Source organism: Coffea arabica, chromosome 11e, assembly GCF_036785885.1.
Source record: "Coffea arabica cultivar ET-39 chromosome 11e, Coffea Arabica ET-39 HiFi, whole genome shotgun sequence".
Classification (NCBI taxonomy): Eukaryota; Viridiplantae; Streptophyta; class Magnoliopsida; order Gentianales; family Rubiaceae; genus Coffea; species Coffea arabica.
The window spans coordinates 55574094-55644910 of record NC_092331.1 but is presented as its reverse complement, the minus strand read 5'-3'; the positions used below and the strand labels follow the sequence as shown (position 1 = coordinate 55644910).

Sequence of the window (70817 nt, the reverse complement as noted above, 5' to 3'; positions counted from 1 at the left end):
AATATTAACACGTTAATTATTTTTTGATTATTTATGTATATTATCTGGTTCATTTATTATTGTCTGATGCCAATTTAGTATGAGAGTTTTACTATATAATTCAGCTTTCATTATGTTCTTAGTGATAACTCATTATTTTTTTTTTGATAAAAAAGTAAATTTCATGAAATAATTTAATTGTAACCTATATATTTATTGAACAGAATTCTTGAATTTCTTCTTTTTTTTTTTGAAAATTGAGAATTTTTGAATTTCTAACACTCAGACAATGTAAAGTTTTAATTACTCAGAATCTCTATACTTTCTTCCATGTAGCTTGTCCAAAAATAAAAAGTGAAAAAAAAGAAAAAAGAAAAATAGCATTTGGAAGTTCGAGAGTTAGGCTACTTAATCAAGATTTTGGGGCAATTGGAGCTAAAAATGTTAATTGAGAGTGGCTGCAATTGTCCATGTCAGATTTGGGGCCCAGTGATCCCTTTCTAGGCTGTGCTGATGGGTTGGGGCCAAATTAGTTGGGTTGGGGCCAAATTAGTTGGGTTGTGGAGTTGGTTCCGAACAGTCAACAATCAATCACCAAACACCACCCCAACTGCAAAACGATAACGAAACTAACAAACTTTTTATGCTGTTCAGTGGACAACAAAGCAGCAAAATTGGAATCAAGATAAGTACCTAATGAGGAAATGGTTAGCAACGAAAGCAATGCTGACAATGATTGTGATTAATGTTTTGATCGATTCTGAAAATTTTTAAGTGAAAATTTTTTACTGAATTTTCTGAATTAACTGTACATATAATAATATAGTCTCATAAATGCTCTTGTACAAAATACACGTGTGTTCTCTTTCTGTTCATATATACGCACATGCAAATATACGCTCTCCAACACAAATATATATATACTTAAATATGAGCTCTAAATTATTTCATTAATTTCTCTCTCTCACAAACACATGCATACACACATTCTTTCCCTCTAAATACACAAATAAAAGAATTTTTTTTAAATATAAAAACATAAATTCCAATTCAGCACTATAATTCAATTAGTTAGATATAACTTAATCGTTTCGACAACTTTATACTTGTAATATTTAATTTTTCAGACTTCAAACTTTAGTCTTATCAAATGGACGGACCTTAGGTGGGATAGTCATTGTTAAATGAAGGTACAATTGTTACTGCTGATTATGGAGTTCCTGCATAGACTTCACTCAATATATTTCCACCAAAAAGGAGAAAAAAAATATTTAATAGCATAGTGAACCACTGATATATAATATCAAAAGATGGCCAAAAATATAAACTTTACTGTACAATTTTAGTAGAGTTACAATGCTATAGCAACAAGCTACCGGCTCAAATGGTGCTTCGCCCCATCTTGAGCCTGCCTGTCAGATAAGAGAGGAAACAAATCTCATCTCCTTGAATCATCTACCTTACTTCTAAATCTAACAGGAAAACTAGTTTAGTCTAAACTCCAGTTCCTGGAGCTGGACTTCTTGTGGTTAAATCGATGACATGGCTACTGCGGGTTTTCTTATCATTGCAGCTCCCTTTTATTCGTAAAGAGAACTTCGCAAACACTTCCTCCCTTTGGGGGTGGTTTGCATAAAGAATCCACAGCGCAAGACTGAGCATGACCCCTACTGAGATCATAGCTAATCCTGCATTTACAACTCGAAGATAGTGCTCCAATGGAGGACAGTAGTTCAAGGTAATATTTCTAAATGTATCACGAACAAAGTTACAGTTCTGAAGACTTAGCAACGGAGGTGTATAATGTTGGAGAGCATAGCTGATGCTAAGTGCTGCCACCATTTGCGCATACATATCTGGTGTCAACCTCCCAACACTGCTGCACAGCCCGTCTGGTGATACTGTGCAAGTGTAGTCCTGCCATACCTGAATATTTAGGAGAATTTCGGTGAGTGATAAGAAGACCTAATAAGCAGTAACACAACAACAATTTCAGAGGGCTTAGTCAGAAGTTTCAGATTGAATTAATTTCTAATGCTTTCACTAGCTAACTTTGAGATGCAGGTTTTTCTAGCCCAAGAACGTTAGGACTCAAAGATTGCCATCCACTTACAACAGAAGCATTTGCCATAGAAACTTCTTGATCTGAACAATTGCGGTCATGCAGCTGAGAGTCGTAAGGATGACAAAGATGAGGCACCACAGGCCCCGACTGGTTGTAGTAATAATTGTTAGCTTCACGAGGAGGATTTGAATTTGCATAGGAGTCTACAAATGCATTGACAATATTTACAATATCACCGACAACTTGTTTACTTTTAAACAGTGTCTGATTTGTTGTTGCCTGGTCAACACAGGGAAGGATATTACTCAGAGCAGTCTCCGCATGAGGGTTATCCATCCATTCCCCCATGGCCATACAGGTGTCAGCTATTGCACTGAAAACACAAAAACACCTTTCAATAAGCACCTCTCCTCCAGATCAAACTTCGCGTCCAATGCATGCATGAATATGAAAGATCAAAAAGATATCTCTGCGGAATGGAACTAGTCCTATCTACACTGACTCAACCGTTTCTTTAGTAATCTTGATGTGGGAGTACAGGTGACATGGTTAATAAGAATTATTTTTCAAGCTGCTGAGATAAAGATAAGAGAACAAATGTTCTCTATGCAAATGGAATTCTAAGCCAAGACTTGGACCCTGTTATTATTTGCTTAAGCTTTGTTCATTTTAGCTGCACTAAGAAATTTGTTAAAAGACCAAAATTTGAACATATGATTCAAGGAAAAAAAAAAGATCATCTTGACCCATCAAAGAATTTTGAAGAGACAGAGCAGAGCGGAAGGATAAGCATAGAGACTTGAGAAAATCAATAGTCATCATCAAATACCTTTTATAAATTTAATGTAATGGAACATGAGTTCATGCATGCATGGTTTCTTGAGGAACCACAATTGAAAGTATGAAGTGCAAGTGAGTCATGAGAGTTAATGCTTACTTGTTAAGTATGATGAATACTCCACAGAGAACAAAAGTAACTGCAACAAGTAACCATCCGCTAACAACAAATCTGTAAAAGTTAGCCAAGTCGTGAGACTACTAATAGTACACATAAAACAGGACAAAAACGAATTTGCAAAGATTTTCAAAGAGGCTAATATAAATACACCTCCCATGCACAAAATAGTGTGGTGGGATGGATGGAGGGAAAGTGAAACTTACATGTGAATTGCATGTTGATGGCCAAGTATGGACAGGACTGCAATAAAATAAATTATATCAGTAAAAGACAATAGGACAAGCCACACACTGACAACCAATGATGAAATTTGTCCACCCCTTCTCTGTTTCTTCCACCCCAACCAAACTCCACCCCCCCACCTTCCGGAAAAAAAAAAAATTATAGCAAGCGGACAGACAGAAAAGATTAAAAACAAGATATGGTCCATGTATACATACCAAGACCCAATACGGATATTAGAAGCATCACAACTGCAACTGCTATCATTGCAGACCTTCTGTCAAATAGATCCAAATATCAGCACAGTTCAACACAGAAAGAAAAAATAAAATACAATTAAAGTAGATCATACACAGTATTGAACACTCTCTCTATTTTCCCAGAGTTCTCATCTGTCTTTGCCTCCAGAGTATCTGCTGCATCATTCAGTTCAACATTCAACCGGTCAATGTCATTTTTGACATCGGAAGGGAGGAAAAGCTGGGCCACATTGACTGTCTTGGCAAGAGCCATATACTCGGTGACATTTCTTAGTGTATCCACTGTGTAGTCAGACTGATTTACAACATAACTCAAAGTATTCAATGCCTCACCGTGGAATTCATCCTGTCCAACTGAAAGAAGAATACATCCAATCCTGGTAACATCAGACGAAATGTTAGACCAAGGCTGAAAGAAGAAAGAATTCATAACCGAGAAATTCATCCATAATTGCTTTATTAAAGGAAGGTCAAAGCAAAAGAAATCGAAAGGAATATTTGGTTTACTTATTAACTCTCCTGCAACCAAATTACCCATATTTCTGTTGCATATGAAGAAACCCCAAAACCCTTAAAAGACTGGAAATGACAAGGAATTTCAGATTTCATTCACCAAGATATGAAAGCATAACATAATGGCCATATATGTTCTAAGTGATTGATTGATCTTAAGAGTAACTAAAAGAACTCTAGAGTGAACATTTCTGACACTGAGTTTGAGTTTGGAAAAAATTACGCTGCAGCACACGTGAAGAAAACGAGTAATATCAAACAGATTCTTTCTGAACGACATGATTTGCTGCCATTGATATCTATCCTCCATCCACAGCAATGATGCACCAGAAGAGCTAAGCCAAATGAGACAAACCAGAGCACAGCAAGAATGAAACCAGCAGCTCCCGTGAACCCAACAGACTGTACAAAACAGTCAAAAATCCTGATTAGAAAAGCATGAATTCACTTGGTTCTCTATAATGAAAGTGTGCATGAATCATTTCCAAAAAAATGATTTAGTGCACTTAAAGTATAGCAACCATGCAGAGGAGACCAATTGTGTTAAAAGGGAAAAAACATAGCATCCCAAAAGCATAAGCTTAGAAACATGATAATTTCGTACACTATCGACGTGTCCTTATCACCAAAAAAATCTGAGATTAACTATCGAAATGTGTCTTTGGTAATGTTCCCCGATTCATTTCAAGTCATATGCCAGCTTAACTCTAATCAACTAAAGACCTTTCAGAACAATTCCAGAATCTTTGGGAGCATAATTGCAGCTTGATTTTTTTACCAGATTGCTTAAGCTGTTTTAGGTTCCTAAGGGGATGTCAGAGGGGGAAAATATCAGTTTATAAACGCCTTAACCAAGTAACCACATTCTAGATAGTCCAGGACATGTAACTTCTCACTAGTATGAACAAATGAATACCTATATCAGTCCACAAGACACACTTTGGAGTTACCAGCAATTGCAGTCCTGGACAACCTTTAAAATTGGTGTTCCTAGCTTATCTAAAACTACGTCACATTGGATGAATTTCCCGTTAACAGGTATTGAGACACTTGACACTATCTGATTTAGTAAGCACAAAAAAACTCATCCTTTTACAGAAAGACAACTACATAACCGCCCGCCACAAATTGGAACGATATAATGAAAAATTAAAAGAGCAAAACCTCTTCTTGTTGCCTTTCTTGAAGATTAATTTCTGAATCCTAGTTGACAGTATATGTTCTCACCACAGTTAGAAAGAATGAAATATACATACATACATACATACATACATATACATATACATATACATATACATATATATATATATATATATATATAGGGAGAGAATCTCTGTTCAAAACCCATTAGAGGAATTAAAAGCACCAATATATTGCATTCTATGATTGATTCCAGATATTTTATGATATGCCATCTGACTTACATTTTTTATGTTCGCTGGATTAGCAAATCAAGCATGACTAACAAAGAAAATTCACTTATGTAGACAAAGGTACAGTGGAGCAAAGTTTCAAATTATAACATTTCTTCTAGAGACAGAATAAGCAACTAGAAAAAGAAGAAAGATAAAGCTTACAGCCCAGTAATGCTTATTGCCAAAGTCCCATCCACCTCTATATTTCCTAAAACCAGAAAGTATATCTGGCCTGTTTGTCCTGTTTTTAGCCAATACAAGCATGCTCATATGCCCATCATTATAAGGCTCTGGTGCTTCTGCAGCAGCTGCACTTAATATTCCATCCTTCCATGACCCCAAATTCTCTTCACCTACATATTTCAAGATAATTACCTCATAGAAACTCGACATAGGAAAAGGACGAGCTCAATTAAGAAGAAAAGGACAAAACAAACAACAAAATTTGCATCAACGAATCAAAACATTTCTGGAACTACCTATAACAGAAAATTTACCAATTCCAAAGATTCTCCTTTCTTTGAATACAGCCGTTTCTCACAAATAGCAGAACATCAGAACCGCCAAAAACATCCATTCATAAGCACTTTCAGAAAATATAAACAGTTTTGGAACTATATCAAATTGCCTTGGCAGTTGGCAAGATATGCAACACAAATTGACCAAATTAGGAATTTTGTCTAAATCTTAACAAAAGAAACAAAAGGAACCTGAATTATAGCAACAAACAGCAAAAGCAAAAACGACAACTGTAACAAATGATTGTTGCAAAAAAATTGCCATGACAATCAACATGCTCGAAACAAATAGTTCTCTAACTTCCATAGTCATCAAAATTGATCAAATTATCGATCAATTCAAGAACAATTTCTGCACTGCAATACCTAAAATAACCAAAAACCCATCAACAACAAAACTTTAGCTCATTGCAAAAATCCCACATCACTCCATATAAATTTGAGAACAATGAAAATATCAAAATCCCAGTCGCCAAAACCACCAAGGAAACAATAAAGTCCCAGTTTTCATTCTAGAAATTTTTATCCTAAAAGGAATATCTTAAAGATCAATAAACGAACATACGATGGACTTTATCATATTTCAAGAACCCCTTTCACCGTACCAATGAAAATATCCCAAACCCAGTTGCTATATCCCCCAAGAAATGCAACAATATTCCCAGTTACATGTCAAGAACCAATCTTTATCACAATAGAAAACCATTTTCAATCCTACCAAGAATGTGCTAACGATCACTGAACATACCCAAGATGGACTTGAAAGGATCTCCGGGGCGAGACTGAGCTGGGATTGAGTTGAGAATAATGACAAAAATGAAGAAGATGAAAGCCCTCATGATCATCATCATCTTCTTCACATGTGAGTTCACTGCTGCAAATCTCACTGCAGTATGAGTAGCATCACATCAAGGCACCGCCTCACCGCATCAGCAGGCCCTTACTAAGATGTTCACATGTATTATTATTAACAACTTTATCAAGTACAGGATCTCAAAGGGTCCCCGAAACAGAGAAATCTTGTTGAAGTTGTTCATATATAGGGGGCTTGGCACATGGGGGAAGTGATGAAGAGGGACGAAAAAGGCGGGTGTGAATGAGAGGAGGAGTTAGTGAAGTGGAAAAGAATAAATCAAAAAAAAGTAGAGATGATTATGAAATGTGAATCTGACTAATGAAGAAGACTGGTAGCTTTTGGGCTTTGTCCTTTCCATCTTTTTCTGTTAATTAGGTAACTTAATTAATTAATGAAGGGATCATAAAGTACTTAATTAAGTAATCTAAACTTTATGTAAACTATTTTCTTGCTTTTTGTTTTTAATGTTGTTATTTACGCGTTTTGAGATCTTTCTGGGTACGATCTTTTATGATTAAATTTCTCAAAACCATGCTAAGCTTAAGGGCAAGGGTATTAATTAATGAATTTGTTAAATGATCAAAAAGTATTATTCACTTAATTGTAATTGTATTGGACCTTTGTGATTTTTTATTTATTTTCCCAATAAGCGATTAATTGGAATTAAAATTGGAAAGATCCGATATTCAACATACGTGTTGCTTGATGATAAGAGTCTTTTAATATGTATAATTTATTTGAGTATGCCTATTAATTTACGAAATTGTAATTTCTAATGTAGTATCAAACTTTTTTCGATGAGAACCTTTTTTTTTTCTCTGACATATTTCATATCTTAAAAAGTATAGTTTATTGTTACAAGAACTCTTGTAAACAATGCCATCGATGGGCTTTCTTTAGGGCATTGGACAAGTAGCGCTTTTTTTTTTTTTTTGGAGGCAATTGGAGTAGTAGCTTAATGTGTATTTAAAGTAAAGATTTTTCAAGATTTAGTCTTCAAGGACACAGCTTTTTCTAATATGTTTGAAGTGATTCTCATGTAGTTTTGTCTAGAAATAAGTGTTTGGATAGGAAAGTGTTTGAAATATTATTTGGAATAATTACTATAGCACTTTTTTGTGATGTGATGTGATGTGTGCGAGATAAAAAAGATGATTGGGAAGATAAAAAATATGTGTTATAAATTGTATTTGTGATGCAAACAAATAATTTTTGGTTAGATATTAGCAATCCAAACACTTATGCACAACCGAGAATTTATGATTTAGTTATTTGTTTAAGCGTCTGTCTAATGAGTGCCCATTAGGATGGATTTCACGTGTTCATATTTTGAAAAAGTAATATTAATTAGGAAATGCATATAAATGTAAAACAGGATGATAATCGTTAGCATATGAATTCATATAATATGTTAGGTGTAATCTTTTTCTTACAGTTTACCTATAATTTCTCTGACTTTACCATTAATCCAACCCTTCTTGAAGCTAGGTGTGATCTAGGTGTACTGACAAGTACGAATGGTCACCCATCAGAGAGAAAAAAAAAAAAAAAAAACCTTTGTTTAAAGTGTAGTACTTATATTAATCTACTAGATTGGCTGACCCAAACCATGCAACAAATATTAGCAAGTATGCAAAGTACAAATAGTGTAGTAGGAGCAATATTTTAAATGCCACATTAGCAAAAGAGAGAATCAAGTGCGTTAGGTGCAGCAAAATTGTCAAGTTTGTTTAATAGTGGCCCCTTACGAATCTTTGAAGCCTTGTTTCCATTTCTAAACCGTCTAGATTTGGAATCTGATGGTGATGCCAATCATAACCAAAGCAAATTTGCATCCAGATAAAATTACGTTTTCTATTTTCATATATGTGATATCTAAACAAGGGCAAATTGTTAGATAGGTTTTTGATGTATTTTTTTTTTTTTTTTTTGGAATTTCCTTGTACTCCCCTATGCAATGATAAAGCAATTTAGTAATCAAACTCTTAGATTACTAGTTTAACGCCACGATGATCCTTTTGGCTGGTAGTCCATCAATCTCACTTTACTTAGTTGTTAATTTAAGAATAAAAACTAGAGATTGAAGTGCTTTGTTCTGCAAGAAAAAAAAGGGACTTTGGTTATGGAAATGCAAATCACTTGTATGTAAATATGTATGCCTATTACAAATTTCTAATGGAATATGTAAGAATTCATGTATTTTAATTTTTTTTTTTTTGAACTTGCAACGAGCAAGCATTTCATTAGGGTGTTTTTCTCCATAATGAAAAATTAACCAATTATGAGGTAACTAACACTCATGAAGAGACAAAAACAAGATCTTGAGAACTTATGAGGTCTTCGTTATTTACATTGTGGTGTAAATTAATACTAATAAACCTTTATTATACGCATATCTTTGTTAGAAATTACGTAATTATGGTAAATTGAACTATTGAGTTGACTCAGCGGTCAAGAAGCTCCTATCGAGTTTTTTCCGCTACTAAATTTTTTTAGGGTTCAAATTTTGAATCTAACATTTATGAATGAAAAAAGCGCAAGCAGGATTGAAGGGTTAAAAAAAATAAAATTGCAATTTGCAGTTTTCTCGTATGAATCTGTCTTGTTTGGAAAGCAATTTTTCTTTATTGTTACGCTTTTCATGAACACATTTTTCAATTATCTTTTTATTTCACATATATCAAATCGTTACAGTAATTTTTCTATTAAAAATTCAGAAAATGCAATCCAAACATGATTTCTTCATTAATTACAATCAATTAGGGGTGTGCATTCGGTGCAAATTCGGTAATTCGGTGCACTGAATTCGGTTATTCTACCTGTAAAAATTTAAACCGTTTTCAATTCCGAATTGGGCATAACCGAATTCATTCCGCAACCGATTTCAAATTCGAAAACGGTAATGAATTCGGTTTAACGGAATTCATCTATGATTTATAAATTATTACTGATTTGATCCCTAAATTTATTCATAATTGAACACATTACTTATGTTCTAATCATTTTGTGGTTTAATTGGCATTTATTTGATCACTTATACCTAGAATCTTTAGTCTATGATTTAAGAAACACATAAAAAGTGATTAATTTAAACTAGAATAAACCTTAGACTATACAATGATTGGTGATAATTTATGAATTTATAATTTACAATGATTAATTATAAGCAATATTAGTTAGTAGTTACAATGAATTTATAATTTACACTGATTAATAATAAGTAATATTAGTTACAAACTTACAAATTACAATGATTAGTGATAAGTTATATTAGTTACAAACTTATAATTTATTTCAAATCAAAATAAAACTTATTTACTTACACATGTTATTGTGAAAGTCAATACACTAATACATTGATTTGCAATTCACATACATTCACTTATAGTCTTACACTGCTTAGTTGTCTTGTCTATACTTAAAGCCTTAAGATTAGTAAATAGATAATATGAATTTTAACTTATTTGATAACTTATGCCTAAAATCATTAGTCTATGATTTAAGGAACACATAAAAAGTGATTAATTTAAACTAGAATAAACCTTAGACTGTACAATGATTAGTGATAATTTATGAATTTATAATTTACAATGATTAATAATAAGTAATATTAGTTACAAACTTACAAATTACAATGAGTAGTGATAAGTTATATTACTTACAAACTTATAATTTATTTCAAATCAAAATAAAACTTATTTACTTACATATATTATTGTGAAAATCAATACACTAGTACATTGATTTGCAATTCATATGCATTCACTTACACTGCTAACTACTTAGTTGTTTTATCTATACTTAAAGTCTTAAGAATTAAGATTAGTGAATAGATAATATGAATTTTTATGTTAAATATGTAGAGTACACTAATACTTGCAAGTTAGAGATTACGCATTCAAATATTCAATAATTCAAACATGAATGATGTATCAAATTACCAATATCTAAATTTAATTACTAATTATGTTTATTGTTTAATATTTAGTATTATACATATATGTGTTAATTATTATCTAATTCTAGTCATGTTACTCATGTATAAAATAATAAGTATTATAGTTATCTTATATTATTATGTATTACTATATATTGGTATTATTATAGTCATATAACAATTAACAAGTACTAAAATAATATATTGTACATTATTATATATTATTATTATTATAAGTACATGATATGATGATAAATTGATAATACCATATACTAATTATTATTAATAGCATTTACCTATATAATATAATAAAGTATTAGTAGTGTATACTAATACTAAATAGCATTTATCTATATATTATATAATTTTATATACCAATTTGGTAATTCGAATGCGGTAATGCGGTACCCGATTTCAATTACCGAATTTGAATGCGAAATCGGTTATTACCTAATTCATAATCTCATTACCTATTTCATACCATATTAGAATTCGATGAATTTGGTACGTACCGAATTTATACCAAATTACCAAATACCCGATTTCAAATTACCGAATTGAATTTAAAATCGATTATGAATTCGGTAAGAACCGAATTTGCTCACCCCTACAATCAATTGAGTTCACGAGTAGCATAAAATTTGATAGTCTAGTTTGTACTTTGCACACTTATATATGCTTACGTACGTCAATAGTGACCTCCCCTGCGTTGTGGGTTGATGATTGATGCAAGGGAAGTTCTATCATTTATCATTTATGTGGGATTGTACAAAGTGCGGTTGGGTGTTGAAAAAGAAAAGAAACGAACGAGCAGAGAATTGGTCTGGGCACATGACACAAGATTAAGATTGATGGGCCCACGTGAGGGACACGATTTCCACATCATGGCCGGGACTCGGAGTGGTGGGACCAATCCCGGTGCTTGAAAAGCCGTGCGCCGCGTAGAACACAATCCCCACCCATCCTGCAACCAAAAAAAAAAAAAAAAAATAGAAAGGGAAAAAACAAAGCAGCATACCAAAAAGATTATGCATTAGCATGTGAATTTCTCGATCCAAGGTTGTATGTAGAAGGAAAATATAATATTTGGAAAATATTGGTCTTTTTTTGTTACAAATTTTTTCTCAAATATTATTTTATTTGTATCATAGATAATATTTTCAACTGTGTTCTTATTTTACATATATTACGTATAAAAAGTGTTAATTCAAATTAATTTTTTTCGAATAATCTCCTGTCTAAATTCACTTGCTTCGTAACATTTATTGTAATTTTTTGTATCTCATATATAAAGGTGATTAAAAGATATATTTATGAAATAACAAGTTTTATTTTATTTATTTTGCAAAGGATGAGCTATATAAGCAAACCTAAAACCCTATGTAGCCCAAAAAGGTAAAAGGTTTGGGGGAAAAATAAAAGAAAAATTCAACTGGTTTTTGTAGCATGAATTAGACATTTACTTAGTTCTACGTCATATTAGTTTTTCCTTCTGTTCATCTTTTTAACTAAACACAACATGAGAAAGGCAATAATACTACGTTAAGTCATGACTGGAAGATCACTTCCTATTTCAATAATTTGCCTTCTTTGTATTTGAACTCTGCTTATGAATTTCCAATTACCCCAATTTTCTACAAGTTTATACTAGTATAATTAATGCCATAAAATTGTTGCTTCATTTTCTTTTGGGGTAAAAAAAATGTCAATTTTTATACTACTACCTACTTTTTTAGGTGGTTACTGAGGCTCATGAAGGACAGCAATCCAAATAACTTGCCTCAAACAGTCGGTTGAGAGTTGAGACTCAAATGGTGGGTTGAACAAAATTAGCTACGACCCATTAAAGCAAATTACATAGTGATACAATTCATCCATTTGTTAGAATTTAATACTTTTTTGAAAACGATTTAAGCATTTTAACTTGTGCAAACATTTTGTATTAAAAATTTTCAGATTAACGTAAACTCCATCACAAAATTTAGAAAATAGAACAGAAACCTCCAATTATAGTTTCGAAAGTACAAGTGTGATTAACCGTTGGTGTCGATTTTGTCCAATTTCATAGGATGCATATTTATTTTTTTTAATGTATAATTCACTTTAAATAAAAATAAATATAAAAGAATTTTTTATGAATTTCACTACTCTTGACCTTTTTTTAAGGAAGTAAGAAATTCGACTTTTATAAATCTAACTTCCAAAAGAAATCTCAAAAGCCGGCAACTTTTGAGGTCCTTCTGGGGACTTATAAACCCAAACCCATTACCCCCAGAATCGATGTGGGATGGCAATCCCACAAGGCAAGCCAATAAGGCCGCTACTGCTAAGAAGTAAAGACCCCTCACGACTCTCAGTAACTACCCCTACAGGAATTTACCTCTTGACCTTTTCTTACATAAATAAGAAATTCGGCTTTTATAAATCTAATTTTCGGAAGAAACCTCAAATTCGGCTTTTATGAATTTCACTACTCGACTTCAAATACTGCCCCGTTCCCTACTGCCATGACACTTGACTTGCATCGAGTTTCTGACATCTATATTCGTGTGAATTCTGATCATCAAATGATCAAGACGAAAATGTTGAATTCTTTTCTCTTCTCTTCTACCTGTATTTGACTTTTTCTTTTGCCACATATCTTGGGTCATGTGACTCATTGCCGCATTGACCGGTATCTGTGTTCTGGCTGACTCCCATTTGTTTTTCTGTAGAGCAAGATCAAGAAAATAAGCAACCCGATCTACTCTGTCCGCAAGATATATTAAGAAACTTCAACGTCAGATTTGTGTGCTCTATTAGTAAAATCTTACATAAAAAAGTAAGCCCTCATCATCCCATCCAAACAAGTAAGCGCAAGAAGTATTACACACGTACGCGAATGAAGTTTGATATTTTATTTGCATAAACTCTGGAGAGTTTTATAGTAAAATATACAAGATTATGTAAGTGGGTCTAAATGGTATCCAAATTCATATTCCAAATATAGCTTGGAAGGATCAGCTAGACTCAATTATGATTTATCTGCTGCGTGCAATAGTCAATCTCCTAGTTTCTATTTTGTTGTGGAGCCTAAACTATAGTGCTTTCATGCGACCTTTTTGTTTCTTTATTTATCTTGTGTTTTTATGGTGATATCAATTTCAAATTTGTTTTTAACATAAGTGAAAGAGTTTGGATACGAAACTCCCCATTTACGTTTTTTCGTTCCCCAAATCATCTAATTCATCATTTTCTTTTCATTTTAGTAACGAAGGACTTGATTGCTCCCCTTTTTTTTTTTTTTTTCCAACTTTCGTATTTGAGATTTATATAGCCAATATTAGCCATCTAGACAATGATACGAGGTAACAAATCCTACCATTAAGCCCATTTTATCGTGGAAGTGGTTTGAACAATTCTTGATACGTGGACACAAATATGGACCAAGAGTTAATATATTGTATATATCCTTTTCGTCTTCTCGCTATACTCTATTGCTAAACTTTCTTTGCTATGGTGAAGATGTATCATACAAGGCAAAAGACCATTACACACGAAAAAAATTCAGATTCAAGCTTAATTCATTTGGTATGATGAACATGCAAGGCAAATGACAAGTTCACAAAGGTAAAAAATGATTCGATTCAATTTTTTTTTTTTCCTGTATGGGTGGCTTTGTAGCATTTAAGGTCTCCATCCATCCAACATCGAAAAGGATGTATATCGAATCCATGCTTACGTTAGCTTTTTCCTACTCCAATTTGCTTTAACTTTACTTGGCCGATTTTTGAGTGGGTAGATTCCAATCTCTTTCAAGGGGTCGTTTGGTGACTGCATAAATTAAACAAATTCGTAATCAGCATGAACTGTGGGATTAAATAAGGAAATCCAAGCATGCACGTAAAATGGTGCCCTTCACTATCTTTGATTTTTCAAAGCCTTAATCAATGGGTCGATATTGAAAGTGGGGTTTGTTCCCTCTTTACTTGTAAGTTGTAACATCTCTATCTCAACCTTGGCCGCTGATTTCGCTTTCTTTTCTTTTCAACAATCTTTAAGAAAGGTCAATCTTTGCACCTTTTTTCTCTTGGCCTATAAGTAAATTATTATTCCTTGGGATTATGCATGTATCATCTGGCACCTGAACATGCAGCATCATGCGACCTTGTGATGAAGACATGAATACATGAATTAGGACCTTTTGATGACTGTCTGATGACTGTTCTTGCTCCGTAATATTTGACTTAGGCAACAAGAACACCTTTTTTTTCCTTACAGGTTAAGTCACATTTTTTTAATACATGTTTCTTCCTTTTTTTTGGTTTCATTTCAGTTGTTTAATGACTATCCCTGCTCCATATTCATATCGAATATTTGAATTAGGTGACAGGAGCCCCCCCCCCCCCCCCCCCCCCTTTTTCCTTTTTTCCTTACGGGTTAAGTCACATTTTTTTAAAATACATTTTGCTTCCTTTTTCTTTTTGTTTCACTTCAGTTGTTTAATACAATTCACAGCTTGTTAGTGCTACATAGTTGCAAGAATATTGGAATTTCCCATAAATTTAATATTTTTAGTTTCCACTGCTAAGCACTAAATGTTACCGATGACTTGCAACATGCATTTCTTCCACAGCACATTAGGCATCAATAATTAAGCAACTTTCAAAAAGAGACCAAGGCACTCAAGTGTAGTCCCCAACTTGTAGATAGATAAATAGGAAAATTGGCTCTACCAAAATAGCAACTAGCAAGTCTTGGGCTATCTATTCATATTAAGGATCAAGAAGAAGCTTTTCAACAACTAGGGCTAGTGGAATTAAGCTTTTTGTTACCAATGTAGCTTCTAAATAGTCAAGTTTCTCCATTTGATGGAATCTAGTACCATTCATTGTGTCTAGGTTAGTCTGCCTCATTTGATGAATGTCAATATGCTTTTACACACTCACAAACATATGCGATAAGTTCTTTTTATTTTGACTTCTCACATCCCTTTTCTCATTAGATGGTAATGTTGCGAATTCGAACCTATTTACTTTGTTAAATATAATTAGAGTTTTGTTGCTCATCATGAAAATTACATAAGTTATATGAAATTAAGCAAAGGATAACAAAAGTTCCTTCCAACTCTCCTTTTAGCAATACCACTTATGCATCATTTGGATTGAAGGAAAGGAAAAGACATCAATGGTAAAGAAAGCAAAGGAGAGTAGAGGCAAGCGATTTTCATCCACTTTGTTTGAATTTATTATAGAAGGAAAAAAAAAGGAAATAATGAATTTTTTTTTTTTTTTTTGCATTGCGTTAAAAAAGAAAGTAAAGGAAAAGATTAAGTATTAGTTAACTGCAAAAGGATGAGAAAAAATATTTCTTTAAAAAATTTTAAATTATTTTATTAAATTTAGTCCTCTATCGTTCGTTCCATTTTCAAACACTTTTGGATGGAACCCTTTTCTTTCCCCCACTATCCTATTATTTCCCTTCTCAAAAATTAATCCGATCAAGAAAAATTACTAAATCTTTTCAATTCCTCTCCTTTTCTTTCCCTCCGACGAGGGTTATTTTATTTTAGAGGGTGCTCCATAGAAGAATTTATCATTTCTGCCGATGTAATGGATCTGCGTTCCAGGCTGAACCCGCGGCTTGTGAACGTACGTTGAAATCAACCATGACCAAACACTTTAGGCTTCTCCACCAAAATAGTGATACAGAATCATGATTTTGTACCTATGAGAATCCTTGGTGATTTAACTTTTGACTTTGATGTAAAAAAGTAAGACAAAAGAATTCAGCCCATCAAAACTGACAAGAAAAAAGAAAAGAAAAAGTGGAAAAGTGGTTGTCTTAATAATTTCTTTCTTACAGCTATATATCATTATTAGATGATCATCATAGACTGGTTAGTTTTTATCCCACCGTAATATGTAATCCCTCTAACTTTGACAGCTTGTAACATATAGCTTCTAGACTTCTTTCCTTATAATCTCTTATAATAGCTTAAATTTTGCCAAAATTCTTAACACCGACATTGTCAGGTTTGGTAAGTTGTTTTCTTCAATATTATTTTTTTTTCTCAATAGATCTCACTACTTTTAGAACGAAAATGTCTTAATTCTTTGCCTCATTTTGAAAAGATATTCATTATGATTCCTTAAAAATGTTCTACGCATTATTATGGAGACATGGGACTCATGAGAAATGTGTTAAAAATATCATATATTTTAGTAGTACGTGTATGAAACTTAGTGAGTAATTAAAATGTGAAATTTAATATTGAAAAAATGCAAATGCTAAATCTCAAAACTGTCCATGATTTCTCTCTGCTAAAGTGACCTGGAATTAAAAAAAAAAAAAAATAGAAACCCACAATGAGGTACTATATATCAGAACTTCCATCTTATATTTGCCTCGTCTTCTCTACAATCCAAAATTAATGTAGAGAAAGTAATTAGTCTGACCATTTTATAAAACCCAACTTTTTTTTCCTCTTTTTTTTTTTTTTTGGTTAAAAGATAAAGCTCAACTTATAGCTTCGAAATTTATGTACATATTTCTGCAGCTGCTGCTATTTGCTTTCCTCAATAAATCTGCTGGGCTTCTTTTCACTACTTGGTTTTAGGCCCCATGGAAAAGCTGGTGCTGTTTGTGGGCCTAGAGGCCTGCATTCAGAAGTGAACTCACTTTTCCAACTTTATTATTATTATTATTATTTTTTTTTTTCACAATTTGGGGTATTGCGCGTGAAATCAATATGAACTATGGGAAGAACAATGCTCCTTCCTTTTTGCTAACATAATATAAGCTTGCATATTTTAAGATAATAGTTTCTTGATTATATTACCTATTCATGTGATTCTCAAAAGGAAAAAAAAAAGATATAAGCTTGTCTCTTATATTGATGGTTATGCTCTTGGAAAACTGTGAACGTGCATGGCTACGAAAAAAGTAGTACTCTTTAAGGAAAGAAATTGATCAGTTTGAAGTGCTGAAAGAAAAATACAACTGCCATGGTGCATGCTTTCATCAGTATGGAGATGGCACAGATGTTGTTGGAGGTTGGAAAGCTCATGATCATCAGTCGAGAGAGCAGATTTTCAATCACAATCATCATCGAGCGCTCATGTTTGGATGAAAGAGGAAGAAATAGAGATAGAGAAAGAGAAAGAAATGGACTTTGTTCAGGATTTCTTCATCCCTGAGGATAGCACTGCAATCTTGCACTTAGCGGTGGAGCATGGAGTATTTGAACTTGTAGAAGAGTGTCTAAAAGCTTTTACAGCATTGGTGGATAAGCAAAATGGTCCAGTTCCAGCTAAGGTTTTGCCTCTAGCATTGGTGGATAAGCAAAATGGTGAGACTGGTTTCTACATTATCCTCGTGGCTACAGAAAGGCCAAACCAATCATCATTAACACATTCCATGAAATGGAACCATATGCTGCTCTCAATTCCTTCAATATTGCAAAAGCCTCGTATGATGTACCAAGAATTCCACAAATTTACTCCGTAGGACCAATACTAAACCATGTTCAACAGGCGTATTATGATGGAGAATCAGATATTATCAAATGGTTGGATGATCAGCTTCAGAACTCAGTGGTACATGTGTGCTTTGGCTGCCAGGGGAGCTTAAAAGAAGACCAAGTGAAAGAGCTAGTAAATGGGCTTGAGCGCAATGTTTACAGATTCTTGTGGTCTCTGTGTCGCCCCTCATCAAAAAACAACACTGCTGGATTTCTCAGGGAGTATGTAGACTACCAGGAAGTCTTGCCGCAGGGGTTTTGGGATCGAAGAGCAAACATTGGAAGAATAGTAGGATGGATAGCTCAATTGGCTGTACCATCACAAGCAGCAGTGGGAGGATTTGTGTCACACTGTGGATGGAATTCAGTGCTGGAGGGTATTTGGTAGGGGGTGTTTATTGCTACCTGGCCTCCACATTCAGAGCAACAGCTGAACGCATTTCAATTGGTTACAGATTTGGGCATGGCTATGCCGATTACAGTTGGTTATAAAGAAGGGACTGAAAATCAGCCTCTCGTTATCGCAGAGGAGATAGAAAGAGGAATCGGGAGACTGATGGAGAGTGATTGTGAATTTAGGATGAAGGTGAAAGAAATGAGAGACAAGAGTAGAATGAGCATCGCTGAAGGAGGTTCATCATACAAGTCTTTGGAAAGCCTTGCTAATCACAGATTGCTACTCGCATGTTGATCAAAATTAGGGTGTATTTAGTGACAAGTTTCTAGTTATTAGTTTCGGTTTGTTGCATCCATTGGTTTTGGAAACTTCCTCCAATGTAATCTCGAGAGATAGGTTTAGGAAAGTTTCCATATAACCCTTCCAACATCTTGGTTTCCTATTAGCTACTCCATATCCGTTGGATTTTCCATATAAAAAGAGATTTTATAGTGTTATAAATATATGGCTAACAATATTCCACTACATTTCGTTTAGACCATATGAGAACTAATCTCCCTCCTTTACCTAAATGTTACGAACCGGCTCCATGAAATGGACTACATGAAGGAGAAGACACCGTAAAGTGAAAGCGCCTTGCCCTGGGATGTTCTTGGGGACAAAGATGCACTGGAAAATCTATGATGACAGTGGAAACAAGGGTACTGAAAGAATGGCCATGTGTTTACAAAATTAACCAAGTTAAGTGCCAAGAAAACTACAAGAACTGCAGGTTTGGGGACATGGATGGACAAACTAAGTTGAACCCAGTTGATGACCTTATTACTGGTGAGAAAATTGGTTACAAGAAGATGTTAAGCTATGTTCTGAATTCTGGTTCTAGACAGGTGAAAGGTGGCTGGATAATGCACGAGTATTCAATTGATGGCGCTTCTTTGAATGGGTTAACTAGCACTCACAACACTAATTCTGTACTTTGCAGGATAATATTGGACAATGACAAATATACTAAGATCAAAGAATCTGTAAAGAAAGGGAAGTCCCCGGAAGCAAAAAGGTTGAAAATCATGGAAGCCCTGAAGTTGTCTTGGGCAAGAGAGAGCAAAATGTTGAACAAGAAAATTTGCAGGCGAGTAAGATGATAATACACAATCCTAAGATACTAATGAATGAGGCTCAAAGCTTGGTAATAACAAGAACTGGGGAAACTAGCCCCATGCAGCTGCCTAATTTGGTTAATTGTGGCTGTGATGGAGAGTTAATCAACCTGCAATCACATACAGGTTTGTTGATTTGCAATGGGAATGATAACAATGGATCAGTTACTGATATGGATCAATCTACTGCTCTGATAAGTGAAAGTTTGCAAGAAGATGGTGGATTAGTCCAACAAGAAGCACCCTCATCCTACAATGGGAACCATTGGTTTGCTCCAATGACTGATGATGGGATGGCGTATTCAGAAGTTAGAGATTGTTTGGCTTATGGAACAAGTCTGAACCAATCTGTTACATGTGAAAATGTTGACAATTGGCAGCTGATTGTGGTGATCAGATAATGGTGACAGGTCAAGAAGTCACTTGGGAGGATATTCTGCAGGCCGTTGAAGGAGAAAATGAAGTCATATTTGGTAAATTGGCTTTGCCACAAAATGAATGGTTCCAGTGCGTTTGATTGATGCTCGATGGATTAACTAGAAAAGACCACTTGACTAGTCATGGAAAAAAGTGATGCTCTTGTAAATACTTGTTCTTTTCTGTAGTTTCATTCTTGACTTCATATTGGACATGATAAACTAAATGTTTAATTATTAATGAACCTATCCGTTCATTCTCCTTTTACTTGCTGATCCAAGCTTCTGTTGCTATTTTCATGTAGTTTCTAGTTATTGGTAATTAATGTTCAAGTCAGAGTACTCTATGAACCATGTACCATAAAGTCACAACTTGGCAAGATTTGCCTTAAACTTAGTTGATGATGTTCATTGGCAGGTTTCCTTCCCTCTCTGGTTAACTAGATTAGCTAGGGAAGATATGGGAGCAGTTGTTCCAAGTCTGTAAACAGATTATGTAAACCTTGCTATTATGCAATATAATATGCTGTTTTCGTTGGGAAAAAAAATTATATAAACCATGTACCATAAGAAATTTTGTTGGACACATTTGTTCGTTTCTCAAGCTCTTTACATATAGTACAAAGTTCACATTCAATTCTATTCACCAGTCAGTATCTACTCCGATTCAAACTGAAAAGACTAACAAAAAAAAAGTTTATCCAATGATCTACAAACGAGCTTTGCTGCATGGTTGAATCGGTCTAATGCTGACAATAGCTTGAGGACGGCATTGTAATCCAATTTACTTGTCACCAGCTACCGCAGAGGAGAATCCAGTGTACTCTTGGCTTTCAAACTTCAATATAAATATCCGCACAGAAGCATAGCCTTCATTAACTGGTAAATAAATTTCTACAATGGAAACCAAAATCTCAATACTAATCAGTTCTATAGTACTCTGCAGCTACCTGATTACTTTACCAGCAATGACTGGTAAACCTAATCATTCACTTCACAGTAAAATCATGTTGAGTTTAGGGCGAAAACTTCTACAGGATTCCAATCCCTGCTGTAATCCTCACAGGGACCCTGGATGTGACCCTGACCTCGCTTGTGAACCAGGCGACGACCGTGAATGTGATCCAAGCAGCGACGACTGTGATCCGGACCTCGCTTGTCCTCCTGGTACCATTCCTGATTGTGATCCATCGATTGATTCAGATTGTGCTCCAATGACCTGTGAATCTGTGTCTGCTGAATCATGAAGTGCCTAGTTTTTAAAGGGAAGAAGCATTGACTGAAATTTTCTTTGTTGTACTAATTTCTTCCTCATCAACTTCTAGGATTCATTACTATACTGTTCTAAGATTCATGACTATGCTGTACTAATTTCTTCCTCATTGGTTTCCATGCATGTCCTGGTGCATCCGATCAGTCTTTTAATGTTCAATAATGTAGTATCTTACAGTAACTCTAACAATTAATTAAAGTTAATGCAAGAAAATCCATTCATATTTGCCTTATAAAAGAGAATTTTCTGTTTCTGTTTAGACATAGACCTAGTGAGCTGAGGTGTTTGTTAAAAATAAAAAAAATTTAAGTTAGATAGTGATGATATTTATATTTTGCCTCCCAAATATTTATGACTTATAATAACTCTATCATAATTCATTTCGTCAGTCAATTTGCCATCTGAACTCATTTTTGTTCAAGTTTCCCAGAGATACTTAAACTCAAATAAATATTTATGACTTGTATGTTGTCCAACGCTTCATTGAGAATTAATTTGAAGACAACGGCCACAAAAATGTTGCCCAGCCACCTCCATTTCTGAACTCAAAGATATTGTTTATAAGAACATCTTTGATGGATCTTGCTCAAAGATCTTTGTATGACTGGCCAGAGACATTTCTTTTTCCTATAGTCAGTCGATCTTTGTTTTGTTTATATGGTATCGTGGCCTTATTTTCTGCTTAGATGCTTGAAACTAAAGAATGATTGACTAAAGAGAAAAGATTATAAGGGTCATGTCAATCTAATGGAAAAAATATACTGGTTGAACTATTGAATTTGTGTTCTTAAAGTAGAGATAACTGTCTCCTTTGTCTGGGACAAGGTTGTGCAATTCTTCTTGAAAGCATATCATGAAAATTGCTGTTAGTCAACTAAAAATGAGATACAAGGACGGCTACAACAAAGTTGTCTGGTTGAGAGTTCTATGTTTCTTGTTTGCTATAATTTTTTAGTTGAGATTAGTTAAAAAAAAGTTGTGAGAAATATCAAAAAAGAAATCCAATTGACTGAGAAATGATTAAATTAACGAAGCAGTATGCAGAAGACAACAGGATAGCCATCTTTTCAACAAGATGGAAAGAACAAACAGAGAAAAAATGGTCAATGGCCACAACAGTCAATTGTTTGTGTCTGCTGTACATTCGACAGGAGCTGTTAATGCCATTTTAATCTACAGCAAAGATGTTAACATCATTTCTTTTCACGTCTCTGAAATAAGCCATAAACAATTTACAGCAGCATCCTAAATGCCAATTAAGGCAACTCTACAATTTGTATAGTATTAATTGGCTTTGAATGTGTAAGGTATAAGATATAAACAACTAACAAGTGTCTCCTTTCCATCAGACAAGGTTGAACATTTCTATTTACTAATGTCTGTATTCAAATCAAAAGAGAATGAACTCTCCTAGGTGGTATAACCTGTTTCGAGTACCAATATAGCAGTTTGTAATGTACAGAAAGAAAACCTTCTTCCAAATTTTTGTGGTTTTTTGTGTGTGTGGGGGGGGCCTGGCAACAAAATTGATTCTTTGTTAATTTTGCAAGACAATAAAGGAGGGAGGCCATGGTACTGTCTCCTACCTTTTTTACAAGAGGATTACGATTTGACCTAGTGAAAACAAAATAGTGCATGTTTCAGAAACAATCCTTGAGCAATATATAGAAGTATCATAAAGGACAGTAAATACTTCTGTTATAGTTTGACAAAAAAAATAATAAAGGATACAAAATACAAAAGCCATTCTGCGACAAAGAACAAAAGAGAAAAAGAAAAGCAAGATTTTCAGTTTCCTAAAATTCCGGATTTTAGTCAATGTGTTGAAATAGTCTTCTACCTAAAAAATTGTTAAAACTATTCATCTTGGTAACCAAGATTGGTTATAAAACACAGATTGTATGAAGAAACAGAGAACCAGAAAACCAAAAAAAAAAAAAGGAGTGTTCTGCTTTAACAGTTGATATGGAGAAAGTAGAATTAATTTTCATCCCCTGGCCATTGATGGGCCATTTGGCTCAGCTGGTGGAGCTTGCCAAGCTGCTAATCGACCGAGACAAGAGGTTTTCCATCACAGTGCTAATCTTAAGGCTCCCTGATTCCCTTGATCCTGTCACCAATAAACTGATAGACTCTCTTGTTGCTTCCTACACCACAGAAGCCCTTAAATTCTTTCAGCTTCATCCAACAAATCACATCCCTGAATGGAGTTCCCTCAGCCGAGGGTATACCATCCAGAGGCAACTGGATAGTCAGAAACCTGATGTCAAGAAATTCATCCAACAGCGCCGAACTGATGAATCAAGCAGTTCAAAACTTGTTGGAGTAGTTGTCGACATGTTTTTTACCAGCATTATTGATGTAGCTGATGAATTTGGGATTCCTAGCTATGTTTTCTTCACATCAGGTGCAGCATTCCTCGGCCTGATGCTCCATTTTCAGAGCCTTCAAGATGACTACAACCAGGATGTTTCCGAGTTCTCAAACTCAAAAACTGCTCTTTCCTTCCCGAGTTTTGCTAACCCAATTCCACCGTCAGTCTTACCTTTGGCTTTAGTGGAGAAACCTCTCTGGATACATAGATTCTTACTATGTGCTCGCGGATACAGAAAGGCCAAGGGAATCCTTGTCAACACATTCACTGAGCTAGAACCATATGCGCTCGATTCCATCAACCTATCAGAATCCTCTCCAGAAATCCTCCCAGTAGGACCAATTCTGAACCAGGTACAATATGTATCCCCCGGTATACAATCAGGAATCATGAAATGGTTGGATGATCAGCCTCCAAGCTCAGTAGTTTACATCAGCTTTGGAAGCCTGGGAAGCCTACAAGTTGACCAAGTGAAAGAGCTAGCGAATGGGCTCGAACTTAGTGGATACAGATTCTTATGGTGCCTCCGTCGTCCCCCTCCTAAGAACACCATTGTTGATTTCCCAAGTGAGTATGAAAATTATGCAGATGTCTTGCCTGAAGGCTTTCTGGATCGAACAGCAAACATTGGAAAAGTTGTCGATTGGGTTCCACAGTTAGCTGTATTGTCACATGCTGCAGTGGGAGGATTTATATCACACTGTGGCTGGAATTCGACATTGGAAAGCATTTGGTGTGGGGTGCCCCTGGCAACATGGCCTTTAGAATCAGAACAAGAGCTGAATGCATTTCAATTGGTAGTGGAACTGAAATTGTCTGTGGGAATCACATTGGATTATTTATCAACGAATAAAAATCAGGCTTTGGTTAGAGCTGAGCAGATAGAAACAGGAATAAGGAAGGTGATGGAGAGTGAAAGTGAAGTGAGGAAGAAAGTTAAAGAAATAAGCGACAAGAGTAGGAGAAGCATGAAACAAGGAGGTTCCTCATATGAATCTCTTGGAAGTCTGATTAGTAAGATGTTGCATGATAGTTGATTAGTTATTAGTAAAATTTGAGATATGCTGTTTTAACATGTTCTTAGTATCGTTAGCTATCTCAGTTGGGAATAACGTGCTGAAATCTTTCCTTGTAGCCTTGGCACCATCATCTATATATCATCATATTTCCTACCGTTAAGTTTATCAATACAGCCTGAGATCCTAGATTTTTTGCATGTTTTCTTCCAGATGATGGTACTGAGCCTGACTCTGGAAATTGGAAAAGGAAAATACAGTTGTTTCAATTTATGATTCTCTCCGTCTCACGAATGTGCAGCAGCTGTATTCATCGTGGACTTGACAATCTGATGCCTCCTAAAACGGTGGAAATGTAATTAATTAACTAAACATGAATGAGATAAAGGCAACCAAGATCAATTAACATCCAATTGATATGGAACTCATGTATCTTTTGAGGAACCCGTGTACATTGATTGCTCACGGCAAAACGGATGGAAACTACTCTTGGCTTTCTGAGAATTTCTTAAGAGCATTTCCTCGCTTTTATATTTCTTCTTCTTCTTTTTGTTTTGTGACCAAATAATTGGCTGTTGGGGAAGGAAAATTATGGCCCCGTTTGGCAATTGAGTTTTTTGAATATTTGTCTAAAACTTTACTGTAGAAATTGTAGAAAAAATTTTTGAAGTATATAAATTTTTGGATATTTTAAAGTGTACAGTTTAAAAACTTTGAAAAGTTTTTTGAAGTTACTGTAACTGTAGTTAAAGTTGTTAAAAAACTTGTAGCAGACAAATTTGACCAAAAACTTGCTTGCCGATCAAGGTTTATATTTGCAAGCTTGCATAATTGAATGATGTGACGACCAGCAAGAATTTTTTTTATCCCAGATAAGTGGATACTCTTTTTTTTTTTTAATAAGTCCAGATTTTATAAAAAAGATTACCATATAAAATCCACAATTGGGAAACAACATCCAAAATCACCCTCCATGACGGAACTGAGATATATAACTACTCATATACAAAAGCTAATGGCTAAAAAATTATACAGGTAAAAATAAGATTACCAAAATTAAATAAATAAATAAGGCTTAATCAAATATCCAAGTAGGGAGCTATCGAGCCAAGTCGATGCATGGATGGTGTACTCGAGCTTGAACTCGAGCATGAGCGAGTTGCTTATATGAAGCTCGAGCTGGACTTGATAGAGCTCATTTCTGGGAGCAATAACATCTTTTGTTGGGTTCTCGTTGCTCACAACTATTGGGATGTTTTTGGGGACAAAGATATCCACTGGGAAATCTATAATGAGAGTGGAAATAAGGGTACTAAAAGAATGGCCATATCTTTACAAAATTAACTAAGTGCCAAAAATACTATTAAACGGCAGGTTTGGGGACATGGGATGGAGAAACTAAGTTGAACGCAGTTGACGAGGTCATTACTGGTGAGAAAATTTTATTGCAAGAAGATGCTAAGCTATGTTCTGAATTTTGGTTCGAAAGAAGCGAAAGGTGGATGGATAATGCGCGGGTATTCACTTGATGGCGCTTCTTTGAATGCATTAACTAGCACTCACAATGGATAATATTGGACGATAATAAATATGCTAAGGTCAAAGAATCTGTAAAGAAAGGGAAGTCCCCAGAAGCAAAAGGGTAAAATCGTGGAAGCCTGAAGTTAGTCTTAGGCAAGAGAGAGCAAAATGTTGAACAAGAAAATTTGCAGGCGAGTAAGTTGATAAAACACAACCCTAAGATACTAATGAACGAGGCTAAAAGCTCGATAATAATGACAACTGGGGAAACTAGACTAGACCAATTAATGCAGCTGCATAATTTGGTTAATTATGGCTGTGATGGAGAGTTAATCAACCTGCAAACACATACAGGTTTCTTGGTTGAGAATTTACTGTCAATGAGTGGTTGCAATGGGGATGGTTACTATGGATCAGTTACTGATATGAATCAATCTACTGTTCTGATGAGTGAAAGTTTGCAAGTAGACGATGGATTAGTCCAACAACAAGCACCCTTATCATACAATGGGAACCATTGGTTTGTTCCAATGACTGATGGTTGGATGGCGTATTCAGAAGTTACACGTTGTTTGGCTTATGGAACAAGTCTGAACCAAGCTGTTACATGTGAAAATGCTGACAATTGGCAACAGCCTTGTGAAGTACAGCCTTATGCAGTTGATTGTGGTGATCAGATAATGGTGACAGGTCAAGAAGTCACTTGGGAGGATATTCTGCAGGCCGTTGAAGGAGAAAATGAAGTCATATTTGGTAAATTGGCTTTGCCACAAAATGAATGGTTTCAATGCATTTGATTGATGCTCGATGGATTAACTAGAAAAGACCACTTGACTAGTCATGGAAAAAAGTGATGCTCTTGTAAATACTTGGTTCTTTTCTGTAGTTTCATTCTTGAATTCATATTGGATATGATAAACTAAAATGTTTCATTATTAATGAAGCTATCCATTCATTCTGTTTTCTACTTGCTGATTCAAGCTTCTGTTGCTATTTTCATGTAGTTTTTAGTTATTGGTAATTAATAAGAGTACTTACTGGTAATTAATGTTCAAATTAGGGTACTCTATAAACCGCGTACAATAAAAAGTTTTGTTGGATACATTTGTTCGTTTCCCAATCTCTTTACATATAGAGCAAAGTTCACGTTCTATTCTATTCGCCAGTGTCTACTCTGATTCAAACAGAAAAGACAAATAAAAAAAACTTTTATCCAATCATTTAGAAACAAGCTTTTTTGCATGGTTGAGTCTGTCCAATGCTGACGATAGCTTGAGGACGGCAACGCAATCCAAATTACTTGTCACCGGCTACTGCAGAGGAGAATCAGCATATTCTTGGCTTTCAAACTTCAAGACAATTTCCTCATAGAAGCAGAGCCTTCATTAACTTCAAATCCAGTAAATAAACTTCTTGCAATGGCAGCCAAAATCTCAATACTTATCAGTTCTATAGTACTTTGCAGCTACCTAATTACTTTACCAGCAATGACTGGTAAACCTGACCCTTCACTTTACAGGAAAAACATGTTGAGTTTTGGACGAAAACTTTTACAGGACTCCAACACCTGCTGTAATCTACACGAAGACCCTGAATGTGACCCTGATTTTGCTTGTGAACTTGGCGATGACAGTGGATGTGGTGGCCCTGAATGTGATCGGAGTGGCGACGACTGTGATCCGGACCTCGCTTGTCCTCCTGGTGCCATCCCTGATTGTGATCCATCGGTTGACTTGGATTGTGCTCCAATGACCAATGAGTCTGTTACTGCTGAATTATGAAGTGACTTTATAGTTGTTGAAGGAAAGAAGCTGTGACTGAAAATTTCTTTGTTGTACTAATTTCTTCCTGATCAATGACTATGATTCATGACTATGCTGTACTAGGATACATGACTATCCACCTGTTTCGCTCTTTCTAGTATTCTTGATGCTGGGCAGGTATATATACCTAATATTTTTCCCCCTCTAAGTATTTATCACTTGTAAGTAACTCTTATCACAATTCATTTCATTACTCAATCTGCCATCTGAAGTCATTTTTTGTTCCAAGTTTTGAAAAGAATATCTAATTATGCCAAATTTACCATCTGAGTCCATGTTACTATAAATTTGAGAACTAACTTTTCCTCCATAACTTAGTTTAATTAAGACCATGTCTATATTCTACACATAATTGACCAAAGAGGAAAGATTTTAAGGCTCATTTGCTCCCTCATGACAAATCCAAACATCTAAAAGAACTATTAAATACTTCTTGAACTACGGAATTTGTACTCTTAAAGTACAGATAATTGTTTCCTTTGCCTGGGACAAGTTTATGCAATTCTCCTAACAAGCATATCATCACAAGTGTTGTTAGTCAAATGAAAATGAGATTAAAGGAGGATTACAATAACGTTGTCTAGTCGAGAGTTCTCTTCTTTTTTTCTTTTTGGATTATAATTTGCTTAGTCAACAAAGTTGTGAAAGATATAAAAAAAAACCGATTGAATGAGAAATGACGACATCAACCAAGCAGTATGTAGAAGACAGAAGGACGACCGTCTTTTTAAATAAGGAAAGAACAAAAAAGTAGGTAACCTCAATCAATTTTCTTTTTTTTTTTTGCGTCTGTCGTACATTTGACAGTCAAAAATAGAGGTGCCGTCCTGCGACAAAGGACGAAAGAGGAAAAGCAAAGCCAGATTATCAGTTCCCTAACATTCCACATTTTAGTCAATCTGTGGAAATAAAGTTTTTCTACCTAAAAAATTGTTAGAGGTTTCCACCTCAGTAGCCAAGATTGGTTATAAAACACAGATTGTATGTAAGAATAAGAGAACCAAAAAAAAAAAAAAAAAGCTGTTCTGCTTCAGCAGTTGACATGGAGAAAGCAGAATTGATTTTCGTCCCCTGGCCATTGATGGGCCATTTGGCTCAGCAGGTGGAGCTTGCCAAGCTGCTAATCAATCGAGACAAGAAGTTTACCATCACAGTCCTAATCTCCAGGCTCCCTGCTTCCCTTGATCCCATCACCAATAAACTGATAGACTCTCTTGTTGCTTCCTCCACCACAGAAGCCCTTCAATTCTTTCAGCTTCCTCCGACAGATCCCACCCCTGAATGGAGTTCCCTCAGCCGAGGGTATTTCATCCAGAAGCAACTGGATAGTCAGAAGCCTCATGTCAAGAAATTCATCCAACAGCGCCAAACTGACGAATCAAGCAGTTCAAAACTTGTTGGAGTAGTTGTCGACATGTTTTCTACCAGCATGATTGATGTAGCTGATGAATTTGGGATTCCTAGCTATGTTTTCTTCACGTCAAGTGCAGCATTTCTCGGCCTCATGCTCCATTTTCAAAGCCTCCAAGATGAATACAACCAGGATGTTTCTGAGTTCTCAAACTCAAAAACTTCTCTTTCCTTCCCAGGTTTTGCTAATCCAATTCCACCGTCAGTCTTGCCTATCGTCTTAGTGGACAAACCTCTCTGGATACATAGATTCCTACTATGTGCTCGTGGATGCAGAAAGGCCAAGGGAATCCTGATCAACACATTCACTGAGCTAGAACCATATGCGGTCGATTCCTTCAACCTATCAGAATCCTCACCAGAAATCCTCCCAGTAGGACCAATTCTGAACCGGGTACAATACATATCCCGTGATGTACAATCAGGAATCATGGAATGGTTGGATGGCCAGCCTCCAGGCTCAGTAATTTACATCAGCTTTGGCAGCCTGGGAAGCCTACAGATCGACCAAGTGAAAGAACTAGCAAATGGGCTTGAACGCAGTGGATACAGGTTCTTATGGTGCCTGCGTCGTCCCCCTCCTAAGAACACCATTGTTGATTTCCCAAGTGAGTATGAGAATTACAGAGATGTTTTGCCTGAAGGCTTTCTGGATCGAATAGCAAATATTGGAAAAGTTGTCGGTTGGGTTCCACAGTTAGCTGTACTGTCACATGCTGCAGTGGGAGGATTTATATCACACTGTGGCTGGAATTCGACACTGGAGAGCATCTGGTGTGGGGTGCCCCTGGCAACATGGCCTTTAGAGTTCGAACAACAGTTGAATGCATTTCAATTGGTGGTGGAACTGGAATTGTCTGTGGAAATCACATTGGATTATTCATCAATGGACAAAAATCAGGCTTTGGTTAGAGCTGAGCAGATAGAAACAGGAATAAGGAAGGTGATGGAAAGTGACAGTGAAGTGAGGAAGAAAGTTAAAGAATTCAGTGATAAGAGTAGGAGAAGCATGAAACAAGGAGGTTCGTCACATGAATCTCTTGGAAGCCTGATCAGTAAGATGTTGCATAATAGTTGATTAGTTATTAGTAAAATTTGAGGTACGCTGTTTTATCACGTTCTTAGTATCTCAGTTGGAAATAACATACTAAAATCTTTCTATATCATCATCTGTGGTACTAAGCCTAGACTCTGGAAATTGGAAAAGGCAAATACAGTAGTTTCAACTTGTGATTCTATCTGTATCACGAATGTGCTGCTGCTTGAACATTGCTCATCTTGGATTTGACAATCTGATGTCTAATGAAACGGTGGAAAACTAATCAATTAACTAAACATGAACAAGGCAAAGTCAACTGAGATCAATTAACATTAAATTGGTGTGCAACTTGTGTACCTTTTGAGGAACCCGTGTACATTGATTGCTTATAGCAAAACGGATGGAAACAACTCTTAGCTTTTTTTTTTTTGTTCCCGGAAATGATAAATAGATTTATTGATAGTAAAAAAAGCATTACACTATATGAGCAAGGGCTCATCTTGAGCTATACAAAAGTGTAATAAGAAACTGAGGATCTGGAAATTCGTCATCAAAATGTATATGTGTTGCATGTTGACTCAGTCATACACTTAGTCTATTAAGTTCAACAGACGACCTATCAAATGAGCATTTCCTATAAACATTGAGCTAAGGTCTCTTATGTCCTCTAGTTGAGCTGAAAGGCCTATGTCTCTTGAGGCTTGACTCCTTGTCAATTTTAGAACCCGAGTACAGGATGTTTGGATCTTTATTGACTGCCAACCTTGTTCCTTGGTCTTGCATAGGGCCAATTTGATAGCCTGCAAGCTGTCCAGTACAATTGATCCAGTACTTCTTTCCTTCAGTATCCAAGCTGCAAGTAACTGACTCAGATTGTTTTCTGCTGTGATTCCAATTCTCATATTCTGACCTTCCTCATGTTGCCCCTGTTAGGTTTTAGGGACACTATGCAGCGGAAAAATAAAATTTTTTTCCTAAAACTATCCAGAAATCACCCTAGATTTTACGTATGATGCATTAAAAGGAGGGTTATAGGATTACCTTAATCCTTGCGGCGTCTCCCTGTAGTGTTGTTGAGGATGTTCAGCCCTTGAGTAATCCAGCCGTCCTGCCTCTACTGATATCCACGCTAGAGCAACCCTGGGTCGTCTCACGAACTATGTATTGAAGAGCAAGAAAAAGTTGCTAGCCCTTCTTGCTCTTGTTCGAAGTACGTGACTCTCACAGACTCACCCTTTTGCCTTTTTGGTTACCTTCACCCTCAAAAAACCCATCCTCTATCTCTCCCTTAGGAGTTAAAAGGAGAGAGAGAGATAATAAGATAGAATGATGAGTTTTGCTATCTGATTCAAAATCAAACGATAAGACTTCTCATCACACAAGACTCTATCTATCAGTTATCTAACAGATAAGAGATAATCGTTCACTCTTATCTACTCAAATAGGCCTGGGATTTATTTTCTTTTAAAATTAAACCCCGATAATTTACATAGTTTTAATCCAAGATTAAATCTCTATTGCGTGTGACCCAATAGGTCCCGAATAAATTGGTAATAATTATGGTTTAATAATTAGATAAAATAAACGACTTTATTTTATCATAACTTATAATAAAACATCAATCCATAATTCTAGACCACGAGCAGTGTCTAGCAACACATCGCGATTGTCCAATTCCTCGGAATTAGTCAAGAGAATTTGACCTAACCTTTTCGTGAATAATTACCGTGTAAGTATTATCCTTTCACCAAAGATATCCAATTAGTCAGGAATGAGGAATAAGTGCCAATTCCCTGATGACTAATTAAGTTTTTCTAGTTCCCGAAATTTACCCTGAATTAGGTTAAATTGAAGACATTCTTCAATTTATCTAATAGTCGACTTTAGGGTTAATTTTCTACTAGTGGCCATCCGGATATCAACTCCTTCTATCAGAGTGGTAAATTCTATCTTGATCACCCATTTTCTTTCCGTGCTTCACACTACATCCAACTTCTACACTTTAAGGTACTCATGAAGAGTAACAAGTAATTAGAGTCAAAATGTAGTGATTCACACTCAAGATACTATGGTGATCTCAAGTCGTAGGATCACTTACACAATTTTTCACTAGAGATACACCATTGGCACTAAATAGATATCCTAACGGGATCTCTAAACGGATCACTCCAATGCATTTAAACTCTTCAAATCATCTACACATTAGTCTAGATATCTTCATACCATGGTTGATGAAAACAACCACTAATTACCTTAATCAGATGCTAACTGTGTACTAGTTTTACCGTACTAAAGATGTCCTATTTCATTAGTACTATAACTAGGGAATTCTAAGAATATTACTATAAATGCGATTGATATCTCATGGTCACCAACTCTTGTGACTACCATCACATCAGTAAATATTCTAAGGACTTTATCGGTTATAACTAATATTTAACAGATAAATAAGAAGTTATTAAAATACAAAACATATAATAAGGAATGCATAAAATAAAACAAATACATTGTTTTAGGGCATACACTCCAACAGCCCCACATCTACACAATTGGTCAGCATGTTTTCATCTTCAACCACCCTCTCTTCTCATTCTTGAGCTATTTCTGTTTCTGAGATGCTCATCTGATGCACTGTCTGTTGAGATTGGTGATATTCCTCCCAATCCTTGACTGCTTTTCGAATTACTTCCATTGGATGTCTATCTTTATCTTCAAATTCTGTTTCATTCCTGACTTTCCAAATCTGCCATAATATGTCCACCGTCAGGGCTATGTGTTCCATTCCATCCTTTCTGGCCTTCACTTCCAACAGCATTCTCCACCATCTTCTGAAGTCACCTGTGTATTCCTCGAGTCCATTCCACTGGAGGGGTGCCATCTTCCACATCATTCGTGCTCTTCTGCATTGAAAAAATATATGTTCCACTCTCTCACTATTCTCTCCACAATTCTTGCAAATCATATCACCTTTCCCTGTTCTTCTGTATATTGCTTCCCTTCCTGGCAAAACATGGTTCAGGCTCTTCCATATAAACAGTTTCTGCTTGTGCTTTATCCTGGTTTTCCATAGCTGTTTCCAAACTCTTTCATTCTCACCTGCCCAGCTTGTATCTCCCTTATTTCTTCCACCTTTTGGATGGAAACTACTCTTTGCTTTGTAATTATTTCATTTCCTCTCTTTCATATTTCTTCTTCCTTTTTTTTTTTTCTAGCGAAATAATTGGCTGTTCGGGGAAGGAAAATTATATTTGTCATCTTGCATAATTGAATGATTTGACGCCCAGAAATGGATACTCTTTTTTTTTTTTTTTTTGATAAGTCCAGATTTTATAAAAAAAAATATTAGGAGATAAAATCCACAATTGGGAAATAAGATCCAAAAATCATCCTTCATGATGAAACTGAGATTTATAACTACTCAGATACAAAGGGAAGAATCATTGACTGAAATTTTCTTTGTTGTACTAAATTCTTCCTGCTCAATTACTAGGATTCATGACTATGCTGTACTAATTTCTTCCTCATTGGTTTCCATGCATTGACCTGGTGTATCTGGTCAGTCTTTTAATGTTCATTATTCAATTTCCCGTCTGAACTCATTTTAGTTCCAAGTCTTGACATGAATAATAATTACGCCCAATTTACCATCCGAGTTCAAGTTACTATAAATTTGAAACAAAATTTTCTTCCATAACTTAGATTAATTAAGACCATTTGAATGACTATATACATTCTACGTTTAGAATTCAGGCAAAAATTAGATAAATTTCAGAATTAGCAACATCTGTTCAGTAGTTATATTTTGTAAAAAATAAAATAAAAATAAGAGCTTCTATGAATCATAAGATACAGGATGATCCTTAAGTCCCATTAAGTATCTAGGGTTATTTTTTTTTTTCTTTAAGTGAGACCTTCATATTGCCAAAAATAATCCACCTAAGAATAGAACTCTTTCTATTTTATAATTTTTGGTACGAACCTGTCGTCTGCCGTTCTTCCTCTATCCAAATTGTTTCTTATTCTTTACTCTCAGAAAACTAGAGAATAAAAACTTGGGAGCTTTTTTTCTCGTGAAAAATCACCTAGCGGCAGAGAAGGGAGAAGAAATAAGGTTTATATCGACAGAATTCATTCAAAGTTCTGGTTTAAAGAGAGTCAATATTGCTTTATTGTTGCTATAGGAACTACCAAGAAATTAATATAAAAAAAAATATTGGGCTGCAACAAGTACTACGAGATCCTACGGTAGACAATGGAATTTTAATTAAATTCTAAAAATTACCATTGGTCTATTAAAATGTTTTTGTCCAATCGGATATTGCCATATGTCATGTACACTTGGAAAATTTGGTTATTAAGCAACCAATTATATTTTGCCACGTGTCAAGGTGAGGTGTTCCAAATCAATTCAAATTGCAGGAGTATCTCCACCAACCAAATCATATCATATCATGTATTTATTGGATAAATATCTAAATATTTATTTCTTATTAAAGGGATAATATTTAGAATTGTTTAATCCAAGTATATCTCTTATATACTGCAATGGCCTGGCCAGTAAAATGGCGCCACGTCACGTGTCCCCACAAGTCTGGCCAATCGAGAAATTACTTATCTCTTTATTAATGAAGAGATAATATTTAACTGGCACAGTCCTAATATGACTGTACGTCTTGCTAGGCAAGTAGAGTGGTGTACATGATCTCAACCTCCACCTCTTGCTACAACTATAAATAGAGGTCTCTCAACCAAGTTAAGGGGACACAGAGATATCAAGAAGCATCTCATACACTCAAGTATTGAAGCTTCAAGCTACGAAGGTCTGGGTCTCAAAGCTCCTCAAGTCTTCCGCATAGCAAGGCTTGAGCCTTCAAGTATTTTCAAATCCTTCAAATCTTCCATATCAAGATTTGAAGGAGTCGGTGGTTGATCCAAGAACAAGCTGCGAAGCCCTTGGATTGGTGTTCGAGGAGAAGAATCGAGGGAATCTCTCCACAAGTTTGAGAAAACCCCAGAGATTGTACCTACATATTTTCCTAAATTTATCATATATTTTTCGTGTATTTCTTTTTCTTGTCGTTTTGCAGACTTGGAAAATTTTTATCGCGTACACCTACTAATATGCATTTTGCAGTTATGAGATTCATATTTCCATGAATACGCAATGAATAAATATTTCATCCATAATAAATAATTTCACAAAATGTCATCCATGTAAGATAAAAATTCTTTAATAAATCAATAAATATGAAATGTTAATTAATTCCATTTAATGTTAAAAAATGATTCAATTCTTATTGAAAAAATTAGTTAAAAGATTGCTCTTACCTCTAAGACAAAAACTCTTCCAGTTGTTTTGATAAAACAAAATATTGCTGGTTTCAAGTCCAATTTTTTTTTTTTTTTTTTTTTTGGTCTCCGTTGGCGAAGTTTAGGACGCAGCAATGGAAAAAGTAATTATTTTGGGTTTTGGCCTGTGAATGTAAACCGTGTAGACTGTAGACTGAGAAAGCCGAGTCAATTTTTTGCACGCGCAATTTGGACGGTGGAAGGTAGGCAGACAAAAAGTCCGTGCCATATACTGTTCGTGTTGGATGGTCCGTGCCACATTTTTTGAATTAATCTCTTATACACTGTCAGTATATAGATAATATATTTACTATATCATTGAATATATAATATATGTGTAAAATTTGCTCATATGTTATCCATCTAATTATGATAATGTATACACTATCAGTGTATATAAAATTTACTCGTATTTTTTTTATCTAATAAAAATTATAAAATGGAAATAAACCTATTCTTAGGTGGATTATTGTTGATAAGGTGGAAATCTCACTTAAAGATGGATTGTACGTGGATTGTTGGACCGACTGAGGATTTGATCTCATGGTATGGTTGCCTTATCTTCCAGTCAGATGTTTGAAACTAAAGAACAATTGACTAAATACAAAAGCTTATTGACAAATCCAAACATCTAACTACAAGCAATGCTCCCTCTGTACCATTTCGCTAGTTTTGTGTTTTTTTTATCCGTTCCAAATTATAGTCCACATTCCAATTAAAATATATAAGTTGACTTTTAACTTCTTTAAAATACCCTTGTTTAACTTCTTTAATATATCATATCTTATTTAATACAGTCAAATTTTCCATCAATAATTGCTTTGATATATGTTTTGAACGGTGCAATATACCATCATTGTTATTATTATAATTAGTATAAAGATATAGTGATTAGTGATAATGTAAGGGCATTCTAGAAAAATAAGATATTAGATTTACATTTCTAACAAAATTAACTAATTTTTCTTAAATCATGTGGGAAAAAACCAAGACTATTAAAGTTGGACGGAGGAAGTATATACTTGTGGAATTACTGAATTTGTATTCTTAAAGTATAGCTAATTGTCTCTTTTATCTGGGACAAGGTTATGCAATTCTCCTAGTGTGGAGGCCAATTGTGTATTTGTCCGACTCGGCACCGTCTTAGGCAACTAGCCGTGGTAGTGCTTGGAGGAGGCCCCCCAGGATTCGATCCCTGGTACTAGCTCAAGTGGTACCAAGTGCCCCTTATCCAAGGGACCAGGGATCGAATCCTGGGGAGACCCCCTCCAAGCACTACCACGGCTAGTTGCCTAAGACGGTGTCGAGGCGGACAAATACACAATTGGCCTCCACACCTAGCAAGCACATCCTCACAAGTGTTGTTAGTCAAATAAAAATGAGATGAAGGGAGGGTGACAACAATGTTGTCTAGTTGAGAGTTCCCTCTCTCTTGTTTTGTTTTGGTTTTTCTTTTGGATTATAATTTGTCTTGTTGAGATTGAAAAAACAGTTGAACGAGACATCAATTGAGCAGTATGTAGAAGACAGAAGGACAGCCACGTTTTAAATGAGACAGAAAGAACAAATGAGAAAAATTGGTCACCACAATTAAATTTTGTTGCTGTCTGTCGCGCATTTGACTAGAGATGTTAACATCATATCAAGACACGGCAAAGATGTTAACATCATTTTTCACAGCCCTGAAACAAGGCATAAACGATTTATAGCAGTATCCTAAATGCCAATTTGATAAAGAAAAGGTAACTCTACTATTTGTACATACAATTTTTGTAGCTGAAAAAATGTTAAGGATCATCCATTGCCTGGGTTGCGTCTGTATCCAAGATTTTGGTTGCAAAACACGGCTCTTTCAAAGAAGTAGACAATCAACTTTTAAATCCCCAGAAAACAAAACAGAGCAGCTCTATTCTGTTCCATCAGTCGACATGGAGAAAGCAGAATTGGTTTTTCAGCCAGTTGGGTCAACTAGAAGAGCTTGCCAAGTTGCTAATCAACTGATCAACCCGGACAAGAAGTTCTCATGCCTATGATTCTAGAATTGAAAGTAAAGAATAATGGTCTAAAGAGGAGTACCAAGGCCAATTTGTCGTCTCATGACAAATCAAAACATCTGCTAGAAATACGTAGGGGTTTCTTACCCAAAAATATCAAAAGGGGCTGAACTATTGACTTTGAGTGTACGAAGTATAAGGGAGTGTCTCCCATTCAGCGGACAGGTTCAAACATTTCTCTTGATTAATGTCTCTATTCAAATAAAAGTAGATAAATTTGAGGAGGGCTAGTACAAAGTTGACTAGAAGACCAACAAAATGTGAAGAAAACATTGAAAAAGAGATTTCTTTATTTTTATTCAAATGGAGGCTCCAAACTTTATGCATGGAAGAAAGTAGGAGGAGAGTATAAAATTCAAGTTATATAAATCAGGAAATTTGTGAATTTCATGATCATCTGACTAATATTCCTAAGAGCTGCGGGGGATCTTAGGCGGTGTAACTTGTTTCAACTCTCAATATAGCTGTGCATAACATGCAAAATGACAACCCCCTTCCAATTTAGAAGGAAAAAACAAAAACAGAAAAATTGGCATCCAGAATTAATTCCTTACTAATTTGACAAGACGTTAAAGAAGGTTGGCCATGGTACTGTCTCCTGCCTTTTTCGCAAGAGGATTACGATTCTACCTAGAGAAAACAAAATCGTGCACGTTTCTGAAAGAATCCTACAGCAATTTATAGCGTCCATCTCAGTAGCCAAGATTGGTTATAAAACACAGATTGTATGCAAGAATAAGAGAGCCATAAAAAAAAACACAGAAGGGCTGTTCTGCTTCAGCAGTTGACATGGAGAAAGCAGAGTTGATTTTCATCCCTTGGCCATTGATGGGCCATTTGGCTCAGCTGGTGGAGCTTGCCAAGCTGCTAATCAATCGAGACAAGAGGTTTTCCATCACAGTCCTAATCTCCAGGCTCCCTGCTTCCCTTGATCCTGTCACCAGCAAACTGATAGACTCTCTTGTTGCTTCCTCCACCACAGAAGCCCTTCAATTCTTTCATCTTCCTCCGACAAATCCCACCCCTGAATGGAGTTCCCTCAGCCGAGGGTATTTCATCCAGAAGCAACTGGATAGTCAGAAACCTCATGTCAAGAAATTCATCCAACAGCGCCAAACTGATGCATCAAGCAGTTCAAAACTTGTTGGAGTAGTTGTCGACATGTTTTCTACCAGCATTATTGATGTAGCTGATGAATTTGGGATTCCTAGCTATGTTTTCTTCACATCAGGTGCAGCATTTCTTGGCCTCATGCTCCATTTTCAAAGCCTTCAAGATGACCACAACCAGGATGTCTCCGAGTTCTCGGATTCAAAATCTGCCATGTCATTCCCAAGTTTTGCCAATCCTATTCCACCATCAGTCTTGCCTATCGTCTTAGTGGACAAACCTCTCTGGATGCATAGATTCCTACCATGTGCTCGCGGATACAGAAAGGCCAAGGGAATCCTGATCAACACATTCACTGAACTAGAACCATATGCAGTCGATTCTTTCAACCTATCGGAATCCTCTCCAGAAATCTACCCAGTAGGACCAATTCTGAACCGGGTACAATATGTATCCCGTGATGTACAATCAGGAATCATGGAATGGTTGGATGGCCAGCCTCCAGGCTCAGTAATTTACATCAGCTTTGGCAGCCTGGGAAGCCTACAGATCGACCAAGTGAAAGAACTAGCAAATGGGCTTGAACGCAGTGGATACAGATTCTTATGGTGCCTGCGTCGTCCCCCTCCTAAGAACACCATTGTTGATTTCCCAAGTGAGTATGAGAATTACAGAGATGTCTTGCCTGACGGATTTGTGGATCGAACAGCAAACGTTGGAAAAGTGGTCGGTTGGGTTCCACAGTTAGCTGTACTGTCACATGCTGCAGTGGGAGGATTTATATCACACTGTGGCTGGAATTCGACATTGGAGAGCATCTGGTGTGGGGTGCCCCTGGCAACTTGGCCTTTAGAGTCAGAACAACAGTTGAATGCATTTCAATTGGTGGTGGAACTGGAATTGTCTGTGGAAATCACACTGGATTATTCATCAATGGACAAAAATCAGGCTTTGGTTAGAGCTGAGCAGATAGAAGCAGGAATAAGGATGGTGATGGAGAGTGATAGTGATCTGAGGAAGAAAGTTAAAGAAATGAGTGGTAAGAGTAGGACAAGCATGAAACAAAGAGGTTCATCATATGAATCTCTTGGAAGCCTGATCAGTAAGATGTTGCATAATAGTTGATTAGTTGCTAGTTGAAATTGAGGTACGCTGTTTTAACATGTTCTTAGTATCATTAGCTATCTCAGTTGGAAATAACAAACTGAAATCTATCCTATGTAGCCTCTGCACCATCATCAATGTATCAGCATCTTTCCTACCGTTAAATTTATCAATTCATCTTGAGATCTAAGATTTTCGCATATTTTCTTTCAAACGATGGCACTAAAACTTAATGGATTTATATCTTAACATGTTTAGAAGCGATTGATAACAAAAAATAAAACATCTGAATTAATTAAGTGGCACTGAATTTTCTAAACAAAATTTATTTTCAAAAAAAGTGATAAACTATTTACTTACTATTTAATGTGATATATACTCAAATATATATCAGATTTAGTACTTAATAATTCAATAATTTAATGAATTTAGATTTCAGATTTCAGTTTTATCAAAACCACCTAAGCCTAGACTCTGGAGATTGGAAAATGAAAACACAGTAGTTTCAATTTATAATTCTTTCTGTCACAATGAATGTGCAGCAGCTTGAACATTGTTCATCTTGGACTTGACAATCTGAAGCCTAAATGAAACGGTGGAAAACTAATTGATTAACTAAACATGAAGAAGGTTCTGAATTTTTCATGAAAACTTGAATCCAGTGGACATTATTTCTGCAATGGCGTCCAGAATCTCAACATTTATCAGTTCCACAGTACCTTTCAGCTATCTATTTAGTTTACCAGCAATTTAGCACTGAAGATGATCATTCACATTATCACAAACATCTGTTTCTGATCAGTCTTCCCATATGACCGTAATTGTAACAACTAAAGTTAAAATGGAAGAAAACCCATTCGTATTTTACGTTTTCATTTTTGTCGGTTCATACAACTAAATAATATTATTTTTACGTTTTCATTAAATTGCATAAATTTATACTAAATATTATAAAAATTACATCAACCGAACAAAAATTGGATGGAACTCAACCGGAGAGGCCAAGTACAGAAGCCCTTCTCAAGAATTTTAAACTTGTGGAAGTTTCCCCTATGAAATACATTTACTATTTATATTTCAGCACCTTTGATATCTCTATCCTAGTTCATTTCATTTCTGAATTTGCCATCTAAACTCAATTTTGTTACAAGTTCACGAAAAGGAAACAAAAAATTTTGCTTGTTTAATAGTTATAGTTTGTTCTCAAGTGCGGATATTAAAGGCCGGAAACATCACAATGTTGAGGAAGTTAGGAACATCAATTGAATATATGCTTCCAATACTTCATTGACAATTATTTTGATGACAACGGCCATGTAACCGTTGCTCAGCCACCTCCATTTCTGAACTTTTTTTCAAGAAACAATAAGACCACGTTTCTCGGATCTTGTTCACAACAAAAAGAGCAAATTACCTGGGTAGTCATTGCACTTTCTGAATAGTTAAGATTTGACCACTCAATTATTAATAGTATGTTTTTACCTAATAAACTATCAAACGTGTAAATTTTGGATCATTCCGTCTAATTTCATCATTAACTCTACCAGATTTAAGGATCCACACGATTCACGAGACATACTATTAATAGTTAGATTTGGCAAAGTTAACGATAAAATCAGACGGAATGGGTTAAAATTTACATTTTTGGTAGTTCAATGGATAAAAATATACTATTAATAGTTGAGTGATAAAAAATCAACTATTCAAAAAGTTTAGTGATCATTCGGATACTTTGCTCCAACTCCAACAAAAATGTAGAAGATACTTGTACGACTGGCCTTTCCAATAGCTATCTCCTGTTGTCATTCGATCTTCGTTCAAATAATGGTACAGTGGCCTTATTTTCCGCTTAGATGTTTCATCACTTCTTTCATTCATAGTTAGAAAATCCTTCACAACTTATCCAAGCATCTAAAGGAATATTTAGGGTTTGAACTATTGAATTTGTGTCTATAAAGTATAACTTAAGTTTCTCCTTTGTCTGGGACAAGAGGTTATCACTTACTTTCAGTTTCTCCTTGCAAGCGTATATGATGACAAATCCTAGTAATCCACTGAAATGAAATAGAAGAGGCTTACTACAACGTTGTCTAGTTGAGACTGGTCAAACAAGCTACGGAAAAACATTAAAAAAGAAATTTAATTGAACAAGAAAGTCTTCCATTCTATGTGGTACAGCTTCTTTAGACAATCTTTTGAGCAGTACATTGAGGGCAAAAAGGAGAGTCATCTCCTTTAATACGATGACGTGTTGGAACTGTTTGGATCTCAGCCCGAATGACATCACTCACCCCAATAGTAAGACGTCACTCTACTCACTGCAAAATATCTATTGTATTGAGTAGATTGGATTGAGTACACGTGACAAATCGAATGATCCGAGCGTCTTATAATATTACAAAGATATCAAGATTTAGAGATTTCGACTTCTAATTTTCTTTATTCACTACCAATTTCTTAAATTTTGTTCCTGCTTGCTAGAAAATTTTTTCTATTTTTTTAAAATAAAATACGTACATAGAAAAATTGGTCATCACAATTGATTACTTGTCTGCTCTCTTTCGTACATTACTTCGACAAGAAAATAAAAGAAGGTAGGCCATGGCAGGATAGGATAATCCTGACCACATTTTTCAGGTTTCTGAAACAAGCCATATACAATTTATTGCAGAATCGTAAATGCCAATTAAATTAGAAAAGCTATTCTTCGAAAAGAACAAAAGAGCAAAAGAAATGCCAGAGGAGTACGACTACTACTATTGCTGTTAGTGGTTTAGCGTGGTGTGGGACTCCCTTGGCAATAATGCAAACTTTGCAGTCTTTACTTGGAATGTCAAAACAAATCAAGCAGCACAATTCTACTGCTAGAGAAAAGCTCATAAAATTTCTCAATTTATTCAATCGGTACAGAAGATTTTGTACCTAAAATAATATTAAGTGTTGCCATGTGAACCATTTAATATTCTAAAATTGCATGTTGGATCAATAGATTTGCCTCTCAACTATACCCAGGCCCCCAGGGCTAAGATTGGTTATAAAATATGTGGATTGTATGAAGAAACAGATCAGATCCAACCTTTTAAAACCTCAGAAAACCAAAAACAGAACAGCAGCTATTCTTGTTTCCATCAGCTGATATGGAGAAAGCAGAGTTGATTTTCATCCCTTGGCCACTGATGGGCCATTTGGCTCAACTGGTGGAGCTGGCAAAGCTGTTAATCAGCCGAGACGAGAGATTTTCCATCACAGTCCTAATCTCCAGGCTCCCTGATTCCCTTGATCCTGTCACCAATAAATTGATCAGCTCTTTAGTTGATTCCTGCACCACAGAAGCCCTTCAATTCTATCAGCTTCCTCCAACAAATCCCACCCCCGAATGGAGTTCCCTCACTCGAGGGTACTTCATTCAGAAGCAACTCGATAGCCAGAAACCTCATGTCAAGGACTTCATCCAACAGCGCAAAACTGATCAATCAAGCAGTTCAAGACTTATTGGAGTAGTTGTTGACATGTTCTCCACCAGCATGATCGATGTAGCTGATGAATTCGGGATTCCTAGCTATGTATTCTTCACATCTGGTGCAGCGTTTCTACGCATCATGCTCCATTTTCAGACCCTTGAAGATGACTACAACCAGGATGTTTCTGAGTTTTCAAAGTCAGAAACTGCTGTGTCTTTCCCGGGTTTTGCCAATCCAATTCCACCATCAGTCTTGCCTATGGCTCTAGTGGAGAAACAGCTCTGGTCGCGGCGATTCCTACCATGTGCTCGTGGATACAGAAAGGCCAAGGGAATCTTGATCAACACATTCACTGAACTAGAACCATATGCCCTTAATTCTCTTAATCTATTAGAATCCTCGCCACAAATCTACCCGGTAGGACCAATTCTGAACCAGGTACAATATGTATCTCGTGATGTACAATCAGGAATCCTTAAATGGTTGGATGAGCAGCCCCCAAAATCAGTAGTTTACATCAGCTTTGGCAGCCTGGGAAGCCTACCAATGGACCAAGTGAAAGAGCTAGCTAATGGGCTCGAACGCAGTGGTTACAGATTCTTATGGTGCCTGCGTCGTCCGCCGCCTAAGAATACCATTGTTGATTTCCCGAGTGAGTATGGGAATTATGAAGATGTCTTGCCTGAAGGATTTCTGGATCGAACGGCAAATGTTGGAAAAATTGTCGGTTGGGTTCCACAATTAGCTGTATTGTCACATGCTGCAGTGGGAGGATTTGTAACACACTGCGGCTGGAATTCGACACTAGAGAGCATTTGGTTTGGGGTGCCCCTTGCGACATGGCCTTTAGAGGGAGAACAACAGTTAAATGCATTTCAGTTGGTGATAGATTTAAAACAATCCGTGGGAATTACATTGGATTACTCATCAAGAAATCAAAATCAGCCTCTGGTTACAGCTGAAGAGATAGAAAGAGGAATAAGGAAGGTGATGGAGAGTGATAGTGAAGTAAGGAAGAATGTTAAAGAAATGAGTGATAAGAGTAGAGAAAGCATTAAACTCGGAGGTTCTTCACATGGTTCTCTTGGGAAACTGATTAGTACGATGTTGCATGATAGTTGTTAATAAGAACTCAGGTATGCTGTTTTCCATATGTTCTTAATATCATTAACCACCTCTGTTGCAAACAAATCTTTCTTATGTTGGTTGCCTCAGTACCATCATGAAACTGTTAAATTTCTAAATTCATCATGACAGATTTAAGATTTTGCTTTCCTTTTCTCCAGGAAAATGTGTAGTGGGGTTTTAGATGATTGGCACGAGTACGCTTAGCATAGACTCTGTAAATTGAAAAAAGAAATCCCAATGGTGACATTTTATAATGTAGTGAAAAATCGGCATAGAAGGTTCCCTAAAAACTTCAAAGAACAATGATCCTGCTGCATGGCTCAAAGGATTTAATGAAGAAACAGGAAAAAAGAAACCGTAATAGGGTGGAATAATTTTCAGTGAATTCTACAAATTGTGTTGATGCATCCAAGCCTCAATGAAAAAGCTCATCCATCAAATGAACTCTTACCACTTACTTTCCTTCTTCCCTTCATATTCAAAGTGTAAGGTATAAATTTGAACATTCATTACAATATTAACTAGAAAGTCCACATAGACATGAACTTCAAAAGCCACTCAAACATCTGCTAACTACAAAACAAGACACCAACCAACAAGCTAAAAACATTTGTGATGTCTTAGGTACACCCAAACATCTCAGAAGGCAAAAAAAAAAACTCATGCAAAAGATGCATTAATCCAAAGTCTAATGAGCACAAACTTCACTAAGAGTTTAAAGCGACATCAGAGAACAAAATGAACATATTAACCAAATTAATTAACATGTTCAACATTTTTTTTCACACAAAACATCAAACACCTAAAAGGCACACCAAAGAAAGCCAACTTGGAGCAGAACTATTTCTTTCACGAAACCTAGGCTGTTCACTTTGAACCCGGAATTAAACATAAAGCAAAAAAATACAACGAAATTACTTACTAATACTATATGATGTTCATCATTTTTTGTACAATATATATACAGTAGCGGTGGAGATGGGAGGAGGGAGGAAACTTGACGGCGGTGGTGGGTGGTTATGTATGGTGGATAGTGGTGGCCGGTGGACAAAGAAAAGATGGTAGGATTTTTTTTTTTTTTCCTTGATAAGAGTATTTGAGATGTGTGTCTTTTGGAATTTATTACCATAGATTTTATAAACAAAATCAATTTGTGAAAAATAGGCTAATCCAATTAGAGCCCATATTTTTTAATTACTTTTTTATTTTATATATATCAAAATCGTTACATAATACTCTTCTACAAATACTTCAAAAAATAACAATCCAAATCTTACCTAACGGAATGATGACTCTTCTGTAAAAGATCAAATGGTGAGAAGAACCTAAAATCCAATCTAAAATTGATCAAATGGTAATCCTTTTTTTTTTTTTGTGCAAAAGGATTTTTGTAGCCCTGATGCATGCAAGTACAATGAGCAGGTTGAAGAAATTCATAGATTGTCGAGAAGAAGACTGTTCTTTGGTTCTTATCTTTCGATCGGCAAAAAAGACAAATGCTTTAATTTTCTGTAATTAGCCAAAAACCCCCCATCCAATTGTCTTAGAAAAAGAATCCAACGGCTTAACTCATTGGGCTTACGCTATTCGTGGATCCAGAATACAATACAAATGGACTGATGATGTTACTAAAAGACCACCAACAGCTTATAACTATTCAAAGCTAGCCTTGAGGTTTGAAGGCTTAAATAATAATTAAATAAAGTTAATTATAGTTTGCCCCTGTAAATTTGGCCTTAATAACACTTTGCTCCCCAAACTTTAAATATATATATATATATATCTCTTACTCGCTTCATCGACTAGTTAAACGTTGATGATAAATTTTCTATCCAAAATTTGCATAATAGTTTTAGAATAATGCTATACTTTTAATCGAAATATGAAACATCTTACTTAAAAAACACAAAGTCACAAGATTTAAAAAATAAAAAATGGTATAATGCTAAAGAATTGAAAATTTGTATTGGGGAAAAAAAGAATTTAATAATTTCTAAAACATCTGTACAAGTTTTCCATCATTTATTTTTCTTCCTTTAAATTGTAAACAGATTGATTTTGATAATTTTCGTTTATCTTGCAGCTTTTGCAAGATTTTCACGAGTCAACAAGATGCTATTTCATATTTTTATACTACATTCATACATTGTTTTGTATTTTGTTTGAATACTACATTTTTAAAAAAGAAAAATCGAAGATTCTCTAAGTACATTTTCAATATATTTTTATTTTTAATTATATTTTTATTTCATGTAAGACACATTAAAAAGTGCTATAATAAGAAAATATAAGCAAATAGTTTTCATCTCGAATACATTGAGTTAAATATATTGAAATAATTTTATTTCATTTAAAATAAGTATTTCTACTGGCATTGAGATAAACACATTGAGTTGTTTAGACTACTTTTTTGTGGATTATCTAATTCATTGTAGTGCTAAAATATTGAAATGCATTGTGTAATTGTGTTTAAATGCATTTCGCTTGCATCATAAACACATTTCCCAACCCACCTTTTTATATTTTTAATTTTCTTTTTATCTCACATACATCACATCACAAAAAGTACTATAGTAATTATTCCAAATAATACTCTATCCAAACAAACCCTGATTTCATCTTAATCTTAAAAAACTAATAGGTAAAAAACTTGCTTAAAAACTTGGCTTCCAAACAGACCCAATATTTCAAATAATACTCTATCCAAATAAATCGTGATTTCATCTTAATCTCGTCAAAAAGTTGACTACGAATGGTAAAGTGTTATAAGTGTCCAAGTTCAGGGGGACAAAGTGTAATTAGCCCTCAAATAAATTTCGGCAAGTGGTTTTTTTTTTTTTTTTTAATAGCAAGTGGTTTTACTGGTTCCCATCACAAAGCAACGGTCAAAAGGCTGGATTAAGTGATGAAGCCTTCTCCTTCAAGTGAAGCTGCAAAGTGACCTGCAACTTTTGGTGGATATTTTAGTGATCTGTAGAAGAGAAAAGTTGCACCCCAAGACAATAATCAATGAACATATAAAATAGGTTTATCACAATTATCCATGGCAGCTCATTGCAATTATTCAAGCTTACTCTCCAAATTGATCTGCTTTCACTGAGGTTGTTTGCACCGTAGCCAGGTAAACTAACTTCTTTCTCAACATTATATTCTTGATTATATGTTTTATTGCTTTTGTTTTGTTTGTGAATAGAATTTCTTGATTATGAATTCAACATCAATTGTGCAAACTGTTACTTTTATTAATCAGTGAGAAAAGAAGACACAGATCTCTTTTCCTTGTTTTAATCACTTGCAAACATGCATATTCTTGAAGATTTAAAACAGACATGTTTATCCTTTTATACGTTTCCTATTAAAGTTCTCCTAGATCATCTGCTGCACAATTATCCCGTACCTGGCAACGTTTTGTCTACATACCAAAAAACTAAACTATAGCTATTCAAGGGAATCCTCAAATAATCTGAAGGACGTATAAAGACAGCGATGGCTTGCTGGAGTTACCTTTTTTCTTTTTGGGGTTCTTGATTGATTTTATACTCTTTACTATGTCTTGATTGATCTAGTACACATCCGTAATGTACGATGGTACTTTCTTTATCGGTTGGAGAGCAGGAAAGAACCAAAGCTTCCTTAGCATGAAGGATGACAACGACTTTACAGCCGCTTAACTGTGACTTCGGACACAAACAGCGGAAAGTGGCTTTCTTTTCTCCTTCCCCTTGATCAGCTTTCTAAATAAGTGATTTCCGGAGATTTAGGATGGCTCATGCTGCTGTTACTTGTCTCATCGAAACGATAGAGCGTCTAGCGTGCTTCACTTGTCTTGCTTTTGAAATTGATCATTTGCAATTCCAGCTTAATAAAAGCGTTGCAGGGACAACAGAACAGATCACGAACTATGCAGAAGGATTTCGTAGACGTTTACCGCAGACATTGGACTTGCATTTTGAACATTCTCGAGATTGTGCTTTGATGTATGCACATGATGGGCGAATAAAAAAGCTTATCAATAGATTCCAGAGAAAACTTGGAAGTCCTTTAGAATGGAATCAAATAGGTGACTATGTATCTTCAGAGTCTAAGCTACTTGTTTGTGATAGTATAACGTCTTGTTCTATAAGTAAGCCTGCATTTAGATCCATAAAACTGAAACAAGTGATATCTAGGGAATTCTTTGAAAGACCGCCTGGCAAAATAATATTTCTTGGCAAGTTTTTAAATGAATTCTTGCAGAACTGTCTAAAGGATGCTGCAACTGTCTGCAATGACCCAAAAAAGTTGGAATGTCTGGAAGGACGTATCGTGGATGTGGCTTATAGTACACAAGATGTGATTGAAGACTTCATGTTCAATACTTCTATTGAGTCAAAGGTAATGAACTATGTCATCTGTTTCTTGAACTCTGATCCCAGATCATTTGCGGAGAGGCTCAGTTTTAAGTCAGAGGTGCAGCATATTTTTGACAAGAAGTATGGCATACATCAATGTTTACAGCAGACACTTGTAAGCATTGATTCCATTGGGAGAGAACTTGGAAATATCTATGTTGATCCTCTCACAAGTGAAAATGAGCAACTAGGAGGTGCATCGGTGAATGATTCCTTTTCACCTAACCCAAATCAGAGAAATGAGGTGGTAGGCCTTGATGATGATTGTCAATCAATTTTTGATAGACTCATAACTGTACCATCTCGATTAGAAATAGTTGCAATTGTGGGGATGGGAGGCATCGGTAAAACAACTCTTGCAAGAAGAGTTTTTGATGACCTTTCTACTGTTTACAACTTTCATGTTCGTGCCTGGGCAACAGTTTCTCAAGTTTTTCGATTGAGAGATGTGCTGCTAGCGCTTCTGTGCTCTACTACTCATGTCACTGATGAAATATACAGGAAGACTAATGAGGAACTAGCTCAGGACCTGTATAGAAGTTTAAAGGGTAAGAGATATCTTATTGTAATGGATGATATATGGAATACCCTGGCTTGGGATGATGTCAAATTATGCTTTCCAGATGATGAAAATGCAAGTCGCGTTTTAGTGACAACTCGACTTTCTGAAGTGGCTCATTGTGTGAATCCCAACTCTACTCCTCACTTGATGAATCTCCTGGATTTAGATAACAGCTGGAAGCTACTCCACGGAATGGTGTTTGGGAAAAAAAGTTGCCCTCTTGACTTGGTTGATATTGGGAAAACGATTGCCAGAAAATGCCAGGGACTACCTCTTGCAATCATTGTTATTGCTGGTCTTCTCTCTCGAATCAGGAGAACAAGTGATTGCTGGAAGAGTATTGCAGATAATGTAAGTTCCGCTGTAAATACTGATTCAGAACAGTGCATAGAAATTCTTGCTTTGAGTTACAACTACTTACCTCATCACCTGAAAGCTTGCTTCCTTTATATGGGAGCTTTCCCTGAAGATGGTGAGATTGAAGTTAAGAAATTGATACGCTTGTGGGTTGCCGAGGGCTTCTTGGATAAACAATTACCAAGACTTGCTGAACGAGCGGCTGCTGTTTTAAGTGATCGAGAAGCAATTGCAGAGAATTTCTTGGAAGATCTTATTGGCAGAAACCTAGTTTTGGTTGCAAAGAGGAGCTTCAGTGGGAGAAACAAAACATGTCGTATCCATGATCTCTTGCGAGAGTTATGCTTGAGAGAAGCTCAAAGAGAAAACTTTATGTGTTTGATAAAAAGGGACATCCATTGCCTTCCTGCAGGAATAAATAGACAACGGCGCATTAGTTTCCACTCAGAATTTTGTGGTGATCTGCGATCTGTTCCTGCAATTCCACATGTCCGGTCCTTTCTAATGTTTAGTCTTGGTTTAGGCTTTCCAGCTGATATCTTCTTGCTTCAATTGGGCTTCAAGTTGTTGAGAGTACTAGACATAATCTTTTTGCGTTCTGAACATTTCCCCACTCAAATACTAAAGTTGGTTCATTTGAGGTACCTTGCACTCACTGCTACCTATGAGCTTCCAGCATCAATATCGAAACTTTGTAATCTTCAAACTCTAATCATTCATGGTCCATGGATCCTGAGTGAAAATGGGGAAAGCCCAACAATATTTTTTGAATACTGGAATATGCCATGGCTGAGGCATCTTGGATTCACTGTTACTTGTTCTTTGTGTATTCCTCCTATTCCAGAGAACAACTATCCCTATCCATTGGCTCCAATCCTCCAAACACTATCCACAATAAGGCTTACTAGTTGCACCAGGGAAGTTTTTCGAAGTATGCCATATCTTAGGAGGCTTGCAATCTGTGAAACTAAAGAAGACCACAATACCAATGAAACCTCAAAATACCTCAGCAGTCTAGTCCACTTGCCTTTACTTGAAGCATTGAAATGTTCCTTTTACAGAGACGCCAAACCATGGAGAACGTTACCTTGGGATGCTTTTCCATCCAATCTCAGGAAATTGACTTTAAGTTGGAGCTATCTTCCCTGGGAGGACATGACCAATATTTCCAGGTTGCCAAAACTTGAGGTGCTCAAGTTGAGAAATTATGCTTTCCTTGGACCAGAGTGGGAACCACCTGAAGATGGATTTTTGCATCTGAAGCAGCTGCTGATTGAGAACAGTGATTTAGTGCAGTGGAATGCCTCCACCATTCACTTTCCAAGCCTTGATCACCTAGTTTTGGTTGCTTGTAGGTTCCTCGAGGAGATCCCTGTCGAAATAGGGGAAATTCCTACCCTGCGGCTATTGGAGTTGCACAACTGTAGTAAATCTGCTGAGATTTCTGCTAAAGAAATTGGAGAACAAGTTGAAGGCCTTCAAGTTATTATCAGAAGTGATCTGTAAATAAGACACATTCTTAAATATTTAATACGATTTTCATTTTAAATTGCATAATTGCACTTATCAGTGTGTCTAAACTCTAACGCATTGGCATATTATGTATGAGCAAGCTTCTGCTCTTTCCCAACACCACCTCCCACTTTTCTTGGAATACCTTATACCGCTCCTATAGGCTACTGATATCGGACTGTTCCTATGACAGGCTCTACTCTCGGCAGTAATGAAGTTATTCAGTCTCTTGAGTCATAATATTGTAATGTTTCCACCGATTGTTGATTTTCTTGGTTCATTTTTTACCATCATTTTCTATCTTGATCAATCGAGCACGCATCAAACATTTTAAGTTGCTTCTTTGATGATCAGCAAATAAGAGGAGCACAAGCAAAGTCAATCTTCTTTCTCGCATCTACATTACATTTCAGTCTGATCTCGTTGATTTCAGTTTTTCTCTCCAGGCGTATTGAATAACAGACATCATGACTTTGTTCACTCAACTAACCTTTTCCTGAACAAGCGCTCGATCAACCATCAAAAATCCATACGTCTGATCATTCAAGCAGTTGTTACCTAAGAATAACACTGATGTTCTTCCCAGAGGCTTTTTGAAACACACAGAAAGGTTAGAAAAGTTGTCGGTCGGGTTCCCCAATTAGCCATACCGTCACATACTACAGTGGGAGGGTTCGTAGCATCATGCTGGATTCCAACATTGGAGAGCACTTTCTGTGGAAGGAAAGTTAAAGAAATGAGTGAGAGAGTTAAACAAGCATGGAACAAGGAGGTTCATATCTTTTAGAAGCCTGATTAAGGGCATGTTGCATAAGGCTTGTTAATAAGGACTGCACTAGGACTGAGATTTGTGCATTGCTCCATCAAGACAACATGGAACCTGAGGCAAGGGCATAGTTTCTTTTAACTAATTAATAAAGATCAAAGCTACTCCCCTAATTACCAAATGATTATGAGTTAGAAGCTCAGGTTCTTTATTATAATTACTTAAACATGAATGAACTGAATAACAATATCAAAGCATTATTCAGTTAACTCGTCTAAACCTTAAAGGTACCAGCATATGAGATGAAAGTTTTAACCTGGTTGGAACTGAGTTAGTAATAAGTTTTTGATCACTGGATATCATTTCTCCAATCTTTTGTCTATTTGAACCAAATTGAGATTCAAATCTATTGATTTTCCTGGCAACATTAACTTCTATCATTATCTGCACTCTTTAGTCCAGGGCATGTGATAATGCCAGAATATCAACAACTATGAATAAATTGTCAACATTGCACCTCTCAAGTTAAACTAGATGACAACACTCATGCAAAATTTGGGATAGGTAATGTTGGGATATTGAGAAAAGTTGTTGGGGTATTAAAGTTTATGCTCTTTTCATTTGTCTTTGTCCAGTGTTCAAAATGCAAAAGGCTTGAGCTTTGTGCTGCCTATCCGCCAAGTTCTCTTTAGTTTGAAATTGATGATGAAATATTCCTAAGAAATCCCAGGTCCTTGCATACCCAGATGTTCGTTGGAGGTAAACCCTTTTGTTTCATCTTTGATAAAATTTCTATTATTCACCCAAAAATGGTTGAGATGTCAATTTGCTGATTAACTCTTTCAAAATTGAAACAAGATGATTACTTTCTTTATCACCACTCTTGCACTTCCTACTATCTGTGATAAGCAGTTGCATATTAGAAAATTACAATTCTTTTCTGTGTATCAGGGCTTGTGCTTTTCCCTGTTGATTTAGAGATTTTAAGGACTTGCAACCCTCAAGTTCAAATTTGGCTTGAGATAAAGGTTAGTTGTCTTTGGAGATGTAAGCTAATTCTGGTAATACATTGGATGAAGGAAATGCCATGAACCTTTTTTTTTTTTTTTCAAAAGAACATATTAGACACTGAAATTTAATTGATATTACAAAAATTTTGGTCCTTTTCTAAGATGATATGTTTCAGTGTAGTTTTGTCTTTTGTCACGTTGACTGGAGAAGCCTTTTTGTTATCCGTAGTGTAGTTTCTGTGGCCTGTAGAAAAAGGACTTGGCCTATTGGTGCCCTCTAGGTCTGGGTGGAGGAGGACTGAGGAGATTTCTCTCAACCTCTTGGGAAATTTCCTTGTTGAGCTGTTAATTTACAGCCTCCCGGACTTCATATTCACCATGTTTTTATTTACATTTCTCCGGCATAAACATGGCCACGGTTTTATAACCGCTGGTCCCAGTTTAAAAATAGCCGGTTTCGATTCTTCTATAATGTGAAACTTAAACCGATCCTTATAGGGACGGTCACGGTTACAATTCTTAAACCTTCGATCCGATTACATTTTCAATTTCTTCCAATTACGATTTCAATTATTTTAGTTATGTTTAAAGACTTATTATTATAAAATTAATTCTAAGAAAATATTACAACGAATGTCAAGAAAGAAAGAAAGAAAGAACTTTATTGTTTTATTATGTGTAAGGAAAAGAAAAAATAATGCAAATTTGATGAAAAGATATCTCATTGTTGATTAAATTAGATTCGTCTTGAATTTAAATTAGTCATGGGTATAGAGTTACTATGGAATCGAATAATGGATTGTTGGATTAGGATTGGAGCTGTTGGTATTATATGCTAACTATTGATATTGAACTTCAAACTGGTCAAATATATTTAGGTAATAAATGTTTTTTTAGACGGTTTGAACGGGTCTTAAACCGTCGATTCGCTTCCGCTTCAAGTTTAGAATTCAAGTAAAACTGAATTCGAACCTTTAATCACCATTATCATTCCGATTCCAAAAATTCGGTTTCGGTTTCGATTTAACAAACTATCGAGACGGCTATGATAATGGATTGTTGGATTAGGATTAGAGCTATTAGTATTATATGCTAACTATTGATATTGAACTCTAAACTGGTCAAATATATTTAGGTAGTAAATATTTTTTTAAATGATTTGATCGGATCTTAAATCCTCAGTTTCAATTCCAGTTCAAGTTCAGAATTCAGGTGAAACTGAATTCGATACTTTAATCACCGTTATGATTCCGATTCCAAAAATTCGGTTTCGATTTCGGTTAACAAACCGTCAAGACGGCTATGATCCGATTTTGGTTCAAATCTGACCGGGGCCACCCTGCTCCAGCATGTACCCTCAAGTATTTCCAGCTGTTGAGGTCATGTTTAGTTAGTCCTGTTTACCAGAAGATAAAAAAACAAAGGGTCACACTCAGTCCCCCGCGTGCTGCTATAGGTGGACTAATACTAATTTGTGGCCAAAGTAGTAGATTCCATCTTTCAGCTAGAGAAATTCTGGGACTTAGGTGGCTTTCTCAGAAGTTCAATTTGTTAATCCTGTCCTATTTTAATCCACAGTAAATGACTTACTGGAATTAAACCCTGCTCAAATGCTCGTCTTGTTTCTTGTTTATTGAATTTTTTTTTCGCCCTGATACACATTAATATGGTAGATTGCTGCTTTGTTGATCAGCTGGAAGGAAGGAAAGAAGGCTTGATTTTTTCCCTTCTCATATTTTGGGTATTCTAAATAAGTGATAGCCGATGGCTTATGCTGCTGTTACTTGTCTTATTGAGACACTAGAGCATCTGCTGCGTTCCCCTTCTCTAATTTTTGGAATTAAGAGTTTGCAGATCGAGATTGATGAGCGTACTGCTAGAAGAATGAAGAGATTGCAGCTGACAATGGGTAAACGCCCTGCACGAATAAAATCAGCAGAAGCTTCAGTGCCTCCCGGTGCCTTAACAGCGTTCTGGAATATGACAAAAGAGATGCTGACCATCAACCATACTTCACTCTGGAAATATCTATCCATATTTTCTTTGTATCCTGAAGCAGGGCCAGTGAAAAGGTTTTTTAATAGGTTTGGGAGAGTACTTGGGTTTACTGAGCTACGTCTGATGCATGGTGAATCCTTACATTCTGAAAGGAAATCTAAACGCTTTTTCCTGGTAAGCAAGTCTCAATTTTTTTCCTGTAGATTGATCACAAAAATAGTACTTCTTTGTGAGCATCTTATGTTCTTATTGGCTGCTCTGGAGGATTCTACGCGTACTTGCAATGACCATGAATTGTTGAAACATCTGGAAGGACGCCTTATTGATTTGGCTCATAGAACAGAGGATTTTATTGAAGAATCTATGTTTGATAGTTCAGTTGAGACAAAGATGTTGAACTTTATCATTTATGTGTTTCAAGTTGATTGTAACATTTTAGTAGGTAGGGTTGATTTTGCGGCAGAGGTTCAAAAAATTTGTGACAAGAAGTATGGCATACACCATTGTTTGCAGCAGACGGTGGAAGATATTGTTGACATTAGAGAGGAGATGAGAAAGATCAACGATACACTGGTAAATGGAAACCTGAAATTAGGAGATACTTTGAATGATGATTCACCTCAAAGTCCTCCAGCTCAGAAGAATGAGGCGGTTGGCCTAGATGATGATTTGATGTTAATGTCAGAGAGACTCTCAAGAGTACCATCTAGACTAGAGGTTGTCACAATTGTTGGGATGGGTGGCATTGGTAAAACAACTCTTGCTAGGAAGATATTTGATGACCCTTCAACCATTTGTAATTTTCATGCTTGTGCCTGGGTCCAGGTGTCACAGGTTTATAGACTAAGGAATTTGTTGCTAGGGCTATTAAAATGTGTTACCCAGCTCAAAGATGAAAATTGTGCAAAGAGCAATGAGGAACTAGCTGAAGACCTGTATAGAAGTCTGAAGGGTAAGAGATATCTTATTGTCATTGATGATGTTTGGAGTACTAGGACTTGGGATGATGTCAAAAGAATTTTTCCAGATGACAAAAATGCGAGTAGAATAGTATTGACTACTCGGGTTGGAGAAGTGGCTGATTATGTGAACTCTAAAAGTGCTTCTCATCGTATGCGCCTTCTAGACATAGATCAAAGTTGGGACCTGTTGCAAAAGAAGGTTTTTGGAAGCCAAAGTTGCAATCTTGAATTCGTGGATATTGGAAAAGAAATAGCCAGAAAGTGCCAGGGTTTACCTTTAGCAATAGTCGTTGTAGCTGGTCTTCTTTCCAAAATCAGGAGAACACGTGATTGCTGGGAGGGTATTGCCGGTAGTGTAAGCTCACTTGTAAGTAGTGGTCCAGAACAGTGCTTGGAAATACTGGCTTTAAGCTATAATCACTTGCCTCAGCACCTGAAAGCTTGCTTCCTCTATATGGGAGCGTTCCCAGAAGACAGTGAGATTGAAGTTGAGAAATTGATTGCTCTATGGGTTGCTGAAGGCTTCTTGGATAAGAAGGATTCCCTTAGTGCAGAAAGGGTTGCTGAAGATTATTTGGAGGATCTTATTGACAGAAGTTTAGTTCTGATAGGAAAGAGGAGATTCAATGGGAAAGTCAAAACATGCTACCTCCATGATCTCCTTCGAGAGTTGTGCTTGAGAGAAGCTCAGAAAGAAAAGTTTCTATTCGTGATAGATAGACGAGCTCAAAGTTTCCTTTCTGGTATAAAGAATCAACGTCGTCTCAGCATCCACTTGGACTTTCATGCTGATTTGCAACTTATTCCTTCTGTTACACTAGTCAGATCTTTTTTGTGTTTCAGTTTGGGCTCTTCCTTTGTGCCGATGTTTATCTCAAGCTTCAAATTGCTCAGAGTATTGGACATAATTTTCCTTTCTTCCAAGTATTTCCCACTTGAAATACTAGACCTTGTTCACTTGAGATACCTGGCGCTTACTGCTACTTATGAGCTTCCAGCATCAATATCTAAACTCAGGAGCCTTCAGACCCTTGTTATCCATGGTCCCTGGATCAACAGAAATCAGGGAGAAAGCCCAACTCTGTTATTTGAATACTGGATAATGCCATGGTTAAGGCATCTGCATATCAGCATGCCCTGTTATTTGAGTAATCCTTTTGATCCATCTCGCTGTCCCTTGGCTCCACGATACCTACAGACACTGTCCACGATAAGGTTTGCTAGTTGCACAAGTGATGTTTTTCTGGTAATGCCTTATCTTAGGAAACTTGGAATTTGTGAAACCAAAGAAGATTTCATTACTGATATGTCCTGCAGATGGCTCAAAAATCTTGCCAACTTGCAGTACCTTGAAGCATTGAAGTGTTCCTTCTATAAACAAAATGCAGAAGCACCTAGAATTTTGCGTCCAAGCGTTCTCCATTTCCCTTTGACTCTCAAGAAATTAACTTTAAGTTGGAGCTACTTGCCATGGAAAGATATTGCATGTATTGCCATGTTGCCTAACCTTGAAGTGCTCAAACTGAAAAATTATGCTTTCCAAGGACCAGATTGGGAGCCAACTGAAGAGGCATTTTGTCGGCTAAAGCACTTTCTAATTGACAGCACCAATCTAGAGAACTGGGAAGCCTCGAGCGATAACTTTCCCTGCCTTGAGCACCTAGTCTTGCGGGGTTGCAAGTTCCTAAAGGGAATCCCAGCTGGAATTGAGGAAATTAATACTCTTCAGAGATTTGAGTTGCATTACTGTAGTGAATCTGCTGAGATATCTGCTAAAGGTATTGAAGTTGAAGGTCTTGATGTTGTTATCAAAAGTGAAATGTAAGTTATGAATGTATGTAACAGTGTATCTAAACCAATCTCAAGAGCCTTGATCTCTTGTTTTATGATCCCTTTAGAAAACCATTTCTTCGATATCTATACGTAACAATGACAGCGATCTATATTTTAAAAACGCCCGAAAATTTTTTATAGAATCTCGTAGATAGAATAATTGTGCTCAATTCTTATTCTGTGCCCTTAATCTTTTCGTTAAACAGTTATTTTTCTTTATTAAACTTAATATTGTAGATAAGTTGGCCCAAAAGTAAAAGAAAAAGGGTTCTCTATGCATGCCATATCATCAACATCCATCTTTAGCATATGGGAATTAATTTGCTATATGGGACAGAAGCCGTCCAAAGAGACTACCTATCTTTGGTTGTCCCAACTTCCAGTTCAACACCAGTTCACTCCTTGCAGGCTAGTGACATTCGAAAGTAATTTCCAATTAGCATTATTCTAAAGAGAAAATTGGGATATGACAAAGCAATCCCAAAATATAAATAAACAAGGAACAAATTTTAAAGAACAGGTGAAGATGGAAGAATTCAAGGAGTAGAATCAGACAAAGTCAAGAAGGCAGATAAAAAGGACAAGTTCCTCTCTTGCTGTGGCTTGCCTCAGCTAACCAGCCTCACCATTAGAAGAACTACTCAATGCCGGCTTACCGCAACATGCATTTAAAATACATCAATATCAAATGTCCCAAGAAACTTCAAACATCATTTTCGATGCACGTAATATTACTGCTAGTATACTAATACTAATCCAAGTCCGAACACATTTCATCTTCATCAGAAGAAACAAAATCTCCTTCTTTCTTCTTCTTCTTCTTGTTCTGCTATTCTTAAGTTTGTCTGCACATTTATGTTCACCTAAAGTATCCTAGCATGGCCAAAATTTTCAGTTTCTTGAATCACATAATACTGCCGCTACTGATAATAATCACAATTTCACTTCCAACCTCAATTTCTCAGCTTCAGGAGCCTACAAACACCCCAAATGGTGTCTGCAATGGAGTAGTGATACAATATAATTATGACACGGGCTATCAAATCCCACCAACCCTTTTGCCAGGTGCCCCCGATAAACAGCCCTACAGGTTTGAATCCACCTTAACAGTTCTCAATGCTGGGTTTGAAGAGCTCAAGAATTGGAAGGTTTTCGTGGGATTTCAGCATAATGAATACTTGTACTCGGCCTCTGAGGCTGTGCTTGATGATGGTACTTCTTTACCGGGTAATGTCAGCCAGGGTGCAGTTTTTTCAGGGTCTCCGGTGACTGACCTCAAGACATCTGTGGAGACTGCTGGAGACCTTAATCAGATGATGGCTCGGGTAGAATTGGTAGGTACACAGTTTGGTGTTGCACCTCCTAATGCTCCCCTGCCTTCTAATCTTAGTCTTGCTAATGATGGCTACTTGTGCTCCGGTTCTAACATGCCACAAGGTAATAAAATCTCTCTGTGCATGTACTGTTCTGCAACTACTGTATCAAGACATCCTTTAATCAGTTAAATATAGCTTCAATTTGTCGATAACGAAGTATTGTTCTAAGAGCTCCTGTTTGCTACTAGAGAATTGCAAGTTATCAGGTTCACAAATTTGCAAGAATCTTCCGGCAAAGTGATCTTGGTATTCCATTTGGTCCTTGTATGAATCCTGGATAGCATAGGAAACAGAGGTTGTAAGGGGAATTATTGGGAAAAGTTAAATTAGAGCAGAGGATTGAACAGGTCCAGACTGTTTAATTTTGTAGATAAACACACAAAGAAGATTTTTTGATTTTTTGAAATTTCTGGTGACAAAATGACAAAAAGTAATTCAGTATAAGCTTCCCTAGCAAACTTTCTGGATTCCAGCCTGCATCTATATTATGTAGCCTTTTCCCTGGCATATTGTCCTTGTTTCTTGATAGCTAACCTGTTTGGTGAATGCAGGAGTCAATTTGACACAAGTCTGCTGCATCAGAGACTTAAACGCAAGATCCAACATCACTACAGAACAGGAGTCACCCCTCCAATCTGGTGATATAAGCATAATGTACGATGTGACGAGTGCTTACGAAACAAATTACTGGGCACAAGTCACAATCTCCAATGAGAACCCCATTAGCAGACTAGATTATTGGAAGTTAACTTGGGAATGGATGAGGGAAGAATTTATCTATCAAATGAAAGGCACTTATCCAACTGTTCTTGATACAAAAGAATGCTTTTTTGGTGCACAGGGAGAGTACTACAAAGACCTTGATTTTTCGATTGCTGTGACTTGTGAAAGACGGCCAACAATCATTGATCTCCCTCCTGACAGAACAAATGATACTAAACTTGGTATGATACCCTTTTGTTGTCGAAATGGATCACTCCTGCCACCAACATTGGATCCGACTAGGTCGAAATCAGCGTTTGTAATGCAAGTTTACAAAATGAAGCCAGACTTGAATAGGACTCAGATATATCCTCCCATGAACTGGAAGATTAATGGCACATCTGGCCCTGAATATCAATGTGGACAGCCGGTTCGAGTGAGCTCGAGCTTTTTCCCAAATCCTCAAGGGCTAAGTTCCGACGTATCAGCAGTTGCTAGTTGGCAAATAGTATGCAACATTTCGCAAGCACAAACGCCCCAGAAGAAGCCAAATTGTTGCGTATCATTTTCCTCATTTTTCAATGATTCTGTCGTTCCATGCAACACTTGCGCCTGTGGCTGCAACCTGAATCCAAGCAATATGTGCAATGCCACTGCACCAGCTCTTCTTCTACCTCCTGATGCACTTCTAGTCCCATTTGACAACCGAACTAAGAAAGCCATTGAATTCAGTAAACTAAAGCACCGCCATTTGCCCAATCCTCTGCCCTGTGGAGATAACTGTGGAGTCAGCATTAACTGGCACTTGCTTTCAGATTTTGAAGATGGCTGGACTGCAAGAATTACGCTCTTCAACTGGGGAGACACAAGCATTGCTGATTGGTCTGCTGCAGTGGAACTGGATAAAGCTATGCCTGGCTTTGAGGCAGTCTATTCATTTAATGGAACTATTATTCCTGATTCTAACAATACTCTATTTTTATATGGCCATCCAGGCTTAAACTACCTTGTTGCAGAAACGGAAGCACGCAAACCAAGGAAAGATCCCCCAATTCCTGGCTCGCAGCAGTCTGTGATATTATTTACAAAGAAAAAGACACCCGGAATTAATGTGCCTCGTGGTGACGGATTTCCCAGTAAAGTTTACTTCAATGGGGAGGAGTGCTCTCTCCCTACAAGGCTTCCAATTAGCTTCACTCACCGTTTGTCAGCAGCATCCGCTAGTATCACCATCCTTCTGAGTCTGTTTGTTCTTATGGCTGTGTTACAGTAGCTGTTGGAGGCCTAGCTTTTCTTTCATTATTTTATATCTTTTGTTACTACATCACTCACAAAGCTAGTATCACCAAAACTTTCAGATTTCTGTTTCCAATTGAAGAGCCATGATTTGCAGTTATAGTGTTAACTAGGAAGGAACAGAGGACCTTGAAATAACAGAAAGATCAGCTCATGAGCAAAATTGGATGGGTAGCTACATTAATGCTCGAAGCTGCAGTATGTTACATCCGTTTTGAACAAAGAAGGACAAAACAGAAACAAAAGTATTTACAAAACATTGAATTGTTCTATCATTAGTAACGCATGCAAAAAGACCATTTTTTTTTCCAAAAACAAAGGCATTAAAAGAAAAATAATATCCAAGATAACTACTTCTAAAACTCATTTCAAAAAAAAGAAAAAAAAAATCAAATTATTACATAAACGGATAGTACTTTTGCCAGAAGAGAATGAGTTGCATTGGTAACTAATCAGAAAAGGGGAAAAAAAAAGACACTCTGTAACTAACAATTAACACAGCCAGCCAATACGCATTCGTCACGTGTCCATAAAAAATCATTTTCCCGCCAAATCTTCATCAGCTGCGGGAAAGAGCAAGAATCTTGCACTTTGTTACCCCTTTTAACTTTTAAGGCGCAGTTGCACACACTCACACAGTCGAGCAAAATGGCTTCCTTTGTTGTTTTCCTCTCTCTCTTCACTCTCTTCTCCCTTTTCTCCCTCACCCAACTCCAATCCCCGGCGCCATCAACCTCCCCACCACCGCCGCCGCCGCCACAGTCCCTTTTGAATGCAGCCGAGACCCTTTCCAATTCGGGCTACAATGCCATGTCCCTCACCCTGAATCTCCTCCTTGATCAACCCCATTCCATCAGCTTCCCATCTTCTCTCACCATTTTCACTCCCCCGGATTCAGCGTTTGCCGCTGCCGGCCAGCCTTCACTTTCCCTGCTCCTCCTCCATTTCTCGCCACTTTCTCTTTCCCTCCAATCACTAAGTTCTCTGCCCTTTTCTTCACCCATCCCAACCCTGTCAAAAACCCATGCTTCCATCTTCATCACCACCTCATCTGAAAACCCCACCAAAATTTCCATCAACAACGTTGAGATTTCCGGCTCACCCGTCTATGATGATGGCTCTGTTGTGGTTTTTGCAGTGGACAATTTCTTTGAGCCTAATTTCACTCTTCCCGCTCCTCAGTCGGTCATAAACCTCAACCCAGAATGCGTGGAATTCAGTCCTTTTTCACGGTATGAGGAGGCATCAGGGGTCCTACAATCACGGGGTTATTCAATTTTTGCCACTTTTCTGGACTTGCAATTGATGGGGTTCGTGAATTCCCATAAAATCCCTTCTGTGAATGGGATGAAACTGACAGTTTTTGCCCCCCTGGATGAGGCTTTGATTGGGGATACTGGGAATTTTCTCCAGTATTCTTCCATATTCTTGAGGCATCTGTTGCCATGTAAGCTTAACTGGAACGAGCTCAATGGAATTGCAAATGAGACTGTTTTCAGAAACTATGTTGAGGAGCTTAGCATGAAAATCGAAAAGTCTGGTGATCGAGTAATGATTAATGGTGTTGAGATTGCTGCTCCAGGATTATACGAGAATGAAGGGATTGCAATTCATGGGGTGAGGGAGATAATACCAGTACTGGATAGTACAGATGAGGATGCTGCAGAGACAACTTTCATGAAACTTGAGAAGAAAAAAGTTGACGGAAATTGTCCTGCCCCTGATCGTGGTGAATTCTGAGCTCTCTGTTTTTTGGTTTCTTCTTGTCGATAGTACATTGAGGAGGATAGGAGTTGAAAGATAGCCATAGACTGACTTTTGTATTCCATTGTTACTCTGATTGTCCACTGTCACTTGATTGATTTTTTTCCCTTGAACTTCGATGAAAATTGGAGAGCTCATACTGTAAAAGTTGAAAGGATTAATCATGATATGAAAAGGGAATCTTTTGGTTAGTGTTTTCTTGTTGAATTTTTGGTGTTGTTTTGTCTTTAGACAAGTAAATTTTTTAATGAAATTCTGGTTGATCTGTATTTGAACGGAATTTTGTGATCTCTTTTGTTTCTTGTGGTGGATGGTGTGGAATATGAAGAACATCCCTTGATATTGATGAATAAAATCGCTTGACAATATATAAATTGAAGAACATAAGATTCTTCTTGTAGGTCCGATCCCTTGCTAATTGTGAATATATGCAATCTAAAGAACATAAAACCATAACAAGTCCTTATTACTACTGTATTCATGTTTGCAATGCATAGGACTATCTAGCAGCAAGAAATAAAAAATATTGATCCATAGAGTGCTGGTGATGTAACATTGACCAGCTACAAGCAGAAGACATGAATAGTAAGTAGTAAAAGTAAGGTGTAACCTTAGGAAATATCAATGTTCAAAACAAGATGGGGAATGGATTAATCCCCTGTGCTATTAATGCACTTTTTGTATAGAAATGAGGGGCCTTTGCTCCAAAATGTAAAGTTTATTGAGATCAATACAACTGTTATGAGAACAAAATTAGTTACAGCAATAATACGTGCATTATCTACTTCTTTTGCTCCCATCTTTCTTGATAACAGGAGATTTAACCTTAGTGACTTTAGAACCATCCCTAATTATCCTACAAATCACTTAATCAGTATTGTGGATGCTGCTACCTATCCCATTCAAGCAAGCACCAGCAAAAGCATACTCATGCATTATCCATCTACCCTTCTTTACCTCTGAACCCGAATGGAGAACATAGCTTAACATCTTCCTTTTCCCAATTTGCTCACCAGTGATCATGTCCTGAATTGTAGTAATCTTAGCTTCTCCATCCCATGTCCCGGAACCAGCCGTTCTCGCGGCCTTCTTGGCACTCAATTTGTTTAACTCAGTAAACACGTAGACCATTCTTTTGTTACCATTGCTCCCATTATCATCAAAAAGTTCCCGCTGAAGATCATCATCGCTGAAAACATTCCACGGTGAGGCACCTTCCCCGTAGAGCTTCTTTTCCTTGACCTGATCATATTGGAACCGCGGGTTGGTAACTTTGTCACGGAGGAGGTAAAGTAGTTCTTCCTCTGAGGGCCTGAAACGGCAACCTATTGCGTAGTCTTCCACCATGTTAAAAGTACAATAGATGACTTTTTTGGCCAATGTAGTGCTATTAATTCTTCATCAAGAATGCTTTTTTCTGTAATAATATAGACAGGGAATTTGCTAAACATCTAAAGATGAATAACGAGAAGAACAAGAGGAATTGAATGCAGATAGTAGTGTTTGTATGGTGATGTCTATTTGCAATTTGCTTGAGCCGAAAGGGTTAACATTTAAACTGATAAAAGGGATCAAGATTAGGGATGGCAACGGGGCGGGGTTGCGGCGGGGGACCCCTCCCCCATCCCCCGCCCCGTCCCCCGTCCCCCGCCTCCCACTCCCCCCGCCCCGCCCCCGCCCCGCCCGCTTCCCCCGCGGGGTTAATAAAATTTTCCCCGCTGGGTTAATAAAATTTTATTATTATTAAATTTTAATAAATAATCAAGTACTAAAATATCAACACATCATCAAGTTATTATTCATTTTAATTTTACAATTAAAACTCATAAACACAATCAAACAAAAGTTATTTGAATACAATCTAAAATGATGAAATAAATACAACTAAAATAGTTAAGTTTTCACTTTTGGTACAAATACAATCACTAATTCATTATTGTGTTTGTGCTTTTTTTTTGAGAAAAAAGTGTTATTCTATTAAGTGTAATTAGAAATTTAGTATAAATGTATTAGTAAATTTAGTATAACTAATTAATAAATTCTATTAGTAGACATATCTAATTATTCGTATAATTGATAATATCAATTATATTACATACACTAATATACATTATATAATACATCTAACTAATAATATTATTATCATAAGTTTATAACTAATTAAATTACATATTATATATAATTATATATATATAATTTTTTTTTTGCCGGTGGCGGGGCGGGGGGATGGGGCGGGGGTATACTCCCCCGCCCCGTTTCTAAACGGGGGGAAAAAATTCCCCTCCGCCCCGAGAGCCCCCCGCGGGCACCCGCCCCATTGCCATCCCTAATCAAGATGTTACCAGGACGTAATTATATGGAAACTTTCCCAGAGTCGTGGAGTTTTGGCTTTATTATATCATAAAGTCCAGAGTTTCCTAAAGCCATGGCATTTAAGGAATTAGTTAGTTTCCTACGACCATGTAGCTTAGGATTTTGAAATCTTCTGGGAATTAGAATGGTTCTTGACTCGGTTATATCATAGAATCAAATATCACAGCAGAGCTCAAAAGGGCTACAGGCAGCACATCAACAATATAAACTTTAAGCTCTAGTTAATTATACCTATATTGACTTCATTGTCTGAATTAATTTTTTAATTGTATGAATTTTTGAATGATTAATTGTCAGGAACCTTTCTTTGAATTTAACTAGACAATTGAGAGATTTTAATGTTTTAAATTAACTTCTATTATAGATGCAAGCAAAGCTAAATTCAGCTTTATGACATATTACATTTTTGTTTCTTCATGCACGATCCAGCCACCTTCTACAGATCACTGTGTGTTTTCTGCTAGTTAGTAATAGAAATGAGACTGAACAAATTTGAGAAGTGTCATGGGCAGACAAGCTCAACACAAACAATACTTCATAACTTCCTCCAAGCCCATGGCTGAGGAGTGTATAAAGAGATCAAACAAGCTTGAAAAGTACCTTGAAAAACTACCACAGCACTGGTGCTTCATATGTCTTAACATCTTCAGTTGCTCACAGAAAATACAAAATGTCAAAGAAACTATCCTTTAAGGCAGTAGTGCTGGATCCAGTAAAAACAAACATAAACACTGGAACTGGGTATTTCAACTGCTGCTAGATTGCTGTCAAATAGCAAGTTGGCATAATAGCATCTATCTGTCAATGCATCAGCCTTTACCCCAACACAGTGTCAATTTACAACTGCACTTGCATCTATTCCACAGAATTTTGGTGGAAAAAAAGACATGCTTCCATGACCTAATTAATCACATGTTGCCTCAAATGCTAAATCATGTAAGGATGCAGATTGCTATTGACAATCAATTAAGGAGAGAGACATGCAATAGCAACACTTCAATAGAAATTCCATCTAAGATTCCTGTGTGTCACTTGTCTTGTAAAATCTTCAAAATAATGCTACAAGCTATATAGAAACAAAAATCCAACAGGCAAGGTTAGTCATTGACAAATGCACTCTACCAGAACAATATATCATCTTCATGATATGATTTATGGTTCGACTCAACCAAAAGCAAACATTGCCAACTAAGGTTTTCTGAGACAAGACTGTACCAATTTAAGGAACACAGATGAGTTTAAACATGACTGAAGGACCACAATACATAATTATTGAGATCCAGTGTGTAAGGGGACATGCACTGCAACAAAAAGAACATACAACAATAACAAAAAAATACAAACTACTGAAGGTTAAACACGAGTAACTGACAAAACATCTAACATCAAGAAAACCACGACACAACTACAAACAACTATGTAAGAGATCGTTTCCAAATTATTTTCAATTAAAAAATACTTCCTCAACAATGTATTCATATTAGATGCACTATATTCACTTTCAAATTATTACCAATTTCATGAGCCTGTCACTACAACAGAGCCATCTCATTGAAGTACTCAAAAGGAAACTGTTTAATGCAAAATAATCTAATACTCCTTGGGTCTGTCAATACTCAACTTGGTTTCTCCATCCACAAGTTTGGGCTTAGTTAATTGAGTGTTATTCAAATCTAGAGAAAAATTCAGTTCGAAAGCACCACTGCAACCATTGAGGACATCTAACAATTGAATAGTTCAGGCACCTGAATTCTACTTCTACAACCAAAGCCAAAAACATAAAAGAATCAAGCACCAAAGATCAACTGAAAACAACGACATTCTCAATCAGAAAAATGTGGATTCATTAACTTTAATGTCTTAAGAATTGATACAGGAGCAGTGATAAAACTCCCACTTCTACATTAATAAATTTAACCATCAAAAGTTCCCCCAATTCAATCAAGACGTGATATCCCGACCGCCCTACATATCCTAATGTGTCAGCTAAAAGCTAAAATCTGGAAAACTACCTCCAGCTTTGACTTCAAGTTAATTTATTCCTCACAGTTACCCCAAGCTCACCAGCAACAATCAGAGTAGTAGCCATATCAAGAAACATCCCATGCTCAACAACACCAGCAAGCCTCAAAATTGCATCACTGGCAGCCTTCAAATCACCAATATCCTTCTTGAAATACAAATCAATAATATAATTGCCGTTATCAGTTACAAAAGGGTTTTCAGTTCCAGGAAACATCCTCAGCTTTCCAATGCAACCAGCTTCCATGAACAACATTTCAAGCCTTTTAAGAGTAAATTTCCAACAAAATGGGACAATCTCAACAGGCATAGCTAATCCACTCCCACCAATGTGGTTCACAAGCTTGGATTCATCAACAATAACAATAAACTTCTTACTCGCAGTTTCCACCATTTTTTCCCTCAGCAATGAACCTCCCCTTCCCTTAACCAAATTCATATCCGGGTCAACTTCGTCTGCACCATCAATGGCCATATCAATGATAGGATGAGTATCAAGATCAGATAAAGGAATACCTAAGGAAACAGCCTGGTCCCTGGTCATATTCGAGGTGGGAATCCCAACAATGTTCTTCAATTTCCCCAATTTCATCAGCTCTGCAATTCGATCCACCGCATGTTTGGCGGTAGAGCCTGTCCCAAGGCCTAAAACCATGCCTGATTGGACAAACTCAACAGCCTTATAGGCTGCAATCTTCTTGAGCTCATCTTGGGTCAAATTATTAACCGGAGACCGAGCCGAGGACGATGATTGGGTTGACACCACCAACGGTGGCTCAACGGATTTTCGTGCGCTCTTGGAACTCAAATAATGTGGATAGGCAATTGCCATGATATGGGTTAGGTCTAAAACCTGGGAAAAAATGGAAAAAAAAAAATTGGATTTTTCTCCCTTTTTGTGGTTTATAGGGCGTGGGATAATGAATGGTTGGCTATAACATGTTAAAGGAATAGAGAGAAATAAGGGGCGAAGGCTAGTACTTGTTAGGGTTTGATGTGAAGAAGAAAGGGGAAAATCATGTGGGGTATATATAAAGACGGGATTTTTGGGTTGGGGAAAAAAATCAGGTATTTATTCTTTTCAATTATCTAAGTATGATTTTTGGTTGGGAAAAAATGAAAGATGGGATTTTGTGTATCGTGAATAAATGACAAAAGGGTCAAATGGAAATCTAACTATCTTCTATGGAGAGATTTTGTGTGGGAAGGGGATAGAATGTGGACAGGAGAGGACGAGGAGAAGGAAGAAAGGAGAGGTGCAAGTGGAATGGGAGAACGGGGCGGGCTGGGCGGCACTTATAGGCACGGGGATGGGGGTTTCAAGGGAAATTGGAGGGTGGCGACACTGGGGAAAGAAACGCGGGGGAATGGATTTGGATTTTGGACTTTTTGGAGGAGTCTTAAGGAGTGGGGTCGGAGAATCCTCGAAACAATAACATAGAATCCAGCATGGGAGATACGTGGGGGGTACAGGCGTACAGCAGCCTAGCCAAGTTTCGGCCTCAATTTTAAAAAGGCAAAGACTTGGATAAATTCGACAATGATCCAAATTGTGGCATATTTATCCCAATTTTTAAAGTTTTAATGGCTTAAAAATCACTTAATGAGATAGTGTGACATAATTTGGCTCATTGAATTTTTTAATACCGTCTTTGGAAAATAGGGAAAACGGACAAAGAATTTGGTTAGTTATGCAAACTTCTTTATGTAAAATTTGCTAGGAATATGTAGATTAGAAATTGTGATTTTGTGATTTTTTTTCCTTAGTCTATTACTAATTTATGGCCTTATCACACATCTTCAATTGCGTAGTAATTAATATCATTTTTCTGTTATTAACATATCAAAAAGATTTAGATGGTTGTGGGATGTTTTCTATTATATTCACTCACATAATACTTTACGCATTTGTGATCAATCATAGTTGATTTTGGATAAGATTCAATTAGATATAGGTTTTAAGAAAAAAACAACAATAAACTTATATTTTAGAAAAAATATTATATATAATTTTAGGAAATTATTAATTTATTATATGAATGGGACCAAAGAACTATATAAAGTTTTCAAAAAAATTATTATCTTAGAAGAAAATGTTGCTTATTCTTTTTTTTTTTTTTTTGGTAATAAAAATCTTGCACATTCTTTGGACTGCATGGAGGAGACGGTTTTCAAATTTCAAGGTCCAATGGATATTGGATTCTTCTTGGTCAAATTTTCTTGTTGCTCAAGAGTAAGTTGTTTGCCAAAGTAATCAACTAGTATATAGCATCCAATTAAGGGTGGTTAATCATATTTAAGTTAAACAGCTATCAGCATTTAGTTCATTTGGACCAGTTTTTCAAAAACAAGTTTCTCAAATACAATATTACAATAATACATAAACAATACCAACTCAAAAAAAAGTTTTTCATATACACTGTTATAGTAAAATATTTCAAAAACACACCTAAAAACAGTTAATCCAAATAGAGCTGATATATCTAACACAATACTAATAACTAATCCCTATGCTTTTGGTATAATGAGGGGTGATAACTGATAAGTTGATAAAATGTATCATTCTTTCTGGCCTAATCACAAAGCCTTCACTCCAGGCATAGGCAGACCAATATTTCACTAAAACGGTTTTAAGTTTAATAGATGATGAATTTTTTGTTTAATTTCTGCTTAACATACATGTTTTCAGGAAGTCTGATCAGGATTCAGGACTTAATCAAATCACCATGACTAGTCAAATTACACCATGACTTTCAAAGAAGACATGGCCTAATCCTAACGGATCCCCCTTGACAAGACAAAAATGAGAACGACCAGAAAAAACCTGTTTGACTGCCGTTGGTGATTGGACGAATAAAATTAGCCAACTGAACCAATAATGGAAGCCTCAACTTGGTTCCCATAGCCACCCTAGAAGAAGGAGAAGAAGAAAAGCAAAAGCACCTTCAAAAGGTCTTCCAACTTCCAACGGTGGCAGCTGGACCCTTTTGGTCTTTCCTCAAGTAGAAAGCTTATTCCTCCTGCCAAAAGCAAGACA

At 36.4% G+C, this 70817-nt stretch overlaps 11 protein-coding genes across 11 annotated transcripts; 8 read left to right on the top strand and 3 right to left on the bottom strand.

Moving 5' to 3' along the window:
* Positions 1 to 1290: 1290 nt before the first annotated feature.
* LOC113717730 (uncharacterized) lies at positions 1291 to 7097 on the bottom strand. The gene is made up of 9 exons (XM_027242527.2): positions 6679 to 7097; positions 5575 to 5765; positions 4221 to 4399; positions 3577 to 3861; positions 3443 to 3501; positions 3206 to 3242; positions 2982 to 3053; positions 2093 to 2417; positions 1291 to 1905 (listed from the first exon to the last, which is right to left on the bottom strand). The coding sequence occupies exons 1-9, from the start codon at positions 6779 to 6781 to the stop codon at positions 1474 to 1476; spliced, it is 1683 nt and encodes a 560-aa protein (XP_027098328.1). The 5' UTR covers positions 6782 to 7097; the 3' UTR covers positions 1291 to 1473.
* A 16296-nt stretch (positions 7098 to 23393) lies between these two features.
* On the top strand, positions 23394 to 24979 carry LOC113718788 (anthocyanidin 3-O-glucosyltransferase 2-like). The gene has a single exon (XM_027243706.2). It carries the CDS (start codon positions 23433 to 23435, stop codon positions 24876 to 24878), a length of 1446 nt encoding a protein of 481 aa, XP_027099507.1. The 5' UTR covers positions 23394 to 23432; the 3' UTR covers positions 24879 to 24979.
* Positions 24980 to 29075: 4096 nt separating this feature from the next.
* LOC113717661 (anthocyanidin 3-O-glucosyltransferase 2-like) lies at positions 29076 to 30777 on the top strand. The gene has a single exon (XM_027242436.2). The coding sequence runs from the start codon at positions 29244 to 29246 to the stop codon at positions 30687 to 30689; it is 1446 nt and encodes a 481-aa protein (XP_027098237.1). The 5' UTR covers positions 29076 to 29243; the 3' UTR covers positions 30690 to 30777.
* A 7945-nt stretch (positions 30778 to 38722) lies between these two features.
* On the top strand, positions 38723 to 40457 carry LOC113718859 (anthocyanidin 3-O-glucosyltransferase 2-like). The gene has a single exon (XM_027243784.2). The coding sequence runs from the start codon at positions 38843 to 38845 to the stop codon at positions 40286 to 40288; it is 1446 nt and encodes a 481-aa protein (XP_027099585.1). The 5' UTR covers positions 38723 to 38842; the 3' UTR covers positions 40289 to 40457.
* A 2644-nt stretch (positions 40458 to 43101) lies between these two features.
* On the top strand, positions 43102 to 44972 carry LOC113717987 (anthocyanidin 3-O-glucosyltransferase 2-like). Its single transcript, XM_027242866.2, has one exon. It carries the CDS (start codon positions 43405 to 43407, stop codon positions 44851 to 44853), a length of 1449 nt encoding a protein of 482 aa, XP_027098667.1. The 5' UTR covers positions 43102 to 43404; the 3' UTR covers positions 44854 to 44972.
* A 2733-nt stretch (positions 44973 to 47705) lies between these two features.
* LOC113717684 (putative late blight resistance protein homolog R1A-3) lies at positions 47706 to 51796 on the top strand. Its single transcript, XM_027242469.2, has 2 exons — positions 47706 to 47977; positions 48472 to 51796. Exon 2 carries the CDS (start codon positions 48619 to 48621, stop codon positions 51670 to 51672), a length of 3054 nt encoding a protein of 1017 aa, XP_027098270.1. The 5' UTR covers positions 47706 to 47977; positions 48472 to 48618; the 3' UTR covers positions 51673 to 51796.
* Positions 51797 to 54881: 3085 nt separating this feature from the next.
* Positions 54882 to 58316, top strand: LOC113717861 (putative late blight resistance protein homolog R1A-3). The gene has a single exon (XM_027242699.2). It carries the CDS (start codon positions 55219 to 55221, stop codon positions 58237 to 58239), a length of 3021 nt encoding a protein of 1006 aa, XP_027098500.2. The 5' UTR covers positions 54882 to 55218; the 3' UTR covers positions 58240 to 58316.
* A 424-nt stretch (positions 58317 to 58740) lies between these two features.
* Positions 58741 to 61730, top strand: LOC113718570 (COBRA-like protein 7). The gene is made up of 2 exons (XM_027243466.2): positions 58741 to 59684; positions 60175 to 61730. Exons 1-2 carry the CDS (start codon positions 59126 to 59128, stop codon positions 61596 to 61598), a joined length of 1983 nt encoding a protein of 660 aa, XP_027099267.1. The 5' UTR covers positions 58741 to 59125; the 3' UTR covers positions 61599 to 61730.
* Positions 61731 to 62269: 539 nt separating this feature from the next.
* On the top strand, positions 62270 to 63361 carry LOC113718569 (putative fasciclin-like arabinogalactan protein 20). The gene has a single exon (XM_027243465.1). The coding sequence runs from the start codon at positions 62270 to 62272 to the stop codon at positions 63359 to 63361; it is 1092 nt and encodes a 363-aa protein (XP_027099266.1).
* An 891-nt stretch (positions 63362 to 64252) lies between these two features.
* LOC113718568 (NAC domain-containing protein 66) lies at positions 64253 to 64732 on the bottom strand. Its single transcript, XM_027243464.1, has one exon. It carries the CDS (start codon positions 64730 to 64732, stop codon positions 64253 to 64255), a length of 480 nt encoding a protein of 159 aa, XP_027099265.1.
* Positions 64733 to 67578: 2846 nt separating this feature from the next.
* LOC113717924 (probable ribose-5-phosphate isomerase 1) lies at positions 67579 to 69116 on the bottom strand. Its single transcript, XM_027242772.2, has one exon. It carries the CDS (start codon positions 68610 to 68612, stop codon positions 67785 to 67787), a length of 828 nt encoding a protein of 275 aa, XP_027098573.1. The 5' UTR covers positions 68613 to 69116; the 3' UTR covers positions 67579 to 67784.
* Positions 69117 to 70817: the final 1701 nt, after the last annotated feature.

Bases quoted from the DNA above. Each gene is read 5' to 3' on its own strand.
- LOC113717684 (XM_027242469.2), top strand. From the start codon at position 48,619: ATGGCTCATGCTGCTGTTACTTGTCTCATCGAAACGATAGAGCGTCTA.
- LOC113718788 (XM_027243706.2), top strand. From the start codon at position 23,433: ATGGAGAAAGTAGAATTAATTTTCATCCCCTGGCCATTGATGGGCCAT.
- LOC113718570 (XM_027243466.2), top strand. From the start codon at position 59,126: ATGGCCAAAATTTTCAGTTTCTTGAATCACATAATACTGCCGCTACTG. The intron at 59,685-60,174 runs GTAATAAAATCT...TGGTGAATGCAG, and splicing joins CGGTTCTAACATGCCACAAG to GAGTCAATTTGACACAAGTC.
- LOC113717924 (XM_027242772.2), bottom strand. From the start codon at position 68,612: ATGGCAATTGCCTATCCACATTATTTGAGTTCCAAGAGCGCACGAAAA.
- LOC113717861 (XM_027242699.2), top strand. From the start codon at position 55,219: ATGGCTTATGCTGCTGTTACTTGTCTTATTGAGACACTAGAGCATCTG.
- LOC113717661 (XM_027242436.2), top strand. From the start codon at position 29,244: ATGGAGAAAGCAGAATTGATTTTCGTCCCCTGGCCATTGATGGGCCAT.
- LOC113718859 (XM_027243784.2), top strand. From the start codon at position 38,843: ATGGAGAAAGCAGAGTTGATTTTCATCCCTTGGCCATTGATGGGCCAT.
- LOC113717987 (XM_027242866.2), top strand. From the start codon at position 43,405: ATGGAGAAAGCAGAGTTGATTTTCATCCCTTGGCCACTGATGGGCCAT.
- LOC113718568 (XM_027243464.1), bottom strand. From the start codon at position 64,732: ATGGTGGAAGACTACGCAATAGGTTGCCGTTTCAGGCCCTCAGAGGAA.
- LOC113717730 (XM_027242527.2), bottom strand. From the start codon at position 6,781: ATGATGATGATCATGAGGGCTTTCATCTTCTTCATTTTTGTCATTATT. The intron at 3,054-3,205 runs GTAAGTTTCACT...TAACTTTTACAG, and splicing joins CATCAACATGCAATTCACAT to ATTTGTTGTTAGCGGATGGT. The intron at 1,906-2,092 runs GTAAGTGGATGG...CTAAATATTCAG, and splicing joins CTATGGCAAATGCTTCTGTT to GTATGGCAGGACTACACTTG.
- LOC113718569 (XM_027243465.1), top strand. From the start codon at position 62,270: ATGGCTTCCTTTGTTGTTTTCCTCTCTCTCTTCACTCTCTTCTCCCTT.